Genomic DNA, 72089 nt, shown 5'->3' on the forward strand with positions numbered 1-72089 from the left:
AAGATTCAAGAATCATCAATCCACCATCACATGCATCATTAACAAGCTTCATATTTAGCATGCAATGGCATTAACACAAAATCCACCTAGGCCGAATATCATCCCCATGACATAGCAAAGATTTGAACCATGGGCTAATTAGAACTCAAGCTAGCAACTAAAAACATGCATGAATCTCATGGCACAACCTCAAACATACCTTGATCTAGATACAAGTATGGCCAAACCTCCTCCTAATCCTCTTCCAAACCAAACATGAAGCAAGAACTCCTTCCTCCTTCCTTAGAATTTTTGGCCAAAAGAAGATGAAAAAGGATGAACAAAATTTTTTCTTTTCTTTTCTTTAACTCACGGCAATGGGGGGGGAAACAACCACACACTTTTTTTTTTGTTTCCATTTCTTTATTACCCATACTCCTTATTTTATTTTTCCTGACACACCTCACTAACATAACATGTTTGTGACATGTTTCCACTCATAGCATGGCCGGCCACTATGCCTTAATTTGGGTAAATTGACATGCAAACCCATCATTTTCACAATATGCATTAATAGGCCACTTTGCATTTGCCTAGCACATTTCAAAATTTTCTCACATAAGTCCTATTTGATAAAATTCACTTACAATTAACAAAATTCAAACACGAAATTTTCACACATGCACATGTACATATAATGAGCATCAATTATGACGGTTAATTATTTTTATGACTCGGTTTAGTGGTCCCAAAACCACTTACCGACTAGGGTCAATTTTGGGCTGTCACAACTCTCCCCCACTTAAGAAATTTTTGTCCCCGAAAATCTTACCGGTAAATAGGTTTGGGTATCGTTCTTTCATCGAGCTCTCGGTTACCCAAGTAGCTTCCTCGATCCCGTGTTTGAGCCATAACACCTTAACTAACGGAACCCTTTTGTTTCGCAACTCTTTCACTTCACGAGCTAGGATACGAATCGGTTCTTCTTCATAACTCAAGTCAGATTGAATTTCAACTTCTGAGGGATTAATCACATGTGACGGATCGGATCTATAACGTCGAAGCATCGAAACATGAAAGACATCGTGAATCTTTTCAAGTTCAGGGGGCAAAATCAATCTATATGCAACCGGACCAACTCGTTCGGAGATTTCGTACGGCCCAATGAATCTCGGGCTCAACTTGCCCTTACGGCCAAATCTGAGTACCTTTTTCCAAGGCGAAACTTTAAGAAACACTTTATCTCCCACCTGATATTCAATGTCTTTTCATTTCAAATCCGCATACGATTTTTGATGATCTGTGGCTGCCTTCAGACTTTCACGGATTACCTTTACTTTCTGTTCGGCATCTTTAATCAAATCAACTCCGAAAATTTTACTTTCACCGAGCTCGGTCCAAAACAATGGTGTACGGCATTTACGACCGTACAAAGCCTCGTAAGGTGCCATCTTAATACTTGATTGAAAACTATTGTTGTAAGCAAATTCAATCAAAGGTAAATACCGTTCCCATGAACTACTGAACTCGAGGATACAACATCTCAACATATCCTCAAGTATCTGAATTATCCGCTCAGATTGACCATCGGTTTGGGGGTGAAAAGCAGTGCTAAAATGCAGCTTGGTAGCCAAAGCTTCTTGCAATTTCCTCCAAAATTGTGAGGTGAATCTCGGATCTCTATCCGACACGATAGAAATAGGTACCCCGTGTAATCTCACAATCTGAGAAACGTACAATTCAGCTAGTTTATCCAATGAAAAATCCGTAAGCACGGGGATAAAGTGAGCCGACTTAGTCAGTCTATCGACAACAACCCAAATCGCATCTTTCTTACTTGCTGACAATGGCAGTCCGGACACAAAGTCCATTGTGACTCGATCCCATTTCCACTCGGGTATCATGATCGGCTGAAGTAATCCTGAAGGCACTTGATGTTCTGCTTTCACTTGTTGACATATTAAACATCTCGAAACAAAGTCGGAGATGTCTCGTTTCATACCATGCCACCAAAACCGACGTTTCAAATCGTTGTACATTTTCGTACTCCCCGGGTGAATTGACATTCGGCTACAATGGGCTTCGTTCAGAATCATCGAAATGAGTTCCGAATTCCTTGGAACACACAAACGACTTCTGAACCTCAAACAATCATCATCATCAATTTGAAACTCCGATTCCTTGTTCGGAACACACTCAGCCCGTTTTGCAACCAATTCATCATCAACTTTCTGGGCTTCACGAATTTGATGAATCAATAATGGTTTGGCTTTTAATTCAGCTACTAACACATTGTCGGGTAGAACAGACAAGTGCACATTCATCGCTCGTAAAGCAAACAATGATTTCCGGCTTAAGGCGTCCGCAACCACATTAGCCTTTCCCGGGTGGTAATCAATGACAAGCTCGTAATCTTTCAACAACTCAAGCCAACGTCTTTGTCGCAGATTTAAGTCTCTTTGAGTCATCAAATATTTGAGACTTTTGTGATCCGAAAATACATGGCACTTTTCACCAAATAAGTAATGTCGCCATATTTTTAAAGCAAATACGATGGCAGCTAGTTCAAGATCATGGGTCGGATAATTTTTCTCATGTGGCTTTAATTGTCTCGACGCATAGGCCACCACTCGACCTTCTTGCATCAATACGCAACCCAACCCAAGTAGGGATACGTCACTATAAATCACAAACTCTTTGCCTGATTCGGGTTGCACTAAAATTGGAGCTTCAGTCAAATAAGTTTTCAGTTGATCGAAACTTTTCTGACATTTCTCCGTCCATTCGAACTTAACATCCTTTTGAAGTAGCTTCGTCATTGGTGTGGCTATCATCGAGAAACCTTTGACAAATCGTCGGTAATAACCGGCGAGTCCCAAAAAGCTCCGAACTTCGGTAATATTTCTTGGAGGCTTCCAGTTAAGTATGGCTGAAATTTTGCTCGGGTCAACTCGAATACCCGATGCGGATACCACGTGACCCAAGAAGCTAACCTCTCTTAACCAGAACTCACACTTACTGAACTTAGCATATAACTGCTTATCCCGCAAAATTTGCAACACTAATCTCAGGTGCTCAGCATGTTCGGTCTCATCTCTTGAATAGACCAAGATGTCATCAATGAACACAACTACGAACCGATCCAAATATGGTCTGAAGATCCGATTCATCAAATCCATAAATACCGCAGGGGCATTAGTGAGCCCAAACGGCATCACTAAGAATTCGTAGTGACCATATCTCGTTCTGAAGGCAGTTTTGGGTATGTCCGAATCTCGAATTCGCAACTGATAATAGCCCGATCTCAAATCTATTTTTGAGAACACTGAGGCTCCCTTCAGTTGGTCGAACAAATCATCGATACGCGGTAACGGATATTTGTTCTCTATTGTCACTTTATTCAGCTGACGATAGTCAATGCACAACCTCATGGTTCCGTCTTCTTTTTCACGAACAATAGTGGTGCACCCCAAGGTGAGAAACTTGGTCGAGCGAAACCTCTATCCGTCAATTCTTGCAACTGAGCTTTCAACTCTTTTAACTCGGTTGGTGCCATACGATACGGAGCTATCGAAATCGGCGTAGTCCCAGGTACAAACTCAATACCAAACTCTATCTCCCGAACAGGTGGTAAACCCGGTAATTCTTCAGGAAAAACATCCGGGTATTCACAAACCACCGGCACAGATTCGGGTTTCTTTTCTAATTCTTTGTCATCAAGTACATACGCAAGGTATGCTTCGCACCCTTTTCTTACATATTTCTGGGCCAACATTGAGGATATTACAGCTGACAACCCCTTTAAGTCTGTAGACTCAACTCGGATCATCTCGTTATTTGCACACCTCAAATCAATAGTCTTGCTTTTGCAATTCACAACCGCATCATGCGCGGTCAACCAATCCAAACCAAGAATAACATCAAATTCATCAAATAGCAAAAGCATCAAGTCCGCCGGAAAACAGGAACCTCGAATTACTAAGGGACATTTCTTACACACTTTGTCGACAAGCACGTAACGACCCAAAGGATTTGACACCCGAATTACGAACTCAGTAGACTCAATAGGTAAAGTCTTACTGGATGCTAAGGTTTCACATATGTAAGAATGAGTAGAACCGGGGTCAATCAAAGCAATTACATTAGTATCAAAGAGAGTAAAAGTACCGGTAATAACATCAGGCGAAGAAGCATCTTCGCGGGCACGTATAGCATAAGCTCTAGCAGGCGCACGAGCCTCGGATCTGGTCGTAGCATCTCTAGATCCTCTCTGACCACCACTAGCATTGCCCGTATTTCCAGATGGTCTACCTCGAGCAGTGGTAGCACCCGGTTTCCCACTCTGATTTACATTCTGTTCAGACAACCTCGGGCAATCTTTAATGAAGTGGTCAACTGACCCGCACTTGTAACAGGAGCGGTCAGGGAATCTACAACTCCCCGAATGCCATTTACCGCAATATCGACATTTTGTTCTGTCTCGACGTTCATTCCCAACACTGGCGACCGAAGTGCCTCGTGTACCCACAGGGGGTCGATCATGATCTCGTCTAAAAAGGCCCGAAGTGCCTCTAGACCGGCCCACATCATCTCGAAATTTCTTCGATGCCTGTTGAAGAGACTTTCCCGAGGATCTTTTACGAAACTCTCCAGTTCCCACATCAACTTTTTGTTTTTCTTTTCTAAGCTCTTCGGCTTTACAAGCTCGCTCGACAAGTACTACGAACTCTCGTATTTCAAGAATGCCCACGAACATTTTTATATCTTCATTCAGCCCATCCTCGAAGCGTTTACACATGATAGCCTCGGACGAAACACATTCCCGAGCATACCTACTAAGTCTAACAAATTTTCACTCGTAATCAGTAACTGACATAGAACCTTGCTTAAGCTCAAGAAATTCCTTCCGTTTTTGATCAACAAATCTCTGACTGATATACTTTTTCCGAAACTCAGTTTGGAAAAACTCCCAAGTTACTTGCTCTCGGGCACAACAGAAGTCAGAGTACTCCACCAATAGTAGGCAGAATCGCGTAGCAAGGAGATAGTACACTTTAGGCATTCATCGGGTGTACAAGATAGCTCATCGAGTACCCGGATAGTGTTGTCCAACCAAAATTCAGCTTGCTCGGCATCGTCGCTATCCGTAGCTTTAAATTCAGTAGCCCCATGTTTTCGGATTCTGTCAACTGGGGGCTTATTTGACCTTATTTGGTCAGTTTCCGGAGGTATTGTAGGTGCGGGGGTGGTATTAGTTGGGAATGGAGGTTGTGGAACAGCCGTATTAGTTCGAATGTATTGGTTGAACCAATTATTCATCACGCTATAGAAAGCTTGTCTAGCTTCATCATTCGGGTTACTAGCATTAGGTTGAGAGTCCGCCGGCGCTGTCCCTTGTGCGGGAGCAGGCGCTACACTCTCAAGATCATCAGCTACCGCTCGGTCGGGATCGGGATCCATTACTATAAATAAACACATTTACAATTGTCAGAAATCACCACACTATCAAATAATCACATAAAATGGCATGTATAGCTAGACCCAACGCATTACGGTAGTCCGAGAATCGACTAAACTGTAGCTCTGATACCAAACAAATGTAACACCCCGAACCCGAGACCGTCACCGGAGTCGAACACGAGGTGTTAACAGACTTTAAACCACTTATATAAAAAAAATTTCCCAGACACTGCCAATCTGCGTACTAGTCGCTTTAAAAATCATATCTTGAGTTCAGAAACTCGGAATCCAGTTCCGTAAATTTTCCCTGAAACTAGACTCATATGCCCATCTACATATTTTTTTCTAGAATTTTTGGTTGGGCCAATTAGTACAGTTTATTAGTCAAAGTCTCCCATGTTACAGGGATTGACTACACTGACCTTTGCGTATTACAACTTGGATATCTCCCTGTACAGGGCTTCAATACTGATGTTGTTTGTTTCTATAGAAACTAGACTAAAATAGGAATCTATACATATATGGCATGACTCCTAATTATCTCTGGTTAATTTATAATGAATTTCCAAAGTCGAAACAGGGAATCCAGAAACCGTTCTGGTCCTGTCTTACGAGAACCTGAATATCTCCTAACATACTGTCCATATGATCGTTTCGTTACTTTCCTATGAAAATAGATTCATCAAGGTTCGTTTACATAATTTATTCACTATTTAATTCCCTTCCTACTATTTTTAGTGATTTTCCAAATCTACATCACTGCTGCTGTCAGCATCTGCCTTTAAGGTAGACTTTACCTATTTCATAGTTTCCATGATTCAACTAGCCCTTTTAGCATAAATAGCACAAATTATGATAGTGATTAACCATTCCCATGGCCAATCCTTGTTAAGCATATCCACACCTCTCAATAACCATATCCATACCAAATGATTATAACATTATACTCAAACATATATAAGCCATTTTCGCATGGCTATCCAAAATTATACAAGTCCAAAGGGTCCATGACCCCCAACAAAAAGGGTAGTCCTATACATGCCATTTCGAAGTTCAACCAAAATTGTACCAAAAGGGGGGGCTTTGATAGTGTGGGCGACTTCGACTTCAAAATCCCGAGTCCGATAGCTGGAGAACCAAAATCTATAAAACAGAGAATCAAGGAGACGGAGTAAGCAATTTATGCTTAGTAAGTTTTGAGCAAGGGATTCCAGCACAACAAAAGTATAGCATTCATGTAGCTAAACGGATAATTTCATATGCACAATTTTTCAATATCATACTTACTTCACATTACCAACCCTTTTATTCATACACAAAGATCAACTTAGCCAAAGGCCGGTAGCTCATTTATCAACTGAGCGAATACTTATTTGTAAGGGCTCAACTAATTCAAAGCACATACGAAACATACCTCAATGTTGGGATGTTTCAAGCGTATTAACTGAAATTTTTACAGCAAGATCATTCATTCCCAAATCACGTACCTTCGGAATTTAACCGGATATAGCTACTCGTTCAAATGCCTTCGGGACATAGCCCGGTTATAGTAACTCGCACAAATGCCTTCGGGACTTAACCCGGATTTAGTAACTCGCACAAATGCCTTCGGTACTTAACCCGGATTTAGTAACTCGCACAAATGCCTTCGGATCTTAGTCCGGATTTAGTAACTCGTACAAATGCCTTCGGATCTTAGTCCAGATATGGTCACCTAGCACAAAGCCTTCGGGACTTAGCCCGGACATCATTCAAATAACCATGCACATTTAACAACAAATCATGGCACATTCGTATTTCATTTTCGTTAGCAAAACTCAAACACAAGACTCTTATCATTCTTGCAATTTCGGCTCAATAGCCACACACAAAGAGCATGATTTTGATTTGCTTAAAACATGATCTAATCAAATCATAATTTAAGCTCTTTTACTCAAGAACTTACCTCGGATGTTGTCGAACGATTCCGATGGCTACTCGACCACTTTTTCCTTTCCCTTATCCAACTGGGGTCCTCTAAGCTCTTGAGCTAATTCAAACAAATTTAACTCATTAAAGTCTCATTTTGCTAGCTTATGGCCGAATATGACAAGGAGTTTGATAGGTCATATGGCCACCCTTTTAGCTCAAATACACAATGGTCATACGCATTTTTAATCACATCAAGCAATTTAATACAATTCATTCGAACATCAAAAGAGAAGCTCAAGGTACTTAGCCCATATATACATTAGACATTAGAGTCACATGTGTACGAAATCACGAATCGAATTCAACATACTAGCTAATATTTCCCCTTAGCCGAATTTTCTAAGTCAAGCTAAAGCCATCAATAGGCTACCTATGGCCGAACATACACATAGCTTATGTACTTATTCATGTGGCCGAACATACATGTCTATGTTGGGGCCAATTGCAACACTTAATACATTCTACAAGTATGGTTACTTGTATTGACTAAACACCATTTTGTTTCAAGTTCAAAACTTGGCTAATACACACATATATACACTAGTAAAGCATCCTCTCCCTTTCCATCAATTTAACACATGCATTACTCATTAATATACAAAAATTATATTCGGCCTTAGCACACAACTTGCTAGCCGATTCTTCTCCATCTAGCAACCAATGCACATATGTGCTCACTCAAAAATGCTAAAAAGAAGATTCAAGAATCATCAATCCACCATCACATGCATCATTAACAAGCTTCATATTTAGCATGCAATGGCATTAACATAAAATCCACCTAGGCCGAATATCATCCCCATGACATAGCAAAGATTTGAACCATGGGCTAATTAGAACTCAAGCTAGCAACTAAAAACATGCATGAATCTCATGACACAACCTCAAACATACCTTGATCTAGATACAAGTATGGCCAAACCTCCTCCTAATCCTCTTCCAAACCAAACATGAAGCAAGAACTCCTTCCTCCTTCCTTAGAATTTTCGGCCAAAAGAAGATGAAAAAGGATGAACAAAATTTTTCTTTTCTTTTCTTTAACTCACGGCAATGGGGGGGAAACAACCACACACTTTTTTTTTGTTTCCATTTCTTTATTACCCATACTCCTTATTTTATTTTTCCTAACATACCTCACTAACATAACATGTTTGTGACATGTTTCCACTCATAGCATGGCCGGCCACTATGCCTTAATTTGGGTAAATTGACATGCAAACCCATCATTTTCACAATATGCATTAATAGGCCACTTTGCATTTGCCTAGCACATTTCAAAATTTTCTCACATAAGTCCTATTTGATAAAATTCACTTACAATTAACAAAATTCAAACACGAAATTTTCACACATGCACATGTACATATAATGAGCATCAATTATGACGGTTAATTATTTTTATGACTCGGTTTAGTGGTCCCGAAACCACTTCCCGACTAGGGTCAATTTTGAGCTGTCACATTGCTGCAGTGATATGTTTACCTAATGCAACACAATAGTGGAGTTTTTGAGAAATTTCAAGAGTTACGTAAATTATTTAATTGAATCAATTAGTCAATATTAATTTATTTAGAGGTTTATTTAATTAACTATTTAATTAAATAATCAAATTTAGTTTTGATATAAATTAAGAGAGGTAAGTTCAGAAAAATTGGGTCAGGCATTGGCCAGCCACCTAGCCTAACTAAATAAGGAGAGTAGTGGCAAGGGGTTCCATCCCCTTTAAGGAAGCTATTGATCGACCCTTGATGTCTTAGATGTACTATGTCTCCTCCGATTTGATTAAATTATGACTCTTAATAAGAATTAAACTCATACATATTTTTCTCTATAAATATCTATGCTAGTCGAAAAGTCCATATTGCCAAATATTGAGGGACAACACCGTAGAAGTTTAGTGATTTTCTATTTGAATATCTTTTTCTTGTACTCAAATAAAAAAAATTTCTTAAGTTTGAGATAAATATTAGAGAGATTATAATTACAATAATTTAGTAATTATAATTTAATATTTAGAGAGGTTTGGAATTGGTTAAGTTTCATACAAGAGGATTGCGCAACCCTCCCCTAGGAGAGTTTCAGTTTAGTATGTGGTAAGTGAAAATCTGTTACACATTTGCATTGTTTATAAGTTTGTTATGTACTGGTTTCGATTGTACTGGTTAGTACGCATCGTTTCAGTAATAAATCAGAACAACCAATTTTTCTGCATTGGTAAACTTTTGGCTTGTATCGGTTGCACCAACTCGTTCCATCCAATTCTAGTCACACAGTCTAAAACATTATGCACCTGTTGATGCATGAATAATGTTAAAAAGTATATAAAATTATTATCTTTTACCAACTTTAAACTTTAACTATTGTAAAGTTAAAAACTTTAAAATTTAAAGTAGAAAATTTAATAAATTATAAAAAAGTAAAGAATTTATATAGAAAATAATCAAAAGGAAAAAAAATGGGGCAAAATTTGTAAATGCTTCACAAACACAACTTCATGTTTATGCTTTCCATTTTATATATTTAGTATGGGATGATGTTGTTTTGTATATCCCTTTTTGAATAATGTTGTGGATAATTTTGTTGTTTAATATATGGGATAATTTTTTTCCTTATTTATTTTGGATTGATTGAATGATGAAATTTTATTTGTAAAGTTCTTATACCAAATGGTAAAGGGCAGTGGATGAATCAATTTCAAGTTGTTAAAATGTTTAGAACCGAATTTGAAATTAAACAAACAAATCATTAGAAAGAAAAAAAATAAAACAAATATGAAAAGAAAGAAATCGAAATAAGAGGAGATTGTAACGACCCAAAAGTCAGTGGAATTAGAAATGGTAGTTTCGGAATATTGTTTTTCGATGATAGAATTAGTGAATATTATTATTCATAGTTACGAAGGTATTACAGTATTATATTGATGTTGATCTAATAATTTTAATTATTTAGAAGGTTAGACAAGGTACAAGTGTATTAGTTTTAAAGTCAATGGTTTTGGAAATTGAGGTATCGGGGCCTCATTTCCATAAACCGGACTCGTAAATATTTATAAAAATATTTACGGAGTGACTATATAGGTGTATTGAACTTTGATCCGGAAATTTTAGTGATTTAATAGTTAATTAAAGAAAAAGACTAAATTAAGTGAATTATAAAAGTGGTAATTAATATTAATTTTCGAAGTGGGATTAGATTGAAGGGCTTATTAAATAAATAGACAATTGTTTTTATAGATTATGATAGTGGATGTTTATGAGAATATTATATACTATATATATCATTTATAAAGTAACAATTTGTAAATTAAGTTAGAGTAAATTAAATAGAAAATGAAAGGAAAATGATTATAATAAAAGAAACAAATAGCATAGTGGGAAGATAAAAAAAAAACATTTGGCTTTCCCAACAATTTGTATGCCGAATTGGAGAAAGAAAAGAAGAAGACTTTCGGCCATTTCTTCTCCTTTTAGAAGCTCAATTGGTTGGTATTCCTTGATCCTTTTAGCATAAATTTGGTATTTTTGGAACCTTAAGATCTTAAATTAATTTACTCATGTTGAAATTTTTGAATTTAGTGAAGTTTGTGAAAGTTGCCATAGTAGGATATTTGAGTTTTTGGTGTTATTATGTTAGATATTAAGTTTGGTAGATAAATAGGAATAATTGCTAAATGATTTTTTGATGATATTAAGATTTAGGGATTAAATTATGAGAATGATAAATTCAATGATTAAATTGTGAATTAATTAAAAGTAGGAGTTGTTTTGGGCTTTGAGGAAAATTTGGTTGAAATGGGATTTTTTTCATTTTAATTAAATAATATGATTTAGAATTGAGGATTTAATTGTATTGAGAGTAAATGTTGAGTGCAAATAAGTAAAAATGTAATTAATGGTAGAATGGTTTAAATTTGAACTTGATATGGTGTTTGAATTAGTTAATAAATTAATTTATCATGTTTTGATCATGAAACGAGTAGATCGATGGTAAATCGGGAAAAAGTGAAGGTTGCAAAATAATCTTCTTCGATTTTAGGTAAGTTCGTTGTCCCCGAATTCGATCTTTATAAATTTTTTTAATTCACTTAGTTACTACTTGATGTCTTATTATCTCCTTAATGTATTTGCTAATCCAATTGAATGGAAATTTATGGAATGTGGCATCATGGAATAAATTAATGTATGATTAGTAGATAATTGGAGAGGAAGTGTTATTAAATTATGTAATGTGATATTGAGTTATGAAAATAAAAATTATGGACTTGCGAATGAGTAAATGACATTCGTCGGTTTATCCGACTAGTGCTAGGCCCAAATGTCGTTGGTTTATCCAACTAGAGTTGGGCTCACTAATTATTCGTCAGTTTATCTAACTAGTGTTGGGCACACATTCGTGGGTTTATCCAACTAGCGCTAGGCGCAACTTCTGTCAGTTTATCTGACTAGTGCTAGGCACACATTTGTCGATTTATCCGACTAGCGCTGGGCGCAAATTCTTTCATGGATTATCCACTAAGCACCGGGTGTCATGTATCAACTGGACTATACAACAAGGTTTTATGAATCACCTAAGAAGAATGGTTATAGGTATTACTAAAGAACATTATATTTACTTATGTATATACAATTATTCATTAGAAGATATGATATATTCTTGATTTATATTATTAAAGTTGTGAAATAAATTCAAATGCTTTGAATATACCTGTGGTTATTCGAATAAGTGAAGTTTGCTTAATTGGATTGGTTTGTGCCTTAATATAAGTAAATTGTTGACTGATCTATACAAAGCTATTTATATAGCAAGTGATGTGAATTGAGATATATGTTCAAACCAACTAAATGTGAATACTTGTGAAAATTGAGTATAACATGAATTAATGTGAAGAAATGCATGAAATTAAAATGGTGATATATTGTAATTGTATGTTTAGATAGTAGTATGATAGTATAATTCAATTTGAGCATTCATGTATCATATCATGTCTTAAAATGTCCGGGTTATAGAAATATCACTGAGTTTTACTCAGCGTGCAGTTTTATTTTCCGTACGCAGGTTAGGTACTCTCTTTTGATCGCCGACTCAGCATCCAACAACGATCCCGATCTCAAGTGTGGTGATGTTTAATTTTGTAACGGCATGTACCTAGGATGTCTTCGGTCGTTAGTTGTTTTGTGAATGTTAGGTAAATTGAGTTATAAGTATATGTTTATGTTTGAAGCTAAATGTTAGTCTGTGTTATGACCAAAGGCTTGATATGCATATGAAACTTAAAGCCTGATGTCTTAAGTAGCTATATGTTAGGCTAAATTGAGTGATTTTGGCATATTTTAAACTTTGATTTGGATTATGCATTGTTCATGTGTTTTGATGATATAAAATATGGTACCAATGAGGGTATACTAGTTAGGCACTTAGGATGATTGTTTTGGCATGTTTTAAGTCTGTTTAATCGTATTTTGAATAGGTTAAATGATTGGTATTTGAATTACTTAAGACCCAAGTAATCTTGAAATGGTAAACTTGATGTTTAAGATACATTTCATGTCCACACAGCCAGAGACACGAGCGTGTGACTCGACCATGTGAGATACACGACTTGGCGACACGGCCATGTGTCACTTGTTAAATTCTTAATGTGCAAGTCAGTTGTTACACGGTCTAGCACACGGCCGTGTGACCCTACTCAAAGAGTTACACGGACAAGGACACGGGTTGAAACACGAGTGTGTGTCCTTAGTTCGAAGGTTACACATCTTGGGACACGGGCATGTGCCTTGATCGTGTGAGGCACATGGCCTGGGACATGGGCATGTGCCTTGGTTGTATGAGGCACACGGCCTCACACAGCCGTGTGACCCATACAATCAAAATTTTGTAAATTTTTCCTAAACTTTCCAAATGATTTCAAATTGGTCCCAAATTCTTTTTAAAGTATTTTTAGGGCCTCGAAGGCTCGATTTAGGGACGTTATGTATGTGAATGATTGGGTTATAATATGTTTTTGATTATGTGTGAAATGTATGTTTTAATGTTCTGATTATATGGTAATGCTATGTAACCTTGATCTAGTGATAAATACGGGTTAGGGGTGTTACAGAGTTTTGACCAATGTTTGATGGATTTTGAAAGGAGAAAATTCGAATATTGTTCTCCAAAAAGATGATGTTGGATTTGATTTGAAGTTCTTGAATTTAAAATTGAAATATAAACAAGATAGACACAATTCAAGAATCTAAACAATTGAAGAATAAATAAAGAGATGGAAGTTAGAAGGATGAAGGATGAAGATAATGGTGATGGCATGGTGAGTAAGAAATAAATCTAATGGAACCTATTAAAGAACAAGTTTCAATAAACTCCACTAATGACTTTAATCGACCCTCCAAGCTGGATAACTTGACAAACAGAAGGGTGAAGAACTCTCATCGATAATTTTGAATAATATTGAGTTGAAGGCTATTCTAAAACAAACAAGAAAAGATTTCTTGCAAAAGATAATAACTCAAAGAGTACTTTTATTCAAATCAAACTTGGGTACCTTTTATAGTGGATGGCTACCTCTTTTTATACAAGAAGTTGAAAAAAGAGAAACAAATCCTTAAAATATGGGTAACTAAGAAAAACAAACTACTCAACATTTTCCTAAATTTTTGGTAGCTAGGAAAGGTAACTCTTTCTAGCTAAGAAACTTAAAAAGGGAAAGAAAAGTCTAAGGAAAGCTAAGAGATTTCATTTAGCTTTATGGAAATTGTTGATGGACCAAATTTACAAGGAAACAAATTAACTTGGCCTTAAAAATAAAATTCCTAATTGGGTCATTAATAGATTAGGCAAAAAAATAAAACAACTAAGTCTTTAAATGATCCAAGTGAGCTTCAAATGGGTTAGTCTTTAAATGAGGTGCATGTGGGTCATTTATCTCTCTAAGTGAATCATTCAAGATTATTAAGAAAATCCAAGGAGGACCAACTTCAAAGAATGTGTGTTGGGCTTCTTGAAATTCCAAATTAAAATCTTGATGTGTCTTGAGCTCTTGATAGATTTGGAGTTCTCTTGTCACAATTTCTTAGACTAACATGTCCAATCTCATCTTGAGTTGTTTGGAGTTAGAATGTGTAATTGGGCATTGAGGGAAGTTAAGTGACCATGTCGCGACATGCATACGATGAGGCTATAAATCAACATAAATACAATTATAAATATAGCGCTGTACTGCAAGTGTGACAGGTTAGTTGTAATATTTTTAGTGTTACAATAGAGCACTTTGAGTATTCCAAGGGTCGAACCCAAGGGATTTCCAAATTGGTAAATGTTTTTATCAAGTTAATTACAAGTTAAGCAATTACTAATCTAATTGAGTAAAAAATTATTAGTGCAAATTCAAATATAAATTGTTTATAAACTAAATTTAAATTATCAATTAAATAAATTAATCTAATTTTCTTCCATATTTTTTTAAACATTGTAAATGATAAAACCTTGGTTGATTGATTAGTCAATTGCCAATTAAACTAATAAACCTATACTGGTTATATTGTTTATCACTCTAAGCTAGGAATCTCATTTTAGCCTCATCCTAGACTAAAAGATACCACCTAAGCTCTCTTCTCGGTCTCACTTAAGCATATAGATCTCTTCTCAGTTTCACTATTCAACATAATTATATTGAACTATCTAATGATAAACTCTCCTTTCAGTCTCATTTATCTAAATTTTCCATTAGAAATGTCAACTCTAGCATATGAAGCATTTCAATATAAAATAATAACCAAACAATTAAGTATAGACATAAACTTAATCCAACAATCAATTCATGAATTAACCAACAAGCAATATTGGCACATAATAAAAGCTTAACACCCAAATAGACATTTCATCAAACAATTGATATGTACAATATAAAGGTAAAGGTAAGGAATACTTATTTAGATGTGGAACCAATGGCACCCAAAAGCTTGATCCATTTCCAATTACAAAAGTCTTTAACAAGAATGAAGAAAGAAAACAACAAAAATAAAATCTATTCTAAAAAGAAAAGGGGAAACCTAATCTAAAACTGAAAAGAAAAGAAAAGAAACCTAAATTAAAACTATGAAAAGTAAAGAAAGATGACCAGCAGCAAAAAAGTCCCTTTCCAAAAAGCTTATAAAGTAGTATTTATAGTCTACTAACATTTAACCTAATATTGATAACTATGCCCTTAAATGAAAAGTGACTTAAGCATGTGTAGACACAAATTTACTCCTGCAATTTTTCATCTCGTCAAGCTCCAGTGTCGCAACACCCTCAATAGTAGGCACCAATTTGGCTGGGGGGTCTTGATGTCTCAACATTGACTAGCTGGTGTTGCGACATCCTCGGTGGTGGCCATGACTTCTTCACTTCAACAACTAGCAGTGGTATCATGACCTTAGAGGCTTGGTGTTGCGACCAATGTCGCGACACAACACCCTTAGTGTCGCGACACTCTCAACAATTTGCTCCGAGTTGATTTCTTGTTGAAGTCTTGCACATTTGAGGTAATAAAGGCTCAGTGTCCTGACATCCTAGCATTAGCGTAGTGACATCCATGTCAAATGTTTTTCTCTTCAAGGTTTGGCCGTTGTCGTCTCCCTATACAAGCTCATATCAATCATTAGATTCCCAATGACATAGTTTTGCCAATTTGGGTCTTAAAAGAGGTACAATATAAGAACAACTATCATTAATACTAAAATCTAAGAATCGATAAAAAAATAGTAAAAAGACTCATAAATTACTTAAAAGTAAACTAATTAAGTATTCAAGAGAGCCTAATTTGACATATCAAATTACGATAGATCATTAAGCCCATCAATTTCATGGGCCTGAGGATCTTGATGCTCGCATCAAGTTCATTTATGAGTATTTCATATAATTGATTAATATTTTTTTATAATTAATATCTTATTTAAATGTTATATATATTAATTTTTTAAAATATTGGTAAATTTGAAACAGTATACCAAAATAAATTAATACCGATATGTACTAGCTCTAATAAAAAAATAATGTGTCTACTAATACAATATTGACTACCTTAATTAGAATAACATATAAAAGATTGCACATAAATTTTTCGTTGAAAATATAACTTGAAAAATCAAACATGAATAAGATAATTTTTATTATCAAACTTTGTAGGTTACAATTTTTGTAGTTTCTTGAATGAACTTTTTTATTCTTTTCTTCCAGGGTCATTTAAATTAGATTTGAAGAGTTTCTTACGAATTGACGCAAAGGTTTTCGAAATTTAATCTTGGATCAACGAGTCTTCTTTAAGTATCGTCAAAATTTGATATTGAAACTAGATTGTCATATTTAATCTTGAAACTAAAGATGATCTTTTTTGCATTGATGCAATAAGTTCGAAGAGAGTTTAGTCCAAGCAAGAGTCTTTGAGTATTGGTTTTAGATGATTGAGTCTGCTTCAAGAGTTCACGAGATTTGATCTTGAGTGGTTGACTCTATTTTAAGGAACATTGAGATTTAGTCTCATCTCATTGGCAAACTAAGAAAGCAAAGCATTTTTTTTTAGAATGCTTGAGAATGAGCTTATAGTTCTTAAAAAAAATTTCAAGTTATTCTATTCCTTTAGAGACTTTTAAAAGCTTTTTAATCTTTTTAACTTCTAAACTTGCCAATAAAAGTTTTTCCAAATATAATTTTTTCAAATGTGAATTTTATAAAGATTAATCTCCCGTATTAATTAATTATTTAACAATTCATTTAAATTAACTAGGAAAAAATCATTTCTTTTTTTTGTCATTTAGCTAATTTAATTTTATTAAAAACAATACAATCTTTATCATTTATCTTTTAATTATTAATTAAAGCTACATAATTTTTAAAGAATATAATCTCTTTACAAAAAGATTGTTAAGTTAAACTTATACATGAGTTGAATAATTGGGTTTCAATTTGAATTATTTATTATTTAGTTATTTTTAGCTTGAGTAAGCACATAAATTTGGTTTACTATTTAAAAAATATAAAAAAATTATATTTATTTATATTAAATTTAAAAGACGAATTGATTTGTCTGTGGCTGTCGCCCATTAATTGTTAAATTATCAAAAGTTTATTATTTTAACAAAGTAATAAATATTTTTGAGATATTTTTGTCTCATTACAATTTTATATGAAATCCAAAAATTATATGCTTATCATAAAATTTGAACTTAAGAACTAATAACATTCAGACCTTTTAACTTTTATCATTTTAACTAAAAATATTACATAATTACTTTTAACTTTATCTTGATCTCACCATAATTTAATTAATATTTATATATTCTATTCATCGAGCTCTTGATATAATGTCAAAAAAAAAAAAACTTCTATTGAAACAACGTTCTAGTTATCTTCAAATTTTAGATTGAATAAAAAATAGTATAATAAGTAATTTTACATTACTTTGTAATTTTTTTATATAATTAGTAATTATTAAATTTATTGATATATTTATATTTTTTATGCGTATAACTTTTTTAATTGATTCGATAACTCTATCACATATCAATTTAAAATTTTATCTATAATAATATATATTAAACGATTAAAAGTTTTTAGGTTTAGATCAATATGATAACGATATCAAAACGATTTAAAAAATTACATGTATAACAAATACAATTATACTAATTAATTCAATATTGGATTGTTGAAATATGAATTGTAGAAAAAATTACTTGTAAAATCATGTTAATTTTATACTCATAATGAATAAATAATAATTTAAATTTATTCAGGTCATAAAATCTTTGTCCAAGCCCGGCCCCTAATGAGTAGTATTTTTTTAATTAGGGTTTCATCAATTCTTCAATCTACAATAGAAAAAAATCGTTTCTCAATTTTTACATTTTCTTCCCTTTAATCCTAACCCTAAAGTTAGTCTTCTCTCTGCTAATTTCTTTTTAAATTTTGTTATCTCAAAATTATTTGATTTCCATTTTAGAAAACCGGAAACGGATTTATTTCAGTTTTAGCTGGTGCAGAGATCGTCAGTCTTGCTCCCGTGAAATTGTTAAACAGTTCAGGTGATTTTTTTTAGTTCTTTTTTTCTGGCGTTTTCTTCCTTCAATTATTAAGTGAACAGGTGAAGTTTTCTAAATTAATAGACGCTACTAACTTAAATTTTACGTTCAAGAAACTTGGATTTCTTGAAGAGATTCTTGAGTTTTTTATTGGATGCTAAAGGAACCTGCATTGTTTTTTATTATTGTTATTATGATGCCATGCCATTAAATTTTGAATCATTAATCTAGATTTAAATGCTTTTCGTAATATTTATTTGATTTTTACTCCAGTAAATTAAAAATGTATAACTATTTTTTTTATGAAAAAGATTTTAATTGCTAGATATGTATAAAAGACAATATTCTTGATTACAATAATAAAAATATCTGATCGAATCAAAATTTAACATGCACCATCAATGTAGTTATATTGCTAAATCCAATTAGTAGTATGTTAAAATTGCAATCATATATTAAGTTAAAATTAGTTTTACACCTGTCTATATATGTCTGAGGTACTCATCTGAATACTGGAAACAGTTTGAGTAGTTCTCAGTACGCAATTTCAGGGGTAGATTCTTCTTTGCTATGGAAGACTGTAAATATGGCTAAGCAGGATGTCATAGGATGAAATTTATGTTGCAATTACTGAGAACTGTTTTGTAATCTTTTAATGGCTGAACTTGTAAAAAATTTTGAATTGCATTTAATGCAGTGTGCTGGTTCTTGGCTACTTCTGCTAAACTTGAATCTTATGGAGATTGATGATACTAAGGAAAATAATGGAAGTACGCCTAGACGAAGAGAAAATAGTCTTCATCTCAGTCCTGTTTTGCCAGAGGCATCTGGGTTTGGCTTGCCGTATGCTCCAGTGGATTGGCCTAAGAAGGGTGACATATGGGCTTGGAAAGTGGGAAGGAGAGTAGCCATTACTGGCCATTTCTTAGATAGGTATTTGTATCCTCCAAAGCGCCTCCAAAAGCTTGTGGACTCAGGCAGGAAACGTGGTCTTGCTAGCAAGCTTTCAGTTGAGCGGTATGTCAAATTGGCGTTCCCTGATGCAGATATTAATGCTTTTTTTGCTTCATTCAGCTGGAAAATCCCTGCAATGAAACATTCTTTGACAAACGGTCAGCCCCAACTAACTGTGTTCATTTTCCTCATTCTATTCTACAGTCTTCATGTTCTCGTTTTAGTTTTTGTAATTATTTATATGGTTCATTGCATTAACTTCTGCATTCTTTTAACTTGTGAAACGTCATAACCCTCTGTTGTCAATATATAATATCTGATTCAGTCTTTCAGCTATTTAGCCTCTTTGGTTGGATCAATAGTTCTCTCCTATATTTATTAAATCCTATTCCTGACAATATGATTCTCTGAGATCAACTTAGACTTGAGTGTCAAGATGCTGTTAGCCAATTTGGGTGACATCGATGATTATCCGATACTTTTGGTTGAAGGACAGGTTTGACTTGTTGCCAAATTAACTCTTTGTTACACTTAGAGTGTGTTTGAATGAAGGATTTAGAGAAAGAATTGCATTTCTATTAAAGGTTTTAAAATTTGAAAAATGATTTTACTTATTTAGGCCAAAGTACATAATGGAAAATTTTAAGTAATTTCAAAAGGGGATTCGAGTTTATCGAAATTCTACCTAAAAAGGTGCTTTTTTTTAATGTTTCTGATAATCTTATTTCATGTAACGCATATGGTCCCAGTATAAATGAAAAACGTAAACTTCAAAATATATATTTTTTAAATTATACTTATAGTTTATTCCAAAAATGAATTTACTTGTTTAGGTAAAAATAAATAATGGAAAATTTAAAAAAAATTTAAAAATTTCGAAAGGGAATTTCAGTCTATCGAAATTCTGCCTAAAAAGATGGTTTTTTAAAGTTTCTTATAATCTTATTTCATTTAACACATATGTTCCCACTATGAAATAAAAAACTAAACTTCAAAACATTATTTTTATTTAATTTAATCTATATTTTATAGTTTATATTATTAAAAATATTATACATTTTTTGGATTCTTAGATCCTTAACCATGAAATGCTCCAAATTGTTGAGTAGGTTGGGGTTTTCTAGTCACTTGACATGTTTTTCATCCTTCGATGGATGAAAAGTTTTATGCAGGATAAAATGAATATAAAGCTATTAATTTCTACTAATATTGTTTTATGGAATTAAAAGCCATTCTTCAAATGATGTTGACTCTATGTAGGCAGCTTGTATAGTTTATTTGAGTTTAATTAATGAAGACAATATCCCATCTGACCAACAAAAGAATTGATGTGCTGTCATTTTTAAATTAAGTATCCTGTTAGTGTCTTGCCTGCATTCTAGATGCATTCTTTGCATCCTAGAGCTTAGCCATAGATAATGAAGTAATTCCTTTTAACCATTAGCAGCTTACTGCTTAATATTGGAATCACACTGCTCTTTATGACAATCATATTCTTTAGTGCACTCATTGAGAGTTAATACAATCTTATGAAGTGTCTTTCATGGTATTCATAGATATGGTCTTATTTTTTTAATTCATTTTCATAGGCATTGCTGGGTAGTGTATTAGGGAGATGGAAGGGGTGAGTGGAAAAGTGAAAGGAAAATTATTTTCTTTGTTTATTTTTTTTACCATCCAAAATAAGTAGATAAGCTTCTACAGTTCAAACTGAACCGCAAAACAAAAAAACAGTTTAGATGCTATGCATGCATAGTATCGCATAGACCCCAAGCACAACTTAACTCCCTATTAACAGTGTTCCCTGCTAAATTCCTTAAATCATACCATCTAAATCTTATTGTGGCTGGAATAACAGAAAGAATTCCTCCATTAGTTCTATTGTTCCTTTCCTTTGGTGATAGATGTAAGCGTTCCATGCTAAACATAAAATAACAGAAATGAGAGCTTTTCCTTTTCTGTGCCAAGTGCAATGCCTCTTGCCAGCCTGCAGCAGCTCTGTATATACCACATTCTCGCAATACTTTCTCCAACAACTTAGAACACAATCATGTCAAAAGACGGTCACAGGTCTCCTCTGGTTGTTGCAGAGAAGGCAAATCACTGATCCGAAGTGTCCCCCCTTAGTCTAAATTTTGTAGGCAGCCTTCTAACAAAGCTACCCAGGAGATTAAGGCCTGTTTAGGTGTGTGAATTGTTTAGGCTAGCCTCTACCTATTTGCTTTCTCTTTTTTGTCCTATTTCCTCTCATACATACACAGCCTTGTACTGATTCCCAGACATTGTCTGAACTTTTTGCTCTTCCTGGTCAGAATGAATTGAAGAGTTCCAATAATTTCTTCCAGCTCGATTAAACTTCTGCAAAATAGGTACATGTCTTGCGCTATTACCTTTCATAACACAAAAGTGCACCCAAGCCACCCAGAGCGAATCAACTTGGATGAACACAGCTTATAGGTTTGAAAGAAAATTATTTTTCATTAGTGCTTTGTAGGAGAGAAATAGGGATGAAAGAAAGTAGGAAAGTTGATCATTTGCACTCTTATTCGCAAAACAAATCATTTTGAATTGAAAAGATAGGAAAGAGGAGAGAAAAGAAGGGATGTCTGAGTCAAATATTAAATTTAAGACACTGTTAGTTTTAGATTTTGCATTTTTCTGTTAACTTACAAAGGTTAGAGTGATAAAATAATAGTACTTTTTATTTTCTTTCATTTCACTTTTTCACACTACCAAGTAATAATGGAAAGAAGCTTTCTCTCACTTTGTCCACCTTTTCTACCAAGCATATCAATGGAGAGATTTTTTCCCCCTTTTTTCACTTTTCTCCTATCTACTAGCTTTCCGTTTCTCCATTCACCCTGCCTAGAAAAAGTCATAGTATTTTCTCTTTGTATTATTGAAAGACTGCATCCTTACTGTGAGGCCTTTCTTGAGACAATATTTAATTTGTCCTGAAATGTTATATAGTTATTCAAGATGTCTAGTTTTAACCATGAACTACTTTTCCTTTCTCCAACAAACATTTTTCTTGTTTATGAATAATGCAGTTGCACGGGCTTTCTTTGCTGCCCCTCCTGATGAGAGAGCTGAAGTTTTGGTGTCTGACCCCCAGTCTGATTGTTTGGCATGCAAGGCTGGAAACAAAAAGTGCAACAGTTTATTTGCTGAAGCAGAATGCCCTTCTTTGGTTCCCTTGCCTTGTGATCTTTGCTGCAATGAACCTCGTTTCTGCCGTGATTGTTGCTGTATTTTGTGTAGCAAGACTATAGACTTGAAACATGGAGGTTACAGTTATATCAAATGTGAAGCAATGGTGAATGGGTATATATGTGGGCATGTTGCCCATCTAAACTGTGCTCTTCGATCTTACATGGCTGGGACAGTTGGAGGTAGCATTGGGTTGGATGCTGAGTACTATTGCCGACGTTGTGATACAAAAACATTTCTGGTTCCACATGTGACAACACTTTTAAAAACCTGTGAATCCATAGATTCCCGTGATGAGATTGAGAAGATTCTGAACATTGCTGTCTGCATTTTACGTGGTTCGCAGAAGAGCAATGCAAAGGGCTTACTGAACCGTATTGAGTCAGCTATCAAAGAGGTAAGGCCAAAGCTAGCTATAGAACTTAACAGATTTCTTGCTTTTTTCAAAAAGTTGCCTTTCTTCTTTTTGAGGTTTCTTAAAAATGCTAGTAAGTGCTTTTGGTATTTACATCAGCTTAAATGTGGGACATCTCTTGAAGATATCTGGAAAGTGAAAGAAACTGATACCGTTATGTCAACAGGTAACTTAACCACAAATCTTATGCATATGAAAATGAATAAAGTCACAACTATATTAGCTAGAAATGCATGAAACACTTCGTTTTATTAATTTGCATCAAAATATTTGTTGTGGTTTTGGATTTTGAGGAGCTTAAGAAAAAACGTCCCTTATTTTCTCTATTAGATGGGCAGTTTGTTTTGTTATTTATTCTTCTTTTCAACCAGTTAGATGTTAGTGCATATCACTCGCAAAGTGGTGTTTTCTAGAAAATCACCCTAGCAGACCCAAATGGTTGTCTATATCTATGTTACTTGGGTTGAGGTGCAAATGTCGAATATGAGTGTCTTACACAATTAGGAGTGGCATATCTTATACTGATGTTAGTGCAAACATTTCTTTGTTTGTTCCCAGGTCTAAAACGAAAGATGACTTGTATTCTGCATATAAGGCGTTTGACTGTTTATTAGTATTTCCTTAATATCAATCTATAGTTCCATGCGTAAATTCTCTCTTGGGTACAGTCAGTTCATACATCAACTTAAAACTTGGATATAAAATATCATTTTGCTTTATGTGCAGATATCTTCCATAATGGAAATGGAGAGCTTGGACCAACAAATCATCAGGACTTGGTAGATGATAAATCATGTTTGGAGGCGGTTTTATCAGTATCTTCTGATTATCGCAGTGAATACTTGAAAATTGAATGCGAGATTGATCAAGTTCTTCAGTCTCTGAGAAAGGCACAGGAGTCAGAATACAAAATTGCAGAAGAACAGCTTTGTTCTCAGAAGGTTTACCTTCGCCATCTTTATCAGCAACTGGAGAAGGAGAGATCTGAACTACCAGATCAATCACCTGGAAATGAAGCAGATGCATCGTTGAATGCTGTCTTGAACAGAGTCAATCAGATAAAATACGAAGTTATGAGACTGAAAGAAATGGAAGAAGTGGCCAATGGATTCGGAAGAACTCCTAAAGGTGTCCTGAAGGAATATTTTGGTTTGGAAATCGAGGACTAAAGCCGTCTCCATTACAATGGGTTAATTCCTCTGAATTTTGATGGTAACCGATCCTTTGAACTGATTGCATTACATCCGTGGCCGTGAACTTGCATAATGTAAAAAAGGTCACGGTGCACCCAAAGACGTCAGAGTTGTCTAGGGAAGACGTATGAAGGCTGCTAAAAAGGGAGCATTGTATTATACAAGTCAGATACTACATTGTTGATAGTGTTGACATTTTTCTCCATGTGTACTATATTTCATAGCTTGCTAAAGGAATTTAGATAGGGAAAATTCATTACGATACTCAACCGTTAGTAGAAAGGAAGTTGGTATCACTTGGTTCGTCGGCTCGGGTTTGTGCTGTTTCCGCAGTCAGAGATTGTGGTATGATTTAATAGCCCGGATTTTGTGAAAGGAAGCTATGGAAAAATCATGTTATTTGGGAGCAAGTCGTCTGCCATTGTACTCTAATAGAATGTAATTCCTTTTCATACTAATTTATCTTTTTATTTCATCGGAAAATGAAGGTTAAATGCTCAAAGTAGTATCCAACTTTGTCCAATTTTTCAAATTAATCTTTTTTAAAAGTCTTCGAATAAGAGCTTTACACGTGCTTTAATATATGTTGTAGTAAAAATTAAGTGAATGTTAATTTATTTAGAATAAAATATAAAATTGAATTCAATATTGTTTGAAAAGAAAATAAAGTAATAAAAGCATAATTTAAAACTGAATATACAATATTTTTAAAAAAAATTATTTGAGCATTTTTGAAAATGTTTGACCTTATTTAATTATTTTGAAAAGTTTGTCTTTCATTTAAACAATAAATACTTTTATAAATATTAGGTTTTTATATGATCATTGTAAAAGGTTAGGTATTTAATCGAAAAAGAATTATTTCTACAGTGATTTTGGAATTTGAATTCCAAATCAATTATGAGTTTTTTTTTGTTCAAATTATTTCCTTAACTAATTAGGTTAAGATTGGTATTCATTGAAAGGTTTAATATCTAAAGTAGTAAGTAGGGATGGGATTAGAACTTCAAATTAACTAGATATTCTTTTTATTTAAAAATAATTTTATAAATTTGTCAATCGGAAGGATCCAGTTATTTTTTGCTGGTTCAATATAAATCCGGTTGATTTTTAGGTTAGTTCCAAGTTTGTGTTAATTGTGTTTCGTTAATTTTAGGTTTTATTGTAAGTTTGGATTATTTTGGGTTTGATTTATTTGGATTTTAAGTTTGTTATTGTTTTAAATAATTTTGAGCTTGAGTTATCTCAAATTTGAGTAGTTTCAAGTTTAGGTTATATTATCTTTAAGTCTGCTTGGGTTCAAGTTTTTGATTGTTTATGGTAAAGTTGAGTTAAATTGAATTTGAGTTTAATTTGATCATAATAAATTTTCGAGCTCAAGTCAAAGTGGATAAATTTAGACAAGGCCAATTTTTTTCTTCTTTTTAAAATGACCTTTATAATGCCAAGCTAGTTTATTTAAAAGGGTTAATATTCTGTGTTTTTTTAATAATTTGATCATATCTGCTCTTTTTGACATAATACTTAAAATTACCTATAGCCTCTCCTTAACCAATAAATAGGAGGATAATGTGCTTTAGCGCACTTAAACCATATCTTCTTGTATTGACAATAATACTCATACTAATTGAACTAAGACTTAATCGACAGAACTAATATTGTTAGTACATAACATTAACTTTTATGATCAATTTAGTATTTAATTATTTTTGTAGTACTTAACTTTGAATTGGAGCCAATGAAATGGGACATGTGACAGCTTGTTAAATTATTTAGTAATTTAAGTAAATGAACATATGTAACCAAGGGGCATTTTCATATGGCTAACTTTTTTAGATATAGACCATATCATATCTTTCAATTTTCATTGTTTTGTGGATCTCATGGAATTCTAAAAACCTTAAAATCAATTTTGAATACCCTAACTTATGATTTCATCAAGTTTAAATTCAAAATAAAAACAATAATAATCCATATGAATTCTTAGGTTTAAATTCAAAATAAAACATTAATAATCTATATGAAAATGAAACGTAGAATCATTCCCGCTTCAGTCAATCAATATCTAATTCTTAAAATCTTGATTTCAACTTCTCAAACCTAGCATTTCAGTCTCATGAAAAATATGAAGTTTTGCATTATATGGAAATTTTGACCATTCATACAGCACTTCGGTCTCACGAAATATTTGAAGTTTTGCATCAACCAAAATTCCAAACTACTCCACCGAAACAAAAAGGTTCATCCAAAAAAGTTACCTGATTTGTATTGTCTATGGTCTGGAGTCTCCATTTTGATTTTCGTTACAAGAGTTTTACTCTATTTCCTCCTCACAAGATTTTTTAAATAAAATAAAAAAAATTACATAAAAATGACTATCTAATTACATATAAAAAAATAAACTAATTATAACCATTTTAATTTTAAGAACCATAACTTTGAAAAAATATATATAATAAACAATTATATACATATTCAACATGCATAAGATTTAGAATGTCATTTTCCATCGATTTAATCAGTACACAAAAAGGAAAATCAGTTCATACTATTAGACAATCTTGGCTTTAATGTTAGTTCTTGGAAAATCATTTAGAAAAGTTGCTAGAGTTGGAATAGTGAAATTTTTAAAAAAATTTCTAAAGCGGAATTTAGTTGTTATATCTAAAAAAGTAAATCCAATCAAATAAGTACATGTTCAGCAAAATTTAAGAAAAAGTCTAAATCACAAAAGGGCTCTAAGAAAGTGCCCAAACTTTCTAATCAACCCAAACTAAAGTATGATGTCTTCGAGTTTCTAATTAATTGATCTTCTTCGTTGTTCTTGAATTTATAATTGCTTAGAGAGTGTAATCTAACTAAAAGAAATGAACACAACACAAACACCAAGACTCCCCAAGAAGTGCCTTGCAATATATCATGAATACTTGAAGTAGTCGAAAATTACAAGTAGACCATGACAAAATTAATTATACTTTGGGCACAAATCACTGTCAAATTTATCTGACATCAACATGTAATACCCCGAAAATTATTACAGTAAGAAAGATAATATCCTTGATATAGTAAAATAAGGAAATAAAGTGATAAAAAGGGTAATATTGAGTTATGTCAACATTGGGAAGTATATTATGACATATTAATTCAAGAAAAGATTAAATTGTAAAAGTGAGAAAAGTTTTGTTGTCCAAGAGTAAATACTCAAAATTTGAGGGGTTAAAGTGTAAATACAAAAAAGTTGAAGGACCAATAGTGTAAATATTTTAAGGGTGGAATAATCTAGAAACTAAGGAAAATGAATGAATTAGGACCAAATTGAAAATGTGAATTAGGACCAAATTAAGTGATGACTCAATGATGGAATTTCAAAAGATTATAAAGGGCAAAATGGTCAAATAGAGAGAGAGAATTCTAAAAGGTAATGATGATGTTTGTGATATTTTTAATTAATTAATTAGATAAATGTTATTTAATTAATATTTTATTAAGATTTTTAGTATTATTTTATTATTAAATAATTAATATAAAAGGGAGGAAAGATGATAAAAAAAATTTCATCTTTCCATGCAACCAACGTTAGAATAGAAGAGAAGAAAGAAAGTTTTGTTTTCTTTACAATTTTCACTTAGAAATCAAAAGAATTTTCATAGCTTCCAAAAGAGAAAAATAATAAGGAGACAATGGGGGGCTAGAATGTCAAGTTAGATTAAAGAAATAGAAGCTGGAGAAGAGAGAAATAAAGTTAAAGATTGAAATCAATAGCACAATGTAAGAACATCAAGATTTCAATATATTTTTAAGTTTGTTATTGTTGAAAAAAGTATGGAAATGATGTTATAGTAGAGTTTTCTTAAATAAATTCTTATATTCTTGATATATTAGTGAAGGGAAATAAGTGAAAATGATGGGAAATATTATAGAAAAAGGGAATTAGGGAGTTATAAACTTAGTAATCAACGTCTTGTACTAAAACAGTTTTGGACAGTAGCAGTAGGTTAACTTTGAAAAATCACCATAAATTGTGGAAATTTAATTAGAGAATGAAAAAAATATGAAATTAAATCTTATTAAGTCTAGTTTCTTATAGAAGAAACGGTGTAAGTAATGAAATTTTAAATCATGAGATATAATAAATTTTGTGAGACAAGGTCAGAATGAATTCGGGTTCCCCTGTTCTGACTTTGGAAAATCATCAAAAATTGAATAAAAATAATTATGAGTTATAATTTATATGATTAGAATCCTTATTGAGTATATTTTCAAATGAAACAAACGTAAATATCATCTGAATTCTTTACAATGAGATAATTAATTTTTAGTGAAAAGGGGTCGAAACTGTCAAACAGTGAAATAGGGGAAAATTTAAAGAATAAACTGTACTTATTGGCTAAACCAAAAATTCTGAAAATCTTATGGTAAGAACATATGTGAGTCTAGTTTCATATGAATTTAGCGGATCTTAATTTGGAGTTCCGTAGCTCAATATATAAATAATTTAGTGACTATAACTCAAGTGGACAGCTTTGAATTAATATATAAATAAATGGTGGAATTATAGATAATGTTACATATAAGCATATTATACATTAAGGATGTGGAATGGAGAGAAGGAGGAGGAAAATAAATGATTATTCAACTAGCATGAGTTCTCATTAAAAATGACCAATTTGCATGTTTTAGGTTCAAGGACTAAATTGAATAAAAGTAATATTTTAAGGGTAAATTGGTAAAAATGTCAAAAAGTGACCAAATTGCATAAAAATGAATTTTTTTATTATTTAAATTAATAAATTGAATGAAATATTAATTTATATCAAGATTGGGTGGAAATTTGAGGAAAATAGAAAATTACCAAAATGTCCCTGAATTTTAGTATTTCTGCAATTTAGCCTGGTAAGTTCGTGTAACTTGAATTATGTTTATAGATAATTGAAATATATATATTGGATTGAGAAATTGATTTGAATTGTGAACATGAGAAATTGTAAATTGAATGAAATGGAAATGAAGCTTTGAATTACATGAGTAAATATCGGGTCTCGTAGGCCTTATTTGTTATGAATATAATATTTCGAGGATATGTTGTAAAGAATTATAAAAGCACGTTAATAATTTAAAAACTTTAATTCGTATGCAAATGTATGTCTTCTAGTAATGCCTCGTACCCTATTCCGGCGTCGAATACAGGTAAGGGTTGTTATAATGTGACATCGCCAGATTCGGTCATAACGTTTAGACCGGGTTTGAGGTGTTACACAACATTTCCCTAATGACCTACAGTATGTGCTCTCTAACATACTACTTGAACTCTTCATCTGTCACATCATTTGTTGGCGACTCTTCGATCAATGTTTGCAGCTAGGTATGGATAATTCTTGATCAAAATCGACATTACCTTTTCTAGATCAATTTAAGACTGATCGATTAAAACAACCCATTCAATTGGGAGGCCATGATTAGGGCTATGTCTTTCAACGTGTGGCTTCACTGCAGTGAAAGTGGAAGTTAAAGGTCTTTGATCTCCACATTTCCACCATATCTTCAAGGAACGATAGCTGCATGGGAAAGTGAGGTTTTTTTAGCTACCTTAAAAAGGCAACTACTAGCAGCTACACTTTTAGTTGATGTTGATTCTCATTCAATATTGAAAATTCACCATTTCATGGAATTCAAATAGTTTGTTCCTGATGCTTAGAAATGGTAGCAAGTCGGATATCTTCGTTTTTTGAATTACCTACATCCAAGTTCACAAATCAACCTAAAAATCTAAATATGCAAATTTTCCTAGTATCACTATCTAAATTCGGATCTGAATTAAATATTATTATTCGTCGAATATCTATATCTACAAAAAAAAATCTTAAATTAATATTTTTAATCATATGTCAGATACCTCAGTCCTCACAAATTCAAATCAACAAAATAATATAAAATCAAGCAATAATTTAATTTTAAATACAATTTATTTATAATTAAAAATTAATAAATGTAAACTAACAAAAGTAGATAATTAACAATCCAAACAAATTAAACATAAAAATTTAAAATAATCTAAATATTCCTAACAACTTAAGTAAAATAATTCCAAACAAATTAAAAGTTCCACAACAATCTACAAAAAAATTGAATTTAACATTTTCAATCATAGGTCAGGTATCCGAATTCGTGAAAATCTGAAGTTGAATTCGTGAGATAACATAAAATCAAACAAAAAAAATTTAATTTTAAATAAAATTTATTCATAACAATAAATAAATGGAAATTAAAAAAAGTAGTTAAATAACAATCCAAATATATTAAATTTAACAATTCACAATAATTTAAATATACCTAATAACTTAAACACAATAATTTCAAACAAATTAAAAGTTCCATAACAATATCATATAATAATTAATTACTTATCCCTAATTATATTTGCTAATTGTATATATTATTTAGGGATTAAGGTTAAATATAATTAATATAAAACTCTACATTATAAAATCATAATTGTATATAGGGTTACATATTATTAATAATCTACCTTAATTATATAATTCTAATTGTATATATTATAATCTACCATAAAATTAGTTATAGTTTTAGGGTTTAAGGTTATGTATAATTAATATAAAAATATACATCATAATCATAATTGTATATAGGATTACATATCATTAATAATCTACCTTAATTATATAATTCTAATTGTATATATTATAATCTACCATAAAATTAGTTATAGTTTTAGGGTTTAAGGTTATGTATAATTAATATAAAAATATACATCATAATCATAATTGTATATAGGGTTACATATCATTAATAATCTACCTTAATTATATAATTCTAATTGTATATATTATAATTTACCATAAAATTAGTTACAGGTTTAGGGTTTAAGGTTACGTATAATTAATATAAAAATATACATCATAATTATAATTGTATATAGGGTTACATATCATTAATAATCTACCTTAATTATATAATGATAATTGTATATATATTATAATCTATTATAAAATTAATTACATGTTTAAGGTTTAGGTTCCATATCATTAATAAAATAATTCACATTATGATATCATAGTTGTAAGTAGTTAAACATGTATGTATATACTACTTTTTATAATGTACTCAATATAATTAGGTGTATTATAATATTATTTTAATTTAAAAATATTAATTAATTTATTGGTTTTAAGTAATTTAATTAATTAAGTTGATCAAATAATAAATGGGATAAACGCAAATTTAAAGATTTCGATGATCCTATCTCAATGTTTAAGAGACCTATATACATATTATATTATAATGTTAAAAGAAGTTACATGAGATTTAAGAGAGTAGATGTTAAAAGAAGAAATAATTTTTGGCTAAAAAATTATTATATTTAATTTTTAAAAAATAATTTTATTATGTTTTATATGTTATTTATTAATTTAATTTATAATCTATGTTGAAGACAAATGATGGTTAAAACATGACTTTATATGTAAGAGGCTTTGGATAAAGAATGAGTGTTTTTATGAGAGGTCATAAAATATGGTTAATTAAGGTCTAGGGGCTAAATTGTAAAAGTTTAATCGCTATAGATTTTTAATTAAGAAAAGGCTTGAGGACTTAAATAGCAATTATCCAAATGACTAAAATGGTTAATAGACCTATTTTAAATGGATGATAGTGGGATGTGATTTTAAATGTCATTATATTAAGATAATGAAGGATTAATGCTTAATTAATCAAGATTAGGTAAACTAATTAAGTTTCATTATAATTAATCTAAGTATATATATATGAAATATTAGTGGAAAAAGATGATAAAAATCATATTCTTCAACCTTTCATGTCATCCTCCATTAAAGAAAATCTTTAAAACCTAGTTTGAGCGTTTGACCATTTAATTCAAGTAAGTTCCTAGCCATTTTTCTTTGATTTTTATAAACTTTTTTTTTACCATGGTAGTTTGATTGAGATAACCCATGTATCAATTTTTTCAATTGGTGAGATTTTGATAAGTTGACATTGTTGAGAATAGGATGAATTAGGTGTGAAATTGATAGAAATTAAGCCTAGATTATGAAAATGACTAAATTGTAAAACTTAACAAGCTTGATTGTAAGCTTTGTTATATTAGGGACCAAGAATAAAATTCAAAAATTTTGGTAAGAATAGAAAGTATAAGGTCCTAAAAGAGTAATAGTGAAATTGAATTTTAATCCAAAACTTTAGATTGAAAGCTATGGTTGTCCTGGGTTTAGGGACTAGATTGAATAAATTGCAAAATATACTTGATCTTGCATATGATTGTGAATTGTATGAAATTTATAGTATTATATGTTTTTTGGCTATACGTAGCTAATGTCGATGCTGAGCCTTCGAGAGGGAAAGAAAAAGATAGAGTTATTGACAAGTGAATCGATACCATAATTTGTACTTTTATAATTTGGGATAGATTAATTGCTTGCCTATATATGTTAATTAGATGATTGGATGTCAAGGTGAGTACATGGTGATATTGTGAATGGTTTTGATTTGGTTTGATATAGAATATCGATATAGGGGACTAAAATGAATAAGATAGGAAATGTCATGAATTAAGTAGAACATGATATATAATATGGAAATTGGATTGAAATTTGTCATTACTATGAAATATATGTGTTTGATGATGAAATGAGAATTGCGATTATGAAAATGACATGAGATATAATATGTATTGATAATGATATATATTGAATTATAAAATGAAATTGAATATTGGTACCCTATTAGTTGTTCGGGTTGTGTCGGATATAGTTGGCATGCCATAGGATCGGTTTGTGCATAGGTTACACGCTTATGTGCGAAGATACACTTCGTGTGCCAAGATGCACTTCGTACGACAGGATGCACTTCGTGTGCCAGGATGCACCTCATGTGCCTGTATGCGCTTTGTGCACCAAGATGCGCTTCATGTGACAATATGCACTTATGTACCAGTTTCCCTACTAAGATTTATCTAATGATGCACTTCGATGCCAGTTTGGTGTGTTGGTTGGACGATCCATGTATCTATCCAAGTCCAAGTCATGTTAATAGGGGTTATAAATGGTAATCGTGGTAAATAGTATTGGAATGAAATGGTATGATGGTATGTGACTAAATATGTGCATATATGAGCTTGATAAATAAATTTTATATCTTATTGTGCAAATCAATTGAAAATGAGCCCTGGGGACCAACACGAATGTGGATGAGTCGATAGACTTCAAAAATGAGTTTGAATGGTGAGACAACAAGGTAAATGATATGAGCATAATGGAACACAAGTGGCATAATGTTAATGGCATATAAAGATATGTGATTATATGATTGATAATGATAACTAATAAGGTATGAGAAATGGTAATTGTCAAATGGTATGCATAGATCACTTGTTTTGTATATATTGATGAATGAATTGGTTATTTGCCTCATTGATGTACTCACTTGCATCTAAGATGTGAAATTGTTTTGTTAGATATAATATAACTTGATTAGTTATGTAATTTTGTTATAAATTACCATTTGTAAATGTTTGTGTTATCTTGAATCATGAAAGTACCACTGAGCCCTATCACTCAACATACGGTTTGTTTATCTTGTGAGCAGGTACAAGTATAGCTCCTTTTTAGTTTGTCAATGACATGTACCCAAGAATAGTTGGTCCCAAAGTCTAAATGGTTAACATGGTTGTATAAAAGTTTTCATTTATATGAAACTGGTTTTAGTCATGTATATAAATGTTGTTAATGTTGGATCCGGTGTCCTAAGTGTAGTATATTCATTTGTAAATTTTTAATTTTTCGAACAAATTAGTTAATTAAATAATTCATGGATTACATTAGTATTCTTTGTATAATGTCCTCATGTGGTTTTTGCATGTAAAGCAAAATAGAAGCAAATGCTAACTCATCGATTGTTTAATGTTTAACTAATATTAAGCGGTATTACGTGGTTGGATCATAATATAGAAAGACAATTTATATTAGTAGATGAACCTAAACATGTCCTTAGTCTAATCAGAAATGAGAAAATTGATTGAAAGAATAATATTCCATCTATCTCCAATTGGGGGGATGCCTTGTCTTAAGCATCAGAGCGGATGAATCCCAAAAGATAGAGACATAAATGTGGCTGACTAGACTGACAATACATCAGACTGGACCTAAGAAGAATAGATTTTGAATCTGCTTATGGATTTATTCACTTGTGACGTTCAAAGTGTGGCATACTTTAATCCTGAGTGGATAATGATCTATGTATGCGTGACTCGTATACTTTGATGTAAGTAAAAGCCTGAGTTCAAATAAATAAGGAACCGAAAGCTAGCGTGTTAGGTATATAACTTCTACATTATGTAGCATCATTCTCAATAGTGGAATTCATAGCCCAAAACATTGGTTAATGATATCCTATAATTGGAATTACATGATAGATGAAAAGTAAACATTGGTTGTTCGTCTTTGTGATAAATGACTTAATTACTATTTGATAGTAATTGACTTTTCATAAGGGAAAGATGTAATGGTTTCTATGAGATAAAATAGGATCGTATGGCCAAAAACACTTGGATTACTAGAGCATCAAAAACACCCTTGGTAATCATAGTTGCAGCATTAAACCTTTTCATGAAATCACGAAAGGGTTCATTCTCTTTTTATTAGAACATGAGGTATGTCGGGGATTGTTGTGGTGTTTTGTTGGCCAAAAATCTACTCATGAATAACTTAGCCAACTAGTTGAAATTACTGACAGACTTTCAAAAAAGTAAGAGGTACCACTATCAGGCGATGCTAGAAAGGTTCATAGAGAAAGCCTTGCATTTCACAACGTCTGAGGCTCTAAGAATGTCCATATGTTTGTTGTAGTGTGATAGGTGAACTTCCGGGTCTCCAGTACCAGTGTAAGCCAGCTTAAGAAACTTAAAAGAGGCATACAAGTTATGCGTCAAGACAAAAGGGGCTAAGGGTTTATTATTGTAGCTCCAAGAGACTTCATCAGGCTTACAACCTTTAACCTTCTGTAAAAATTCAAATCTAAGTGCTACAATTGTCTCCTCAATAGGAATAGCCTTATTTCAGAGCTCCCGCTTCGCATGAAGGTCTTGCAACACCTTATTATCATTTTGATTCTTCTTTTCTATACGAACGATGGATTATGCAGTACATTTTGACTCTAGCGGGATAGGTAAATTTCCACCTTTTAGTGCGTCCTTGGTTGCCCATAGCTCTACAATCATCTATTTATTACGAGCATTTTGTTGATAAGCATTGACGTTCTTGTTCTTCTTGGAATTAGCATTGTTGAGCCAAGATTTGTTCTTCCATGTGATGCATTTTTCGTGCATCTCAAGAACATGATGTTAAGGATCTGAGATTTGTTACTATTAGGAAACTTTGTTTAGGGAATAACTGTGGTAGTGGGTTGAGTTTGTAGGGTTAAGCAAGAGAGGATTTGTTTTAAGTGATTATTTTTGGGGCCTTGTGATATGGCAAAGAAATATGGTGTGTTAGGAATTTAAGGTAAGGCCATAGTGGCAGGGTTAACCGAAGGAGTGTTAAAGGCTTTCAAGAGTTGGGAAAGGATTTCCATGGTGGTCATTGCTGAACGAGATGACATTTTGGTTTGAGTTGGGGGAAGTTCAGTATTGACAACGTCACTCTCATTTATTAGAGCGGAGGAATTAGCAGGGTTGGCGTTGTTGTTTTTGTTATTAGGCTATTACAACTCTCCCCCTTAAAGAATTTTCATCCTCGAAAATCTTACCAGTAAAGAGGTTCGGATATTGCTTTCTCATTGTTTCCTTCGATTTCCAGGTAGCTTCTTCTATCATTATCATTGCCAAATAACTTTTACTAAAGCTACCCTTTTACTTTTTAACTCTTTTGTTTCATGTGCCAGAATTTTAATCGGTTGCTCACTGTAAGTCATGTCAGACTGAATCTCAACTTCTGTCAAAGAAATGACATGTGAAGGATCTGACTGATATCGTCGCAACATAGACATGTGGAAAATATTATGAATTTTGTCAAGTTCTGGTGGTAATGCTAATCAATATGCATCAAGTCTAATTCTTTCAATGATCTCATATGGTCCGATGAATCATGGACCTAGTTTTCCTTTACGGCCAAATCAAAGAACTTTCTTCCAAGGTGATGCTTTCAAGAATACTGTGTCACCAACTTGGAATTCTATCTCTTTCCGTTTAAGGTCAGCATAAGATTTTTGACAATCAGAGGCTGCCTTCAAACTATCACGAATCACTTTCACCTTTTCTTCAGTCTCACAGATTATACCTTCAAATTCTATCACGCAATATCGAAACATATCTTCTAGAATCTGTATCACACGTTCAGATTGACCATCAGTCTGAGGATGAAATGCGGTACTGAAATGTAATTGTGTACCCAGAGCTTCTTGTAATTTGTTCCAGAATCGGGATGTAAATCGAGGATCCTGTCTGAAATAATGGAGATCGGCACTCCATGTAGTCTGACAATCTCAAAAACTTATACCTCTGCTAATTTATCCAGGGAAAGAATCCATATGTACTGAAATAAAGTGTGTAGACTTCGTTAAACGGTCAACTATTACCCAGATGGCATCTTTTTTTTCGGAGATAAGGGTAACCCTGACACAAAGTCCATAGTAACTCTTTCCCATTTCCATTTCGGTATCGTTAGTGGCTGTAATAATCCCAAAGGTACCTGATGTTTAGCTTTAACTTGCTGACATATCAAACATTTAGATACAAATTCAAAAATATCCCGTTTCATTTCTAGCCACCAGTACATCTTTTTCAAATCATGGTACATTTTGTTACTCCCCGGATGAATAGACATAATACCATTATGAGATTCATTTAATATCTTCTGTACAAGTTCTAAATTCTTCTGTACACAAATTTTGCCTCTGTATAATAGACAATCATCAAACTCAGTCTAAAATTCTGAATTAGAGTTTGACTCACATTGTACCCGTTTAACTTGTAATTCATCATCATTTTTTTGAGCTTCACAAATCTACTGTAGAAATGTCGGTTTAGCTTTTAACTCAGTTATGATTGAACCATCATCTGAAAATGACAACTGGGTATTCAATGCTCGTAAGGCAAACAAAGATTTTCTACTCAGAGCATTTGCAACCACATTGGCTTTTCCCAGATGATAATCGATAACTAGATCATAATCTTTCAATAATTCAAGCCATCTGCGCTGTCTCAAATTTAAATCCTTTTGCGACATCAAATACTTTAAGCTTTTGTGATCGGTGAATATATGACATTTTTCACCAAGCAGATAGTGTCGTCAAATTTCAATGTAAACACAATGGCTGCCAATTCTAGATCATGTACCGGGTAGTTCTTTTCATGTGGTTTTAGCTGTCTAGAAACATGGGCTATTACTTTACCTTCTTGCATCAAGACACAGCCTATACCATTCCATGATGTATCATTGTAAATTACAAATTCTTTATCTGATTCAGGCTGAACTAGTACGGGTGGTTCAGTCAACAAGGCTTTCAATCTGTCAAAACTTTGCTAGCATTTATTAGACCACTCAAATTTCACATCTTTCTATAACAAAAGTGTCATCGGAGAGGCTATTATCGAAAACCCTTTTACAAACCTCCGAAAATATCTAGCTAATCCTAGAAAACATCTTACTTCAGACACATTTTTAGGTGGTTTCTAATTAACAATTGTTGAAATTTTACTCGGGTCAACTCTAATACACTTAGAAGATACTATATGTCCAAGAAAACCAACTTCCTGAAGCCAAAATTCACATTTACTAAATTTGGCATACAATTGTTTCTCCCGCAAAGTTTGCAGAACAATTCTCAAATGATCAGTATGTTCATTTTCATCTCGGGAATATACCAGAATATCATCAATAAATACCACCACAAATCTAACCAAATATGGTCTGAAAATTCTTTTCATTAAATCCACAAATACCGCAGGTGCATTCGTCAAACCAAACGGCATTACAAGAAACTCATAGTGTTGGTTCTGAAGGCTATCTTTGGCACATCTGACTCTTTCACCCGTAGCTGATAGTAACCGGAGTGAAGATCAATTTTTGAAAATACGGTGGCACCTTTTAACTAATCAAAAAAATCATCAATACGAGGCAATGGATACTTTTTCTTTATTGTGACTTTGTTGAGTTTCTGATAATCAATGCATAGTCTCAAAGATCCATCTTTCTTCTTAACAAATAAAACCGGTGCACCCCACAGTGAAGAACTAGGTTGAGCAAAACCTCTGTCAGTCAATTATTGCAATTGTGCTTTCTACTCCTTTAATTCAGTAGGAGCCATTCTATAAGGTGCTATAGATATTGGTGTTGTCCCCGGTATAAGATTTATAGAAAATTCCACTTCTCTGGCCGACGGTAATCCGGGTAATTCCTTCGAAAACACGTCAAGAAATTCACAAACAACCGGCACTAACTTAATCTTCGATTCAGATACTTTAGTGTCCAACATATATGAAAGATAAGCATTATACCTTTGTCTGATATATTTTTGTGCTGATATAGCTGAAATCACATTAGACAGCCCATCTAATTTATCAAATTCAACACAGAGCAATTCACCATTCTGACATTTTAACACAATATACTTCTGTTTACAATTTACCACTGCATCATGCTGAGTTAACTAGTCCATACCTAGAATTACATCAAATTCATCAAATGGCAACAACATCAAATTAGCCGAGAAACAACAACCCCATACCATTAACGGATAATTTTTCTAAACTTTATCCACCACTACATACTGGTCCAGAGGGTTTGAAACTTTAATCACAAATTCAGTGGATTCAACAGATAAATTTTTAATAAATGCTAAATTCATGCAAATGTATGAATGTGTTGAACCAAGATCAATCAAAGTAGTAATATTAGTATCAAGAAGAGAAAAAGTACCAGTAATGACATCGGGTACAGAGGCATCCTTTCTTGCACGAATAACATATGTTCTTGCTGGTGCTCGTACTTCAGATTTAGCAGTTGAATCTTTTCATGTACCTCGGTTATCATTCATATTATCGGGGTTACAAGGTGGTCTACCTCTCGAGGCATGGTCGCCCTTGAAGTCTGAATAGTATCTTTTTCAATTCTTTTCGGGCGGTCTTTGAGATAGTGGTCAAGAGAACCACATCTAAAATAGGCTCCGCTTCTCATGCGGCACTCACCAAAATGCCATTTATTACAATTTTTACATCTGGGTTTGGGATTTCCAACACTTCCAGCACTTGCCACTGACGAGACAGGAGATCTCATATTAGAGAGTTGAGTACCTCAGTCTTTTCCAGAATACCCCACAGATGTGACTAAACGATCATGATATTTCTTCGATTTATTTGAAGCCGATGGTTGTGACTTTCCCATAAATCTTTTACTCAAGGTTCGAGCTTCCATCTCTGTCTGTCTATTTTCTTTACTTAATTCTTCAACTTTATGTGCTCGACCAACCAGTACCACAAATTCTTTTAGTTTTAGATTCCCAACTAATAGCTTAATATCTTCATTTAATCCCTCTTCAAACCGTTTGCACATAGCAACTTCAATCGGGATACATTCTCTAGCATATTTGCTTAATCTGACAAATTCTTGCTTGTATTCAGATACAGTCATATTCCCCTGTTTGAGCTCTAAAAATTCTTTCCTTTTCTAATTAAGGAATCTCTTGCTAATATACTTCTTTTTAAATTTATTTTGGAAAAATTCCCATGTGATGCTCTCCCTCGGTATAACAGAAATTAGAGTATTCCACCACTGATAAGCTGAATCTTTTAGCAAAGATACAACACATTTCAAACATTCATCAAGTGTGCAAGACAATTCATCCAAAACCCTGATGGTATTTTCTAACCAGAATTCAGCTCTTTCTGGATCATCTTTAGTAGTAGCCTTAAATTATTCTGCCCCATATTTACGAATTTTATCTACCAGAGGCTTACCAGTTCTAACAGATTCAACACCTTGTGGCATATCAAAAACCGGTTGAGGAGCAGGAGGGGGAGGTTGTTGTACAGCAGGATTTGTTCTCAAATATTCAATGAATCATTCATTCATCATTTGAAAGAAGGATTCTTTAACCTCCTCACCTCAGCCCTCACATACGGCCTTCTACTACTTGAAGTAGCTCTTTGAACTGAAGCTTGAGCATTACTGTCAGCTTTCTCGGATTCACCACGGTTGGACGACATTATTATATAAAAAAAACATGTTTAAAATCGTCAGGAGATATCACGCTATCACATATTTTATAATGACATGTGTAGCTAAACTCGTACTTGCTACGTTAGTCAGAGAATCGGCTAAATCGTAGCTCTGATATCAATAAATGTGACACCCCTAACCCATATCCGTCACTGGAATAGGGTTGCGGAGAATTACTGGAGTTTAGAGAATAAATACAATTAATTCATATTATTTACTATTCATATCCAAAATCAATCATATTCAATCATACTGTCCCTTAAATGAACCCTCGAGGTCCAATTCATGCATTTGAAACAAGTCGGGACTAAATCGGGAACTCAGAGAATTTTTTACAAAATTTCAAAATTTTTGTCTAGGTGCAAGGGACACACGCCCGTGTGGCCAAGAAATGACACGCCCGTGTCGCAGGCCATGTGGGCATTTGATGTGAGGCACACGGCTGTGTCCTAACCCATGTTCATACCCGTGTAACTCTTTGACTTGGGTCACACGGCCAACCACAAGCCCGTGTGCTAGGCCGTGTGGACAATTTAATTTTCAAAAATTATGTGCAAGATTCACACGGCCAAGTCACACGCCTGTGTGCTAGGCCATGTGACACACACGACTGAGACACATGCCCGTTTCTCTGCTTGTGTGAGCAATTCGAAATATTCTATTTCTCAAATTTAAAGATGCAGGGGACACACGGCCAAACCACACGCCCGTGTGCATGGCTGTGTGTCATACACGGTTGAGACACACACCCGTGTCTCTACCCGTGTGGAAAAAATAAGTCTATTTCCAAGCCTTATTTCTCCACTAATCTGGCATCAATCTATCCAACCAATTTTTGTACCATTACAAGTCACAGTAAGACCTTCAATTCAAACCACTTTCAAGTTCAATACATGTCATAACATCTAATTTATCCAAATATTTAATCTTACCTAATTGGCCACATAAACATATAAGTATATTTTACCCATTCATGCAACCATTAATATATTCATGTAACTTCCATCATTCAACCATTTCAATAAACACATCAAGCACGATAAGGCCTTATATAACTACATCAAAATATGCTTAACACTAGCCATTCCATTGGATAGTTACAACCATAATATTCCATCATTCTGCCAAACGTAGCTTATACCAAGAGTTAGCTTGCTTTATATACCGAGAAATCCGAGGGATAGTGTGATGTGTCTCCGACTAAGTTCCAACCTTCACGAGCTTCTGAGTACTATAAAACAGAGGAAAGAAAAATCAAGTAAGCATTTAATGCTTAGTAAGTTCATATGACTGGAAATTTAGCTTACCATTTATTTTCATTAAAATAATCATATAAATGACATCCAAACAATTTGGATAAAAACCTAAAACACAACTTCACTCATCATGTTAGTCAAGTAATTCACATAAATACCAAGAACATGAATAAGCTCGTCATGTAATAACTTTCATATAAATATGCTTTTCATATCATATTCTCATATAACATATACATTTCCATGACAAATCATCTCAAATGTCAAAACTTTTCCCATGGAATTTATTTGAAATAACGATAGATACACATGTAGTACACTCGAAGTGTACAAAACTATAATTCGTCAATTCATATTTAGGGTACTCATTAGAGCACATAATCAGGAAACACTCTCTCTCGAGCCATATATCAGGAAACTCGTGTGAGCCATATAACAGGAAGCTTATCTGGGCTTAATAACATGAAACTCATAAGAGTTTAAAATAGAAAGCTCATGTGAGCTTAACAAGTAACTCCGAAGAGCTATTATCAGGAAGCTCTAAATAGCCATATATCAGGAAGTTCAAGCGAGCCATATCAGGAAGCTCATAAAGAGATTATATCGGGATGCTCATAAAGAGCTGCGATATGTCCGTAATACATACAAGATCAATACCGGTCATATAGTAGGACGCTCACAAAGAGCTGCGGTATATCCGTAACACATGCAGGATGAATACCGATCAGGATGTTCGCAAGAACCATGTAACAGGAAGCTCGAGAGGGCTTATAACAGGATGCTCATAAAAGCTATGGTGTGTCCGCAGCATATGCAAGACCACAACCAATACGGGAAATCCTTTATCGAGTTTCATTTATTCAAACGAGACTTATTACTTATCGGGCATTATCTAACATGTGATCAATTTCATACATAAGACATTTATACAATTCACACATATACAACATTCAATTCAAACATATTAATATACATAATTTAGTTACACGAACTTACCTCGTAACTTGCTCGTATACGGAAATCTACTAATCCGATATTTTTTCTTTCCTCGATCTAACTCCTTATTTGATCTTTTTGGATTTATATAGATGAATTTAACATCAATTTAACACATTTCATATTCAATTCAATCCAATTTACATCTTAGGTTTAAGTACCATTTTTCCCTTATACTTTTAATTAATTCCAATTTCGTCCCTAGGCTCGGAAAATGAAATTCATGCAATTTAATCCTTATTCCAAGCCTAGCCTAATTTTTCATATAACAATATAAATCCATGTATTTCACAAAAATCAAAAATTTTCCATGAATTTTACATCTTTTTAACTTAGTCCCTAAATCATAATTTCATGAAAATTTCATTTGCAAAAGTTGTTTATCTATCAACAACCTTTCATTTTCTACCATAAATTTCAAAATTTCAGCATACTCATCCATGGAAAAATTTTAATACTTTAATAACTTTACAAATTGATCCCCAAAATAGATAGATTCTCGAAAATATAAAAATTACTAAAAACAGGACAATAATTCATACCTAATTGAACCAAAACAACTTCCTTGAGCTCACTTTCTCTTAGCTAAGGTTTCCATGTATTTTAGTTTGGGAAAGATGATGGAATAAGATGATATTAGTTTATTATCATCTTTAATTATTTTAATTTCAAATTTAGTCCTTTTCTTTTTCTAATTTCCATGGATAAATCTTCATAAATATCTGCTAACTTCTCTTAATGGTTTACTTGCCATATAAGGACCTCAAATTTTGAATTCCATAGCTATTTGATCTTTTTAGCTACTAGAACTCAACTTTTTCGTTTTATACAATTTGGTCCTTTCTATTGAATTAAACATATAATCGGTAAAATTTTCATATGTATTTCCTATCATAATGCAGACCATGCAATAATATTAAAATAATTTTTCTTTCTGACTTGGATTTGAGGTCCCGAAACCACTGTTCTAATTTCACTGAAAACGGGTTGTTATATTCTTCCACCTTGGAATAGCATCATTCAATTGTTCATAGAGGCCTCGATTCAACAGAACGAGCAGAGAAGAAAAGGAGCGCACTAGTCTAGCTTTAGAGAAATTCTGGATTTGCGTCCTAGTTCCCTTCTCTTTAATTATCTTATTTATGTTGTGATCATGAATATGAATAATTGTTTTGTTGTTTTTGTTGTTGTTCTAATTAAAATGGCTTAAATTAATTCATGTTAGATTGGTTGCATTCTGTCCACTTGAATTATTAAAATCATATTTGTGTTGTTATAGGCCTTGGTGACTTGTTCAATTAAATAAAATCATGTTTATGTTATACTTGCATTATAAAATGTAAGGTAATGAATGAATTAATTAGTAAACATATTTAAATTATAATTCATTGACACAGTATTTAATTGGTGCATGTTTAATCTTCTAAGGTAGCTGAAGGTTAAATTAGCGACGGTATTAAACGGTACATTAGCCTTGCATAACTTGCAAGATTAATGTGATTAAACTATTTCAATATAGAAATATATTGTTACCTCACTTAATCTTTTATGTGCTTATGAAGATTGATTAACTGTTTGAATTGGAATTGAAAAATGTTTAAGAAATTAGTTAATTTAGTAAGTACGTCTGAGCAGTAGTTAGCAAATTACCAAGTTGTCGTGAAAATATTTGTAACAATATGAACATGGGTTTAGTAATTCTAAGATGAGGAATGTAATTGATCTAACACAATTATGTCATCTTGATAAAAACCATCTTTTGAAATCATGCATTGAAATTTTTATTTTATTTTATTTTACTTAGTTAAATTATAGTTTTTAATCACTTCCTCAAAGCCAAAATATTTTTAATCACCAAAGTTTTTGATTTACATTTCGTAAATATTTTTCTTTCACAATCCTTGTGGGTACGATAACTCGACATTTACTTGTCACTTTATTACTTGTTGCGATTGTGAACACTTGCACATTTTTGTCGTTCCAAAGGGTCAAGGAGGATTTAGTGGGAAGATTACAAGCCTACTCAGTTTCCAACACGTCCATGACCTTGGGAATTATCTTTCTAGTTGGGAGGCTAATAAACTCTATTTCACCGAAGGGTCACAATCGGCCCTTCTATCCATTCCTAGCTACATCATGTAGTCTTTAATAGTTCAAAAAGGTGTTTGTGATGAAATTGAAGGCTTGATGAGGCATTTTATTTGGGGTTCTTTTGGTGGTAGTAAGAAAATGACTTTAGTGAGTTAGGATGCTATTTGTCAACCTAAATCGTGTGGGGGTTTGGGTTACGACATCTTAGTGACCAGAATTCAACATTCATGATGAAACTTACTTTTCATCTCGTCACTAAAACTGATGCCTTGTGGGTTCAAGTTCTTAGAGGAAAGCATAGGGTAAAGGACAGAGTAACGGAATGTATCTCGTGGAGTAGAATTTGATATTGTCTATTGGAAATAGAAACAATGTACGTTGTTTGGTGGATGCATGGGTTCCTAATGTGGGACCTTTATCCAAACTTCTGCACATGTGAACGTCAACTTGGAATGCAAATTGAGTGAGATGGTTACGGAGAATGATGCTTGAAATCTTGAACTTTTTCGTGTTTTTCTATCAGAGGATGTTATTCAACACATCATTAGCATCTCACCACCTTTAGTCTCTGCAGGCCCAGATTCAATCTCTTGGTCTCGCTCTACAGCAGGTTGTTCCTCTGTCCAAAATGCTTATTGGATGATGAATGAAGCATCATGGAACCCTAGAGATATAGTTTGGAATATTGTATGGAAATTTCCACGTCCTCAGAGAGTAAGGCACTTCTTTTTCATTGTCCTCAAACAATGACTCCATACTAACATTGAGAGAGTCCAAAAGAAAATTAGCTAGGATTAATTATTGTAACACCCCATGGCCTAGACTTTAAGACCAAGTTTCGAGAGCTACATCAAATACTTTTAGAAAAATCCAACCTTTAACCATTCAAAGTTCAACAGTCAAAAATCATTTAAATTGTTAAACCAAACCTGAAAATCCAAACTTATAACTAATCATTCGAAATAAAACAGGCGATAATAGAATAAATGATCGAGCTCTTATCACACTGACTCGCCTAAGCCTATGGGTTATCTGTAATCCAACAAATAGACTAAATGAGTCTACAACTCAGTGTGTAACTTACACTTATTATTAATCAGTAACATAAAAGATGTGATTTCAGTTTTCATTAACTAGTCAACTCTTGTATTCAAATACAGAAACAAAAATAGAATACATCAGATATAGTTGTAGAACATTTCATATTTAGATACAGATTCTTAACCCCAACTGCTACACACCATCTTCGTCCATCCCTATACACCACATAGTGATTGTGTGTCATGTTTCAAAATAATTGCAGTGTAGCTGCTAGATCATAACGCAATAAATTGCCAAATTCAGATATATGTTTATTGCTTAGCCACAAAATTCGGCAGATTATTAAACTGCCCACACTTCCTCCTTTTCACAATCCCAACCCAATGAAGATGTAGATTTAACAGATATCAAATATGCATATACAGTAGTACAAATTCAAATCAAGCTCATATTAAGCTATCACATTTACATATCAAATTTCATATCCAATGTTTACATGAAAATAACAAATTATTCAGTAACAGATCGTTAAATGATGGTTATATTGTCCAATTCAGATAAATTGGACCCTACAGTAAGCTTACGTTCGATTCGAACAACGATTATGGCCCTAAGGAAAAATTTTGATTTTTGGCACACACGTCCTTATGGATTCACACGGCTTGGGTGGCTGGCCTATGTAGTTCACACGGCTGTGTGGCTCAAAACAGGGGGTTACACAGTCTAGACACACGCCCTTGTCTCTGGCTCGTGTATCCCTAATTCTAAAACAGTGAGTTACACAGCTTGAACACACACCTATGTCTCTAACTCGTGTGCCTCTAATTCCAAAATAGTGAGTTACACAGCCTACCACATAACCCGACACACAACCATGTGGCATCGACAGTTACATTTTTCAGCCTCTTTCATTCTCAAGATTTTGGGTTTTCATTACACACCTGGTATAGTTTTGACATAGAAGCAACAGAGAAGACCCCAAAACCTAAAAACAACAACCAATTGTCCCATTCATAGAAATTAACCGAGTCAAAATGCTAAATTAACCAATAATTCAAATTACGTTGAAAACTTCGACGCACAAATTCTAAAACGAAAATTATTTGCTTACCAACGAAGAACAACAACTAATCGAAACTAAAGTGTTGGAGGAATGCTCCCCTCGATATTCTCGCCTAAAATAACAAACCAATTGACTGATTAACGGAGAACTTGGAACAATTGGCAGTATTATTCAACAATAACGAGAGCAGATGAAATTTAGTGAAAACAGAGGAAACAACGACATCACTTACACTAATAATCTTTCAATTGAACAACGACAAACGCAAACTCCTCGATTGTACTTGTCGCAAGCCATAGAGTCAAGCAAAAAGAAAAAAGAACATAGAGAAAAAGAGGAAACGATATTGAAGAAAGAAGAAAGAAGGGAAAAGAATAAAAAGGAAAAGGAAAAAACGTAAAAAAAAAGAAGGAAGAAGGAAACAATTTGATAATTTAAAATAACTAATTTTTCTTATAATTTAGTAAAAGCAATATGTTCCCTTCTCGCTTATGTAGAGACTCAAACACAAGACCATAAAGTATATAGAATTTTAACCATTGAACCAGTAAGCTTATTCTTGATAAAAGTTAATGCAGAACTAAACTTAAGTCTAGAGTTCAAGGATAGGGGTTAAACCAAAATAAACAATAAAAATTCAAGAAGGGAGACTCAAACCCCTAATCTCAAACGCATAAATAGAACATTTAACCACATATACAAAGACTTAATTATTGATAGAATTTATCAAATAAATGTTCAAAATTTGGGGCGTTACAATCATTCTCCATTTGTTGACATTAATATGAATATGCTTTACATGTGTTTAGAGACTGCCCATTCGTAAAGGATGTTTGGCTACAAGTTATTCCTCAAGGAAAGCAGCATATTTTTTTCTCAAGCAACCTAACAGAATGAGTGATCTTGAACTTAGAGGACCATTTATGCCGAAACTCGAGGGATACTAGTTGGCCTGCTTCTTTGGATTATTAGTGTGGCGCCTTTGGAAAAATAGAAATTTTTCTATTTTCCAAGGGATTTTCTATGGATTCAAATGAAATTATCAAAGAGTCTTTTAGTTGGGCCAATCAATTTTTCTCAATTTATACAGTTATGTTGAAGATGAATTCTATCTCCATCTGTGTGCCCTCTTTCCTAGGTACGTGTGTTTACCTCAATAATAATGGTGCTATTAAGACGAACAATGGTTTATCTGCTGCAGGTGATATGATTCGAGATGAAATGGGGAAGTGGATATTACGCTACAATCGGTTCCTAAGGAAGTCTTCAATTTTTGTTGCCGAGTTATGGAGAATTTTGGATGGTTTGCTTCTACTTCAAAAGCAAGGGCATGGTACTTATTCTATCAGATAATCTAGAGGTAGTCAAAGTCATTTGTGACCAAAATTCAATTGAATCAAGTACCTCTCTCGTTAGGATAATTCAACATATTTTATCTCAATAAGAAAGGTGGTTCATATGACACATTCGTAGAAAGGATAATCAGGCAGCAGATACTCTAGCTAAAATTGCCTTTGCAAACTAGGAAGAAAACCTCATCATTGGAAAATCAAGAAACTTTAGAAGAGGATATTGCTAGGGGTACTTTATTCCTAGTTCTATTTTGTAATCTCTTGATATTTCTTTAGACTATTTTTTCACCAAAAAAAAAGAGTTATTACTTGAATATAATTCTAAGTATATTAATTATCACATAATTAATATTAAACTTATATATTTATTACTTGAATAAATATCTAAGCATAAAATATAATAAAATTTGTAATAATTATAATTATAATTTAATTTAAAATTATTAGTTAAAAATTTGACGTAAAAAAATGTTATGTTAATTTTTTTAAAAATTGCACTAAGTTTATTGATGTAAAATAGAGTTATTATTTGAATAGAATTACAAGTATCTTAATTATCACTTAATTAATATTAGAGTTATATACCAATTAAAATTAAAATTTAGCTTTATAAATAGCATTCAATAATTAGAAATAATCAACCAAGTAACATCTAAGAAAAAATACTAATAATAAAATAGAAATTGTTAGCATTAATAAGTTAGAATTATATAAAAAAAATGAAGCATTCAAGCAACAGTTCTTCGAAAAACCAAGCATTCTTAAAACAATTTGTTTTTTCTGTGTTATTTGTTTTATGCAAGTGAAAATTGTTTTGTGGGTTTATTTTAGTTGATCCTCGAAAGATTGAGGTTGTGCTGGATTGGAAACAACCTAATAATGTATCTAAGATCTGCAGTTTTTTGGGTCTTACGAGATATTATTGGCAGTTTGTCCAGGGGTTCTCTCTGATTGCAGCTCATTTGACTAACCTTCTGCGTAAGGGTGTTCCTTTTGTCCAGACTGATGTGCAACAATCAAGTTTTGAAAAATTCAAGTCTGTTCTGACTCAGGCTCCTGTTCTAATACAGCCTGAATCTGGTAAGGAGTTTGTAGTGTATAGTGATGCGTCACATGTTGGTTTAGGATGTGTACTGATGTAAGATGGTAAGGTTGTGCCTTATGCGTCTTGTCAGCTTAAGTCACACAAGAGGAATTATCCGACACATGATCTCGAGTTAGCTGAGGTGGTGTTTGCGTTAAAGATTTAGAAATACTATCTGCATAGTGAGAGGTGTATTATCTACACCGATCACAAGAGCCTCAAGTACCTCCTTACTCAGAAGGAGTTGAATCTTAGGCAGCGCCGATGGATTGAGTTGCTCAAAAATTATGATTACACGATAGAGTATCATCCTAGTAAGGCCAATGTGGTGGTCGATGCTCTCAGTCATAGAGTGATGACTGATTTGAGAGCGATGTTCGCTCGTCTTAGCCTGTTCGATGATGGGTGTCTATTAGCCAAGTTACAAGTTAAGGCGACTTGGATTGGGCAGATTTGAGAAAAGTAGTTAGGGGATAAGTCTCTAGTTCTATGATTTCGTCAGGTTGAAAGTGGTAGCACATTTGATTTTGGGCTGAATAAGGATGGAGTTTTGTGTTTCTGAGGTCGGGTTTGTGTACCGAATGATTCTGATCTGAGGCGGTCGATTCTAAGAGAGGCACATAGTAGCCCTTATGCTATACATCCCGGTGGTAATAAAATGTATTATGAGCTTCGTGAGTTGTACTGGTGGCCGAGTTTGAAACGTAAGGTTACGAATTTTGTTGCTTATTGTCTGACGTGCCAGCAAGTTAAGGCTGAGCATCAGTTGCCTTAGGGTTTTGTCCATCCTGTTAAGATTCCCTTATGGAAATAGGAATGAGTGATGATGCACTTCGTTAGTGGGTTGCCCTTGACACCAACTAAGAAGGATTCTATTTGGGTCATCGTAGATCGATTGACCAAGTATTTCCTTTTTATTCCAGTTTCAATAATTTATTATAGGGATCCTCGTTTCACTTCTCGGTTCTGGAATAAATTGTATGAGGCTCTGGGTTCGTGATAGAACTTCAGTACTGCATTCCATCCTCAAACCGATGGTTAACCTAAGAGGGTGATTCAGATACTGGAGGATATGCTTCGGAGTTGTGTGATTGATTTCTGAGGTAGTTGGGAGGATTTTTTGTCGTTAGCTGAGTTCGCCTACAATAACAGTTTTCAGTCTAGCATCCAGATTGTATCTTACTAGGCTTTGTATGGACATAAGTGTCGTACTCTGCTATACTGGATTAAGTTGGGTGAGCGACAGATTTTGGGTCCTAAGTTGGTTTCCGAGATTGAAGATAAGGTTAGATTGATTCGGGATTGTCTGAAGGTGACTTCTGATACACAGAAGTCCTATGCAAACTTGAAAAGGAGAGATATCGAGTACTTTGTGAGTGACTTCATTTTTCTTAAGGTTTCTCCGTGGAAGAAAGTTCTGAGGTTCAGTCGTAAGGGCAAGTTGAGCCTTAGGTTCATTGGGCTGTATCAGATTTTGAAGCGTGTGGGATCGGTCGCTTATCAGTTGGAGCTACCTCCAGAGCTGGATTGTATCCATGATGTGTTTCACATTTCAATGTTAAGGCGGTACTGGTCTGATCCATCTCATGTTGTCTTTGTTGAGGAAATCGAGGTTAGACCGAATTTGACTTTTGAGGAGGAGGCGGTTCAGATTTTGAAACGAGATATTAAGGTTCTAAGGAGAAAGTCCATACCATTGGTTAAGGTTCTGTGGCAGAATCATGGCGCTGAGGAAGCCACATGGGAACCTGAGGACTCGATGCGTCAGCAATATCCTCATCTGTTTGGATTAGGTAAATTTTGAGGCTGAAATTTCTTTTAGAGGGTAGAGTTGTAATGCCCTGAATAACTTATTTCTGTTTCTATAAATACCTTATACAAATGTGTATCTACTTTAGTGGTTAAATGTTTTGGGTGTGTGTATGAGGTCTTGAGTTCAAGTCTCACATTTGTAAATTTTGTTATTTTTCTAAATCCTAGCCTTATCCTTGGTGAGTTGGGTTATATTTTATCTTTAGTAAACTCATATCAAAATAAGCTTGCTAGTTCGAGTGGTAAGGAGTTAGCTTGCTGGAGGTCTTGTGTTTGAATCCTCGAGCGTGCATGGATGTTAATTTTTGTTCCGGTTGGCTAGGAGAGTTTGAGTGGTCTTGAAATGCTGAGTTTGTTGGGTTGTTAGTGGAGGTAGTGGGATTGTAATCAAAGATTTGTTTTGACAAATGAATTAATTAAATAACCTTTTCAGTAATAGTTATAAACGAATATGGGTTATAAAACTTGGATGATTTATCGAACAACTATACAAAGCTTTGTCGAAGTAACACTGATTTCAAAACCCTTCATCGTAACATTACTAGATTCGGCCATAATGTTTAGGTCGGGTTTGGGGTGTTACACAACGACTCTTTTATACTTTCTTCTTCACCTTCTTTTTCTTCTTCATCATCATCTTATTATTATAATTATTATAATTATTATTTACATGAAGTTTTAAACGGATGAGAGAAAAATTAGAGAAAAAAGTAAAAAATTTACCATAAAGAATTTCAAAAAAATATTTTTTTCAATCATTATTATTAAATGTTTTTATTAATTTAGTGCAAATATTTTTAATAATTTTCATGTTTTACTTAATTAATTTAATATAAATATATTTCATATTTATCATGAAACTTTTGAAGTAACTAATATATATTTTATTGTTTATCATATTATTAACTTTATCATTTTAAATGTTCTTTTATTATTTATAAGATTTATCACATTTATAAATAAAAATTTTACAAAAATAATTGGTTAAAAAAGTTATTTGATAAAAAAATATCATACTTATAAATAAAAATTATGGTTGTATTAAATAAATTATCAAAAGAATTTATACAATAAATAAAAAGTCAAATTCTATATTGAAATATTTGGGTAATTTATTAATAAAAGCCGTTTTTTTTTCAAAATTTATCGAAATGGGCCGATTTTTTTATTATTTACCGGAATGGGCCATTTTTAGCGAAATCGCGTCCACGTCAGCGCGATGTTATGGTAGGTGTCAGGACATTGCGTCCATGTCAGCGCGATTTTCTTACGTGGACACAAATCGCGCCTACGAGGACGCGATTTGCTGACGTGGATGAACAGTTTATGTTTTTAAGCTTGTAAAACTTTGAAAGGCCATAACTTTTTGCTCGGTTGTCCGATTGAGACGATTTTTTTTTAATTTCGAATAAATTTTCGAGATCTACTCGCTGACAAATAGTTGAAGGTGGTTTGCCATAGTTTTAGTCGAAAAAGATCCTTTTTTGCCCCTAAATTTTAATTTTTTCGGTTTAAAATTGAATTTTGAAACATTCAAATCATTATTTTCCTTATTTATTTGAAGTAAACACCGGATCTTTTTTTAAAGAATTGTCTTATATCATCTTGTTATAGGTCTAAGTCAGCTCATTCCACTTTTGAGAAGTTCCCTAAAATTTTCCATTTTATTCAATTTAGTCCCTAAAACCTAAATAGTCATATTTTCAAATCTAAGCTTCGTTTTTCAATTCAAATTCAATTTCATCCTTCCATAACATTCAAATATTCTTAAATACAAAAACTTCATGCTAATTTTGAAATAATTACACTTTAGTCCCTATACTCGTAACTAACAAATTATACCTTACAAATTAGTCTCTATTCATCTCTAAGCAGGTTATCAGCGCGTTGATCTCGAAAATTTATTCGAAATAAAAAAATCGTCTCAATCGGACAACCGAGCCAAAATTTATGGCCTTTCAAAGTTTTTCAAGCTAAAAAACATAAACTGTTCATGCCACGTCAGCAAACCGCGTCCTCTAGGGCGCGATTTCTGTCCACGTCAGCAAGTCGCGCTGACGTGGACGCGATTTCCTGGCACGTACCCTGACATCGCGCTGACGTGGACGCGATTTCGCGGAAAATAGATCATTCCGGTAAATAATTAAATAGTTGGCCCATTTCGGTAAATTTTGAAAAAAAAGGGCTTTTATTGGTAAATTACCCGAAATATTTTATATTTAAATTATTATGTTTCCATTAAAAAAGGTAAAAGGAAAAAATTATTTTTATTCGTAAATTTTAATTATTCATATAATAATCAACTTTATATTTCATATATAATTTTTATTCATATTGCTTTTTTATAACATAATCAAATATATTATATTTATATTAATTATATTATCTACAATTATTATGAATAATCTATTAATTGTAAGCAAAATATAAAAGTTGAATAATGAAGAGTTTAACTTATAATATGTCTCTCTTTTTTTAGTTTTTACAAATATTTTTAGTAACAAATAGAAACTTTTTATTAGCACCATATTTTAATTATTAAAATAATTTATATATGTTAATTATGTTATTATTTTGAAAATATTTTTTTAATTACATGAATTAAAATTCTATTATATATTAAATACGTTAAAAATGTTTTAATTATCATTTGAATTTGTTATTATAATATTTCAATGGTTAATAAGTTAATATATTAAAATTTTGATTAAGGGATATTACTTTACACTAATTATAATATTTTAAAACTAATAAAAAATTAAATGTGTAAAATTCACATACAACACATATGATATTGGAAACTATTAATATTTAAAAAGACGAGACGTGTCGATTGAGTTTTAGTTCGATTGGCATTGGCATTGTTATCAATGCAAGAGGTTGTTGATTTGAGTGCACTAAAATGCATTAGTCTCTTATTTATGGGTTGGAGAAGAACTATAAACAATTTTAGATATTGTCGTACAAAAGAGCAAATGTAATGAAAAAAAAATGAGAGGTGGTTCATCATATTTCTTTCCTACTATTTAAAGTGCTTGAAAAATTATAAATAACATAAAAGAAATCATACCATACTAATCACTGCTCATCAAACCATTTCTACCAAACAAACTGAATACTCATTTAATAGCATTAATTTGATTGATATCACTACCCTCAACATCTCTCCAACCCAATCAAAAGAGGACTAAAATGAAGCCATTATTAAAGAAGAAAAAGGTTGATTAATATTGATTTTCATGCAAATTTAGTCAAGAGTGGTATTATTAACAACAGGATGACCCGGACACTGTGGTGGAGCTGGTAGTTTACAAGGTGCACCATGGGAGAAGTAACACATGCATTCATCGAACGGAATCCCGCCGCCAGCTGAGCGGCAGAAGGCGGTGATCTGCCCTATCCCTCGATAACAAGGGCGGCATGTTTCAACGCATTGTTTCACCTCAGGACAACCGCCACCTTTTACAGCTAGTTCACAGCCTCCTTCCACCTTTGAAACCATATTTTTCACTGCAACAACACCCATAATAGAAATCAACAATACGATAAAACCTAAAACTTCAATGTTACTTAGTTAGCAGCAGTGGATATTATGATGGTTAGTTTATGATTTTGTGAAGAGGAATAACATTTATTATACAAACCTGAAGTGAAAATGAGGAGAGCCAGAAGGAAGTTAAAGGAAGGAGAGGGCTTGAAAATCTTCATTTTTTTTTTTGGCACCAATTTTGTTCAAAGGAGAAAAGAAGTTAATATAATATGGGGTTTGGTGAGTGTATTATTTTTCACCTGAATTTCACAATTATTTTTATATTAGGTTTAATTTTTTTTGGTTAAATTAGTCTCTAAATTTAACAATTGTTCATTATTGGGATTTAAATTTTTTTTGTTTAAATCAATCTATAAAATTGACAATTGTTCCCATATTGTGCTTGTTTTTTTGTAATTGTTCTCATGTTCAGGTTTGAATTTTTTTTGTCTAATTTTTTTAAGGAAATATCATGGACTAATTTGGACCAAAATAAGTTTAAGTCTCGATATGGAACAATTGTCAAGTTCAGAAATTAATAAGAACCAAAAAAAAAATTAAGCTCAAATGTAGGGACCAATTGCTAAATTTAGGTCCCAACATTAACCCATCTTTTAACTATTTAAAATAATAAGCTACACTAGTAGTCATCCAACGATTAGTAAATTTCTTTTTTAATTACTCAACTATGAAAAGTTACAAAATGGTCACCCAACTATCTAATTTTAACTTTTTTGGTCACTAGCTAGTTAACAGTGGACTTTTAAAATTGGCTTAACAGTAACTTTAACCCTCGACATTTATAAATTATGTAAATTTAGTCTTGATTCTAAAAAAATTTAGCCCTCAACATTTACACATTGTGTAATTTGGTCTCTCTTTTTTTATGCAATTTTATTTCTTTTTTTTTTGTGGCATTGAGGGTTAATTTTAAAAGAATGATAAAAGATTAAATTTATTATCTTAAATTTTTTTGCGTTTCTATTTTTTGTATATTTTCAATAAATTAGCTAATAATTTTTTTTTTAGCTTTTTAGGTGAAAAGGTCACAAAATAAAAAAGCAAAACGGTAAAAAGACCAAATTACATAATGTGTAAATGTTGAGGGTTAAAGTTTTTAGAATCAAGGCTAAATTGGCACAATGTATAAATGTTGAGAGTTAAAACTGCTATTATGACAATTTTAAAAGCTGCTACCGTTAGCCAAATTGTGACAAAAAAAAGACAAAATTAAATAGTTGGATAACTATTTTCTAATTTTTCATAATTAAATGACTAAAAAAATTTACTAATAATTAAATGATCATTTTGTAATTTTTCATATTAATATACTTTACCCTTAAATTTAAATAAAAAGTAATGGTTTTATTGTTAAAATTTTAGTTACATCGAATTGAATCACATCAAATTAATATACATATTATTAGGTGGAACCCAAAAAGTTGAATTTTATGAGCGTTTGGAACGCTATTAATGCAACAATATTCTGAAATGGTCCTTCCTTATTAAAGTAGAAATGTCTTTAGCATTAATGACCTAAATCCTGCACCATGCATCAATTCTTACTCTCTCTTTTTTTTTTCCAAGATGCGAGTAGCTGGCTAAGAATGAAGAGGGTTTTTGCATAACTTATTGGTCAGCCTGATGAGATCAACTCAATCGAAAAAACAAAAGAATGCCAAGGAAAGAAATTTCAAATCTAATTTTTAAAATTTTATTTTATTTTTAGATTTTTTAAAATTTTCAATATATATTTTTAAATTTTTTATTTTATTTTTATTTTAACATAATATCAAAGTGTAAAATCATTACATTTTAACACTGTTAAAAAAATGAACAAAAACATCTATTAATGAAAGAAGACCAAATCATGATGTTAAATTTTTTTACTAAGCACCTATATATTGTGTTTCTTTTTCCTATCTGAACATTTTTTTGATTTTATTTCATTTTACTTTAAAAGTAGATGGTGTCTAATAAATATGTTTAACGTTTTATGTTTTTATTTGTTATTATTAATTTTTAAAATTAAAATATGATAAAATTAATAATTTAAATACCACTTTTGATAATTTTGAAAATAAATTTTGTTTAAGGCTAATTTACTAATAAATTTTGTTTAAGGCTAATTTACTAATAGAGTCCAGTTTTTTAAGTTTGAGTTAGATTAGTTGAATAAATCAAATTATATTTTAAAATATATATTAAAATGTTTTACATTAATATTTGCATATTTATAATCCAATTTTAAAAAAATATCCTTTGGCTTTGTCTCACTAGTCGAATGCACTGTAACTTCAGCATAAAATTAACGGTAGCTTTGGATGGGTGGTGCACTTACCTACGGTTAGTGTAAAAACAGTTGTGGCAGTAGAATTAAATACTATAGGAATACTATAACGTGAGACAAAAAGTAAACTAAACAGAACATACCCCACCACCCATCCAAACCCACTCTAAAAATGGATATGTTGGTTCAAAAAAGAAAAAAACACTTGGATATATACAATTTTGAAATATTAAAAAAAAGGTTAAATTTTGTTGTCAGTCCTATACTTTGCAAAAGTTATTGATTACTATTTTTACTTTTCAAATTTTAAAATTTTAGGCTTGACTCAAACAGTAGTTTGGTTAACTTCAATAACTAATCATATACTATGTGTACAGTTATAAATTTAGTCCATATTCTCCCATTAGATCATTCTAAATCTCTATACTTTTTGAATTTCAATCTTGATGCAGATGACAATTGTTAATCCATTAACTAAATTTTTAGTAAGTAATATGTGAAAATAATAAGCTGGCATGACATTACACAAATAATATATTTAACGCATCGGATTTTAGAAACAACGGAACTTTACTTAGTGAATTTAACGGATACTATTCAATGAGGACTGAAATTTTAAAATTTTATAAGTATAGAGATAAAAAATGATCAAATAAAAATAAAAAGATTAAATCTACCACTTTTGAAAAGTAGAGGGATTAGTGGCAGAGTTTAACCTAGAAAAAATAAAACAATTTCAGAGAGATCACCTTTCTCTCTTTAATCCTAAAATCCTAATCCAAGGCAAATCTTAATCTGTCGCCATTTCATGTTTATTGTTAGCAGTTTTCTGTCTTCCTCCTGGCCTCTCCTCCTCTCGTTCCATTTTTTATCGGAGCTTGTTTTACTATTAATAGTTTATTAATACTTACCTTTGTTGGTAAGCAACAAAAATTGACAGAGTTGTTGGAGATAGGTGAGGTAGTTTGGAGAATCTAGGTTGTAATAAATCAATGTGAATGAACTATTGCATTTAGTAAGAGTACTATTTTTTACATATATTTTAATGTGTATCGGTGATATTTGACTGATCTATTTTCTTAAAAAAATTGCTTAGGCGCATAAAAATAGAGAATGATGTTGAACTTAGGTATTTATACTTGGCTTTTGGGCTATTGGAACGGCTAACTGGAGTATGTTTGTTGGCTGGCCGACTAGCCATGTGACACATTGGTCTGAGTGACCAATTTGCTGGTTACCCAAAGTCCTTTTTCATAAGACAACTAATTATAGATCCAATTGTAAGAAATTTCACACTGGTAATTATAGAAAGACACACTTCCTCGGTTTCAGAACAGATGAACCAATCATTCTCGGCCAAACAAGCTTGAAAACTAATTCAAAAAGGCTAGCGGGCTAATTTATGAAGATGTTGGGAAAGAGTAGTGCCACAATGCCGATTTTTATTGCAGTCAAACCAGAACAGAATGGTTCACGGGTATGGAGAAGCATAATTTATGAAAAAGAATGTTGAAAAAGGGGACATGAATGGCAATTCTTAAAAGATGAGTAAGTTAAGATAGTTGATGGGGACATTCCTCTTCATAGCCTAATCTCTAGTGACAGTCTGATTAGTTAAGTAATATCATGGATAGAGAAAATGGAATGACGAATAAAGGGATAGCAAGTGAACTTCTCAATAGGGATTGCCTACTTTCAGTTCTCATGCACTGTTAGCAAAGATAGACTCCTCTGCAACACATATTCTGGAGAGTTCAGTATAAAGCCAAATTCGGTGGTAGAGAGGCAGCCTTAATGGAGACTGGCTCCTGTCCTATGGGCGATTTGGATACATACAACACAGTCTGCTCTGAGAAGGGATAACCCAAACCCTCTCAAGGTCGTTCACTATGATCGAGAACTCATGTGAAAGGGCATTTACAAAGGAAGTAACCTCTAAGAGGAGTTGATATCCAAAAATCACTCTTGAAGATGGCACGAGATGGAGGCTGGAAACGGGGTCATTAAGGTAGCCACACTGCATACAGATTGTACAAAGATATTGACAGTGTAGAATCACTAAAGGGGAACTTCCTAAAGTACCACCATTGCAGCAGACATCAACAGGATTATAGGAAGGCAGCACAATATGAGATGGCACAGCAAGTTATAACTATAAGAGACAGCATAAGATGGCAAAATTGGTCTGTGAGAGATGACTGGTCTTTTCACGGCCGCAGTGTGGTTTTGTCTAAGGTGTTTTATGTTTGTTTTAAGTTGTTTTTTTTTAAATCTATAGGCCATTCAATGTCAAAAGAAGTCATTCAATATATAATAAATTTCATATATAGAGTAGGGACTTTCTAATACAACAGATTGTCTAACTCAATATCAATTTGCAAAACCATATCCTAGAGATCAAATCAAAACCATGGAAAATTTCTCCTAGTTTTAAACAAAATCATCAAATCAGTTGGAATCAGAAAGAAAACAACACACGCAAATTCAAAGAGTGTTTCATTCAAGCTCCAATGACCTCCGGGGCAGCCTCAGCCATTGTTTCATCAGCAGGCCTCTCTATTTTCACACCAACATCTTCCGAGTAATCACCATGAACCTATATTAAAAAGAGAACGGTAATTTTGAACTATGTCACTTGGACTTTGTTGTGAACTCGTATACAGGTATGACTATCACACAAGCATATCCATTTTATTTTATGTATTTGAAGAATACTTGAGGATCATATCTGTTATGACTCAAGAATAATAACTAAAGAAAAGACAAAACACAATATGGATACATGAATGCATTTGCATGAACTTATCAAAATTTTAATAGAAGAGTATAGACAGTATGGGCGAAAAGAAATCAGAGAATGGACAATAAACAAACATACCTCCATCAACTTTCCAAGATCAAACTTCGGAGCCTTCAAAATTTTGACTTTACGAATGAACACATTTTGTAAAGGATAGATGCTCGATGTTGCTTTCTCAATTTCTTTTCCAATCATCTCAGGAATGAATTTTTGAACTAATTCCTTCAAATCGCAAGATGTTGCTTGCGCGGTCATTATCTCCCTCATCTTCCTACGAATCTAAAAAGCAAAAGAAACTTTACACGGTCATAATGGAATCAAGGATCAACCAATTCTGAGAATGATCACATGAATAAGTGATCGATGAAGCTTCAACATGCATCACAACAGTAAAGAAAATTCTGTCCCAAGTTTTAAATGTTCAATACAAAATTAGGGTAGTACCTGTCTTATCTGGCTGGATTGTGCGTAACAAGTCCGTTTAACCTGGTTTGGGCGTCTCTTAGTGAACCCAATGCAGAACATTCTCAGAGTGTAATTGTCAGTAGTCTTCACATCCACATGAGCTTCGATCAGAGTTTGCCATTTACGAACCAAAGACCTCAGCTTGTCAGTCGTAAAATTCATTCCCTGGAAATTTGTAAATGAAAACAACATAAATATGTTAATTTATTACAAAAGCCAAGATAATACAGTAAATAAAGATATTTATATGTCATACCCAGAAGTTGGTCAAAACATTTTTTCCTTGAACATCTTCAGCTCTCAAACGAATCTTTCTGAAAGCATGATCCTCATCACCTCCTTGAAGATCAGCCAGTGAAACCTCAAACACTCTGTGTTTGAGTCCTTCTGAAGCAATCTGTCAGTGAAAATAGCCAAGTTCCAACTATTTATATTACAAAGAAATCAGACTGTAACTATGCCTTACTACGTATTATGCAGGTCTACATTAATCAATCCATAAAAGCATTCAAAAATATAATGAAGATGCTCTTACTTCCAGAGAGCATGCCTCAAGTAGAATCAAGTCAGGATCATGAAGTCACTCAAGTGGCTAAATAATTGAAGTTAACTAATACAGGTGATAACAGTTCTATTTGGTTCTGGAAAAAGTTTGTTGTTAATGTTATTCTGGGTTTTTTCAAAAACAAAACTGAAACCAAACCAAGTTCTACCAGTTTGGATTGATTCAGTTCATTGGCTTTTTTTTTTAATATTTACATTCATCATAAAATCAATCTTATGCAATCAGGCTCTCCCTAGAATACAGATCAGCATCAATTGTTGCATCTGCCTCTAAGTCTACACCAAATGATAAAATCCAATACCAGACATTAGATTTCTTCCCTTAATTAAGAACTTTAACCGTGTAGTCCCACTTTCAAAAACATATAAGCTTTTAAAAGTTTAGTAAAAACGGAAGGGAAGGGAAATTTAGCATTTCAACTAACAAAAATATCACCAGGGTCAAATGAAACAACCTACCGTATAACCATGGTTTAAAAATGCAATCCCCATTTCATTGAAAATAAATTTAGAAAAACGGAAAATAGCATAAAAAATTAGAAGAGATTAACATCATACTTATTTATGATTCCTACAAAAGCTAAAAGTGAATCCAAGCATTAATCCAAGTATGCAATGCATAAAGATTCTAAATGAAACCCAGTTTGCCCTAAGGTTCCAAATATCCAAAATTCTTACATGCAATACAAAGAAAAAGTATTTAGGAGTAAGAGAAATAAAGACCAATGTCAGGCATGCAAGGGCAATCTACAAATTAGAACCCTAACATGCTTGAGATGCAAGAATAAAAAACCCTTTTTGTGTTTGTGTATATATAAAATAAGCATATATAATTATGATATTTAACTCTGTTGAACAATCCAGCTTACCTACGAAACATGAAAAAGCCAATACACATAATCTCTAAATGGTCTCTTGTTTCTTGTTAAAAACATGTTAAGTAGTAGAAAAATCGATGAAGAACTTCAGGCATGCGCCTAACCGAACAGGTCTAAGTCAGTCCACTAAGGCCCAGGGCTTATGCTCACCTAGGCCCTCGCTTTGACAACACTGATAAAGAGCTAAACATAAAAAGATACAAACCTTGGTACCCTGAGTACGGGTAACAAGAGTCTTCCCAACATTTCTGCTCGTAAAAACTGATGGAGCCTTGATATCATACCAATCCTTCTTCGCAAATGGATCAGCTCTAAAGACAATCCAACAACAAAATCAACATTTTTAAATTAATAAATCTCTTTCTAGGATACCCAAACCGCGATTAAAGCTTAAATCAACAATGAAACAAAAAGTACTTACACGCAAATGGATCAGCATCAAAGAGTATCCAACAACAGAATCAAAATTTAAACTAATAAATCTCTTTCTAAAATACCCCAAACCGTAATTGAAGGTTAAATCAATGAAGAAAAGAAAGTACTTACGCTTTCTTCTTTCCTCCCTTCTTTCCCTTGGAAATCCTCTTGTTCTTACTAAAAAAAAAAAAGAGAAAACCCAAAAACAATCAGATAAGACAGGACCAAAGAAGCAAAACCCATTACATGAAAGAGGGAGAAGAAGATAAAGGAGTACCCGACGGCCATTGTTAAAGTTTGGGTGGTGAGCTACAACGAGCACAGCAGATTAAACCCTTTTGGTCCTTTCCTACTAGAGAGCCTTTGAAGACAAAACACTGTTTTTGATGTTCGGTTTTATATAAAAAGCTAACGTTCTGGGTTATTTTAGGGTTACAGTTTAGGGTTTTAGGGTTATTTTTAGGCTTGGGCAATTTTAATTATAAATTGGTCTTTACAATTTTGTTGTTAGACTTGGACCAAGTTCAATAACTAAGGCCTAATATTATATGTTTAATATTAGGTAAAAAGACCTCTCTAGTCCCTCTTTATTTCAAATTTGAGTATATTAATACCTCTTAAAAAAATTAAAATAATTTAATCTCTATCGATTTTAAAAGTAAACAATTAAGGATAATTAATCACTAAGTTAATATTTTCCATCAATTCTACATGATTTTGAATGGTATAATAATAAAGTTAGCCCTTAAATTTTACACATTTTATCAAATTGATTCTAATTTAACAAATTTATCCCGCATCATTTGCGTGAATGTGTAAATGTTGAAGCTGAATTTGTTGATTTTTTAGAATTAAGGTTATTGGGGATCGACCCTATAAACAATGAAATAGTAAAAGTAGAGAAAAACGAACACAAATATTTACTTGGAAAACCCTCACTGAGGGAAACACTGCGTACAAAAGTAATTTTACTAAAATGACAAAAACGAAGAGTACAAAAGATGAAGATAAAACTAAACCCCGAAACCCAAAATAAAAACCCTCAAAATGTAAACACAAAATTCTTTAAAAACTTGTAAAAGCTAGTACCTAAATGTGTAATGGGTTATTTTTCTAAGGTGGAAAAAGGGTCTATTTATAGGCTAAATTTATAGGTCAAATAATATCAAAATAACCTACACTAATCAAAATTTAAGTGGGAAACTAATATTAAAATAACCTACACTAATCAAAGTTTAACTGATAAACTAAAAACTGAGTTTAACTGGGAGAAGAAAAGTCAAAAAATACGATGCATAACTCTACAAATCTCCATCTTGACTCGTATTTTCACAATGTCTTCTTTGCCAAAGCCCATCACGGGCTTATCTCAAACTATACAGGATATTAACTGAGTCGAAGTTGTGTTTAAAAGCTGGAAGTCTTCTAGTATTTGACTTGTGTACTGCCAAATCAAAACTAACTCGGGTCTGATTTCCACGAACACAATGCCCTATCTTTTCAAAACCTGCATCCAAAAGAGAACATCTTTTATACGAAACAGTCATACATTTTTCCCTTATATGATTCAGTTGTCTCCACTTCAAATTAGTCGACTTTGACTCCTTAACAGATGAGAGACGTCTTGTTTCACCGGTCACCGTTGATCCTTTTGGAACATAAAGACAGCCAATCTTTTGACCTTTCATAAAAAAGAGAGCCCCACGGGATACATTACTTCTATTTGAATCGATGTTAATTCTACAACCCTTCAAGTCTATTCCCAAGGAGATAAGATTTTTCTTTAAGTTAAGCACATGCCTGACATCTGACAGTGTCTTAATTGTCCCATCGTGCATCCTAATCTAAACAGTACCAATATTGATTACCTTACTAGGTGAACCATTCCCTATGCGCACAACTCTACCTTCAACTGAACTGTATGTGGAGAACTAGTCCCTATTGGGACACATATGGAAAGAACACCCCGAATCCAGGATCCACTTAGGCGTAAGCTCGGAGTTTTCACTTGTTAACACCAACAAGAAATCATTACCCTTGTCATTGGCCAAATTAGCACCAGCTAAATCTTCATTGTTGCTCTTAGCTACCCTTTCATTTTGCAGTTTGTAACAATCTGCCTTGATGTGACCTAACTTCTTATAATAGCGACATCTCTTGTCTCGCTTCCTTGATGCTACCAAAACTGAGGCTTGCCTATTTGACTTGCTATTCGAATCAAACTCATTGTTGAGTTTGTCTTTTCTCAACAGATGACCCTTTATATCCTCGAATTAGAGAGTATTTCTACCATAACTCAAAGTTTCCCTGAAAGATTTGTATAAAGGGGTAAAGAGCACAATAATAACATAGCTTGATCTTTATCGTTAATCTGAACCTCAACATTCTTTAAATTATTCAAAAGAGTAATAAATTGACTAATGTGATCTCTAAGGTGCTCACCTTCGTTCATGCGGAATGTGTACAACCGTTGTTTCAACACTAATCGGTTAACTAGAGACTTTGGCGCGTAAAAGGCTTCTAACCTTTTCCATAAGGTGAATGTTATTTCTCCATCAAAACCTCCCACAACACATTAGTTGTAATACATAATTGAATCACAGCTAGAGCCTTTTTATTTAACCTATCCTGTTCTGATTTATCCATGTCTACAGGTTTCTTCTCTATAAGGACCTTCTCAAGATTGCCCTGAATCAAAATGGTCATCATCCGAACTTGGCACAAATTGAAATTTGTGACGCCATCGAACTTATCAATATCAAATCTTTTTGTTGTCATCTCTAAATGGGTTAATTGAAGAAATCGAACTAGCTCTTGATATCAGTTTGTTAGGGATTGACCAGTATAAACAATGAAATAGTAAAAATGGAGAAACATGAACACAAATATTTACGTGTAAAACCCTCACTGGGGGAAAAACCACAAGCAAATGTATCACTAAAACGAAAAAAACTAAGAGTACAAAAGATGAAGATAAAACTAAACCCTAAAACTCGAAATAAGAACCCTCAAAATATAAACACAAAATTCTCTAAAATCTTGTAAAATCTAATACCTAAATGTGTAATGGGTTATTTTTCTAGGGTGGAAAAATGGTTTATTTATAGGCTAAATTTGTAGGTCAAATAATATTAAAATATCCTATATTAATCAAAGTTTAAGTGGGAAACTAATATTAAAATAACCTACACTAATCAGAGTTTAAGTGGGAAACTAATATTAAAATAACCTACACTAATCAGATTTTAAGTGGGAAATTAAAAATAGAGTTTAACTAGGAGAAGAAAAGTCGAAAAATACGAGGCATAACTCCACAAAGGTCAAAATGAAAAAAAATACATAAACATCAAAGGCTAAATCTTACTATACCAATCAAAATTATGTACAATGGATGGAAGACATTAACATTGTGATTGATTGTCCTTAGTTGCTCACTTTTGAAATTAATAGGGATTAAATTACTCCAATTTTTTTTGAGAGAGACCAATTTTCTCAATTTCTAAATTAAGAGCGACAAGAGAAGTCTTTTTACCTTAATATTAAGGGTGCATTTGGAAAGTGACCTAATAATTAATTTTTGGATATAATTACTTATAATTATTTATGTGTAAAATGTTTGAGTAATCATTATAATTAGTACTTATCATAGAATTGAGTGTAATTACACCACCCAATTAAACTCTTCAATTCTTTAGTAGAGGGTGGGAATTGAGGTAATGCCACGAGTAATTACAAATAATTACATTCAAATTCAATTACAATTTGGCTTACCAAATGCATTCATATGATTTAAGTTTAAAACATTATTTTTATATAATAATATTTTAACTTTATGACATATATTCTATTTTTAAAATATAATTATATATTACTTTATTAATATTGTTTAAATAATCTGAAATTTTTATTTGTGAGAGATAATTCCTCGTACATTTTGACCTATTAAATATTGAACTAAATTATATAGTATTTGTTATAATTTTGTATACTAATTTTAACTAAAATACATAGCATTAATTATTAATTATTTATATTTGATTAAGGATCAACCGATAATGACAATGAGTATATGTTTAACATTAGAGATTGAATAGTCCAACAAATATGAAATATTGGAGTAATTAGATAAAATTGCATAAGACATTTATTTTTCTTATTAATTTTATTAGTAATTATATTGCCCCCTGTTCTGGTCATGGAATAGATGAAATAAATCAAAATTTGGATTTTTGTTCAAGAATGAAATCTTATTTGAACTGCCCAGTTCATCCTTCGAAACCAATCACATTCCAGATCTGATGAAATAGGATGAATTGAGACGATATTTTGTAAATACGTAATTATCTTGAATATATTAACTATTTCTTTATTTTTCGATCACTTGGAAGGAACAAAAGAAACATCTTGTTCTTTCTTCAACAATTCTGATCTTTATTGAACCTCTCAGTAGGATGCGAACCCAGATAAAGTTTTGACCATCTATCTGAGAAAAAAGAACGAATGGATCTTGTAGGATTCCTAAGAAATTCTTTGATTTCTTCCAGAAGCAGATGATTCTTCATCTGCTTCTCACGTTCCGCGAATAGCCGAGACATTAAGGAATATCCAAAAAGGCACTTAGGGAATCGGTCTGATTCTATCTCCGTTCATAATTACTTTTTATGATTATTTGATTTTAAGTTTTGTTACTCAATTAGAGAAAATATTTTTCTCAAGTATTATTAATAAATTTTCATAATAATTTTTTTAGAATTTAAAATTATGTATTTTGTAATTATAATTCATACTACCTAGCATTACATGATAAATTACAATGTAATTACACTTTATTAACGAAGCACGCCAATGAAATTAGAATTCCTTGTAATTACAAGAGAATGTAATTACTACTCTAGTAATTACACTTTTATCCAATCACATTGCAGTGCTCAAACACACCTTAAAGGTATGTTGGGAAAGCCACCTAATAAATGAATTTGAGTGTAATGATTCATAATTACACATGTGTGGTATGTTTGAGTAAACACTGGATTGAGTGTAATTCTAAGAGGAGGGTGACAAGCAGAGTAATTACCTGGATAATTACATACAATTATGCTCAAATTCAATTACCTTATGACTTTCTTAACATGTTTGTAAATTATTTAAATTTAAAAACTTATTTTTGTTATATAATAAAGAGAGATGGAGAGAATAAAGAACAAAGAAAATATGAAAGCAATAGAGAATGTACTTTATTGATCAAAAGGGGTGATTACAATGCTTCATCAGAGTCACTATTTATAGGCATAAGAAGTATAAAAGAAGTAGAAATATAATTCTAATAACTATTAGAATTTAAAGTATATTAAAACTTTATCTTGATCATGATGGACATCCACTTAATAAGATATTCATAACACTCCCCCTTGAATGTCCATTGGTAGATAATGTGCCTCGTTAAAACCTTATTAGGAAAAACCCTGTGGGATAAAAACCTAATGAAGGAAAAAGAGTACACAATCTATAATACGCATAATATGCTTTCTCATTAAAAACCTTACCAAGAAAACCCAATGAGACAAAACCTCGGTTAAGGAAAAAAGAGTGCAACACATATTTACTCCCCCTCATGAAAACATCACATATTTTCTCATATTCTACGTATTCAATCTTAAATACTAGTTTTTCAAATGACTATTTGAATGTATTTGATAAGCTTTTGTATTAACATTCTTTTAAAACTCATGACTGAGGGAAAATTTTGGGGAAATATATTTTGATCTCTTTAGGATCATTTTAATAATTCTCTTTCAACTATTATTGACTAAGTCAAATTTACCACATATGTTCAATTATTTCAATTCATATAAATGAATAATTCCCGAGAATTTCAATATGCTTCTAGCATTCTAAATCCTTCAAGGATTTTAATATAAACTTTACTATATAGTGACTTATAAAGGTTGTAACAACAACCATTAGACGCAAGTTAAATCTTTTATGAATTTTTAATTTAATAATATATCTAAAGGTTATTACATCCACCACAAAAGAATATTATATCTTTTCATAATCAATACCATTACTTAGCGAAAAACTTCATATTTTTATTCTACTTTTGCAAAACTACTTCATTTGCACCCTCACTGACTTTATACCTTTAGATATTTGAACTACTGGTCCAAAAACTCTACGAATTTAATTTTACTTGAGTTGTGTCTTTTTATTTTGTCAATTTATTCCATATATGTATTTCTCAATAGATTTATTCAAGATCCTCCTTTTATTTCATTATTTCAATAATAATATTGCATGCAAAATTATTGTCGACCACTTTTATTATTGTGTTCCACATTTTCTCGAATTGACATAACTTATTGAGATCTCTTATTTTCATTATTTTAAAATTCAATTTCAAGTACCTGAATCTCTTTTGGAGTTCTACTTATTAGTTATGTATTGGTTTTCTTCTGGAACCCCTGTCTCCACTATACGACCATCTTGAATGTTTGCTCCTTTACTTTTACGAGGACTTTTATCTTTGGAACCGACCGGTCTTCAACGCTTTAAGCATGGATTACTTTCTTTTACACTAACAGTTTGCCCTATTAGGATATCAATTCGTATTTGAGCATTTTCAGTTGGTATGTGAGATTTAATAAATCTGGCAGTTGATTTGTAAAATGAATCATTTGTTGAACTTCTGGTTCACATTGCTTCGTACGAGGATCTTAGACATTGATAATTCATTTCAAATACTTTATTAATCTAGCTTTTTATTCTCTCACCCTAATGTTGGGAAAATTGACAACTCATGTCATAACCAAATATCGAATTACTAGCTCAAAAATATTATAAGGAGACTCATATAAATATAGATTCCCAATCTCTTATGATGACCCATCTTTGTGCGTTGTGGTGGAGCAGTTGGAACATATACCGCACATCTAAAAATTGTAAGATGAGAAATATTTGGTTCTTGACCAAAACTCAATTGTAATGGGGAGTATTTATAATTTATTGGCTTGATGCTTACAACATGTAAATCAATACAATCTCATGTTGGAATAGAAAGTTTTGTTCTCATAAGTAATGATTTAGCTATTAGTTAGAGGCATTTGATAAACAATTCAACTAAATCAATTTGTGTGTGAACATGAGCTACATGATGTTCAAATTTTATCCTAATTGACATGAAATAATCATTAAAAACTTGGGATGTAAACTGACCAGCATTAGCAAGATGAATTGTTTTAATTGCATAATTTGAAATTAATCATTTAAACAAGCAATCTCGTAAACAACAGGTTGCGAGTTGATAACACATGTGATTATTTTGTAGATGCATCTACCAAAATCATATAATATCAAAACCATCCAGATGGTGGATGAATGGGCCCATATTCATTTCAGAAATATAATACATTAAATCTCAACTTTAGCTAGTGAGTTTCTAAGAATCAATTTTCATTGAGAACGAGCAACAAATGAGAATTTTTTAAATTAAATAATCTTCTGGTTCTTTAATGAATGTCCATATGAATTCTCAATTAATTTTCGCATCATATATGATCCAGGATGGTCTAATTGGTCACGCCAAGTAGTAAATGCATTTGTATTAGTAAACTTCTGGTTTACTTTAACATGTGTTTCAATTGTACTAAATTGTAACAAATTGATAATTTTATTATCATTCCTTTTAATTTGTATTCACATATAAGTACTATTGTGAATTTTACAATTGGAAATGTCTAAATCAATGTGAAGTCTATAATGCCACTAAGTCAGTAAATATAATTTCCAAATAATTATATGCAGTATTTGCTTTAGGGAATATGCCAAAATCTTCAAATGCCCAAAAATCTATTAATATCAAACTTTGATAGTGGATCTTATTTTCCAGGTGTACAACAGGTGCATAACCAATGACTTTTCATACATAAGTTTTCTCACTTGCAAGTTCTCATCAGTAATATTTTACCACGTAATTTTAACTGAGAACTTATTCTGAATACTGTAGAGTTATACTCACAGTTTTTAAAAAACTTGCAACTTTAGGTGCATCCAACCATAATAAGCTTTAGATAGAATTATCATATTCTATTACTCAGAAGTAAATCTTTCACAGTCAAATATTTTACTTTTAACCCTTTAATGGGGATGATGACAAAATAAGATCACAAATATTATAAAATAAATATAAATTAATAACTTAATCCATTTTTTATTTATATGAAATATAATATTTTCCTCATTCACAATCTCAATATGAGATCCATTACAAATATCTTTTAAAAGTAATGCATTAACCATCACAAATTTTTTGCTTTTTAGATACTGATATATTAGCTCTTTTGAAGCTTGCAACTAATTTTGTACTATCAAATATTGGAATAATATTTGTTTGTTTCAGTACCAAATAAGATAACTATTTTCTATTTGTAATAATAGAATTCATTACTACATTTTCATATCATTCCTCAAAGAATATTAACAAAAACAAAATATTCGGGCATAAGCCACATATGTGGCCAATAATCTTTCATATCACATTAATAACATAAGTTATCTTTACCCTTTGAAAAGTTATCTTGAGAATTTTCATTGTTCTCTTATTTATTACTATGTTCCCACTTTTAGTGGTCCATGATAATACCTTTTATTTTCTTTATGTTTACATTCACTTCGGGGAATGCAAGAAATCTAATATGACGAACTTATAAATATCCCAATAGATTCTTTATTTCATAATCACCATCGCAAACATGCGTGAGATTTCAAATCAAAATCTAAAGATTTTTAACATCGCCGTCATCACTAGAAGGTATGAGATCGTTTGAAAATATTCTTGATTTCATATAGATAACGGTATCAAATCTTTCACCATCCTTAAGAACAAAAAGTAAAATAAGTTAATCAAACAAATGATAACATATAATGAAAGACGAATGAAAAATAATAATTAGATATGAAACATTAAATAAAAGAAACTTCCTGTAAAAACTTTGCATCTTACCGCCAAAGAAATTGAAAATCATGGAGGATAAATTTGATCGTTGATAAAAGGAACTATCACTTTGAGCAAGATCGTGCTAATAACGTGTTATAAAATAAAGAGAGATGGAGAGAATAAAGAACAAAGAAAATATGAAAGTATTAGAGAATATACTTTATTGATCAAAAGGGGCAATTACAATGCTTCATCAGAGTCCCTATTTATAGCCATAAGAAGTATAAAAGAGGTAGAAATCTAATTCTAATAACTATTAGAATTTAAAGTACATTAAAAATTTATCTTGATCATGATGGACATCCACTTAATAAGATATTTATAACAATTTTTATAAAATAATAATATTGTTTTAATTTTATGACATATATCATATTTTTAAAAAGTTAATTAATTATAAATTATTTTGCAAATAATTTCTCATGCATTTTGAGAAAATAAACTCATAAAAGTTAGCTGAAATGATTTAGTTTATATCTAATGGTTTTTTTTAGTTGCATCAAAATCATTTGAAAATATTTTAAACACATTTTGATTTATGTTAGGCATTTCATATAGAAATGATCAATCTTTTAAATAAAGTATCAATCCCCAAGGAAGTTAGTGTCAGGATTTGTGTCCTTAGTGTAGTAATTAATATGCTATATGTGAATGTCCTCATTGGTTGTAACACCCTAAACCCGGCCTAGATGCTATGGCTGAATTCGAGAGTGTTACGAAGAAGGGTTTTGAAATCAGTGTTACTTCGATAAAACTTTGTATAGTTGTTTGATAAAATATCCAAGTTTTATAATCCATATTCGCTTACATAACTATCACTAAAAGCGTTATTTAATTAATTCATTTTCCAAAACACAATTTTGCAGCGGAAGTCTCAAAAACTGTTATGTTTTGGAAATCCAGTTTGTATTTTAAAAAAAACCTTGGTTTTCGTAAAACCGTGAATCTAGTCAAACACAACGATAAAAGAGTCAAA

At 32.4% G+C, this 72089-nt stretch overlaps 3 protein-coding genes across 3 annotated transcripts; 1 reads left to right on the forward strand and 2 right to left on the reverse strand.

Moving 5' to 3' along the window:
• Positions 1-18201: 18201 nt before the first annotated feature.
• LOC107891916 (protein OBERON 2) lies at positions 18202-24722 on the forward strand. Its single transcript, XM_016816839.2, has 5 exons — positions 18202-18470; positions 19165-19579; positions 22472-23028; positions 23146-23212; positions 23773-24722. Exons 2-5 carry the CDS (start codon positions 19204-19206, stop codon positions 24213-24215), a joined length of 1443 nt encoding a protein of 480 aa, XP_016672328.2. The 5' UTR covers positions 18202-18470; positions 19165-19203; the 3' UTR covers positions 24216-24722.
• Positions 24723-54228: 29506 nt separating this feature from the next.
• On the reverse strand, positions 54229-54958 carry LOC107892964 (uncharacterized). The gene is made up of 2 exons (XM_016817975.2): positions 54823-54958; positions 54229-54688 (listed from the first exon to the last, which is right to left on the reverse strand). Exons 1-2 carry the CDS (start codon positions 54884-54886, stop codon positions 54426-54428), a joined length of 327 nt encoding a protein of 108 aa, XP_016673464.1. The 5' UTR covers positions 54887-54958; the 3' UTR covers positions 54229-54425.
• Positions 54959-59306: 4348 nt separating this feature from the next.
• Positions 59307-62636, reverse strand: LOC107891915 (40S ribosomal protein S3a). Its single transcript, XM_016816838.2, has 7 exons — positions 62399-62636; positions 62251-62298; positions 61910-62015; positions 60519-60659; positions 60242-60427; positions 59876-60076; positions 59307-59593 (listed from the first exon to the last, which is right to left on the reverse strand). The coding sequence occupies exons 1-7, from the start codon at positions 62407-62409 to the stop codon at positions 59498-59500; spliced, it is 789 nt and encodes a 262-aa protein (XP_016672327.1). The 5' UTR covers positions 62410-62636; the 3' UTR covers positions 59307-59497.
• Positions 62637-72089: the final 9453 nt, after the last annotated feature.

The sequence above is a fragment of the Gossypium hirsutum genome, chromosome D09, assembly GCF_007990345.1.
Source record: "Gossypium hirsutum isolate 1008001.06 chromosome D09, Gossypium_hirsutum_v2.1, whole genome shotgun sequence".
Taxonomy (NCBI): Eukaryota; Viridiplantae; Streptophyta; class Magnoliopsida; order Malvales; family Malvaceae; genus Gossypium; species Gossypium hirsutum.

What these genes read in the sequence shown, in the direction of transcription:
- LOC107891916 (XM_016816839.2), top strand. Translation starts at nt 19,204, where the DNA reads ATGGAGATTGATGATACTAAGGAAAATAATGGAAGTACGCCTAGACGA. An exon ending in TTGAGTCAGCTATCAAAGAG is followed by an intron (nt 23,029 to 23,145) that starts GTAAGGCCAAAG and finishes TATTTACATCAG; the next exon opens with CTTAAATGTGGGACATCTCT. An exon ending in TGATACCGTTATGTCAACAG is followed by an intron (nt 23,213 to 23,772) that starts GTAACTTAACCA and finishes CTTTATGTGCAG; the next exon opens with ATATCTTCCATAATGGAAAT.
- LOC107891915 (XM_016816838.2), bottom strand. An exon ending in ATGTTTTGACCAACTTCTGG is followed by an intron (nt 60,428 to 60,518) that starts GTATGACATATA and finishes ACAAATTTCCAG; the next exon opens with GGAATGAATTTTACGACTGA. An exon ending in ATCTTGGAAAGTTGATGGAG is followed by an intron (nt 59,594 to 59,875) that starts GTATGTTTGTTT and finishes TTTTTAATATAG; the next exon opens with GTTCATGGTGATTACTCGGA.
- LOC107892964 (XM_016817975.2), bottom strand. Translation starts at nt 54,886, where the DNA reads ATGAAGATTTTCAAGCCCTCTCCTTCCTTTAACTTCCTTCTGGCTCTC. An exon ending in TCTCCTCATTTTCACTTCAG is followed by an intron (nt 54,689 to 54,822) that starts GTTTGTATAATA and finishes GTGTTGTTGCAG; the next exon opens with TGAAAAATATGGTTTCAAAG.